The 72,089-nt window shown below is 37.2% G+C and overlaps 1 long non-coding RNA gene across 4 annotated transcripts; it reads right to left on the bottom strand.

Moving 5' to 3' along the window:
• Positions 1-46,979: 46,979 nt before the first annotated feature.
• On the bottom strand, positions 46,980-68,314 carry LOC132302429 (uncharacterized). Of its 4 annotated transcripts, XR_009480830.1 has the most exons (10): positions 67,959-68,314; positions 67,639-67,681; positions 64,942-65,124; positions 51,210-64,153; positions 49,469-49,527; positions 49,301-49,363; positions 49,115-49,202; positions 47,917-48,015; positions 47,438-47,671; positions 46,980-47,348 (listed from the first exon to the last, which is right to left on the bottom strand). It is a non-coding gene; the product is annotated as an uncharacterized LOC132302429 (long non-coding RNA). The 4 variants fall into 4 exon arrangements; XR_009480827.1 differs by lacking the exon at positions 47,438-47,671 and having other exon boundaries at positions 67,959-68,313; XR_009480829.1 differs by lacking the exons at positions 47,438-47,671; positions 64,942-65,124.
• Between the last annotated feature and the right edge of the window lie 3,775 nt (positions 68,315-72,089).

The raw sequence follows: 72,089 nt of genomic DNA, 5'->3' as shown, positions 1-72,089 counted from the left end.
TTGCCTGAATTTCTTATTACAATCTAGATGATGCATTTTCCATACACGATTAATTACACTATAGAAATTAAGTGGCAATCCAGGTTGTAAAAGTCTTTTACTTTTACAGCTTCCTGGCATTTTGTAAAATTAGCAAAAATATTTTGTGAAGCTTTACCCACATTGTAGAATACTTGTTGAGCTTCTGCAAGTGTGTCATAAGATTTAAAGCATGACCCATTAAAGCCTTTTAATTGGGCATGACAATCGTGCCATTCTGGATAGATTCCTTGTTGAAATCTTGCAAAGACTACAAACCAATGTTGTGGTTGTGTCGAGGTTGGTTGAACAGGTTGTTTATTCGCCTTTTTAGCAATTGTGACCCAACTATCCTTTTGAGGTTTTTTACCTCGATCGCTCATCTGTGGAAGTAGAAATGTTGTTAGGTTTTTCTGTATAATTTCTGCTGAGAAAATCTGCAAGAAAATTGTTAGTGCCTTTAACACGTTCTATAGCAAAAGAATATTGGGCAATAACATTGTACCATTATAAATGTCTTCCTTCTAAACAATTCTTTTTATTGATAAGGAAGTCTTTTACTGCTTGGTTATCAGTACGAATAATAAAGTCTTCTGGTGCAAGATAAATATGAAAGCGTTTTATTGCCAATTTAATAGTCAGAAGTTCTTTTTCATAAATGATATAATTCTGCTCATTTGGTTTAAATTTACCAGAATTATAGCCACAAATCAATTCTTCTTTTTGAAGCTTTTTGGGATAGGAGCTTTTCTGGCTCGTATATGGTGATTCGTAAAAACAGCTTTATCCCATTTTTCTTGCGGAATGGCATTTAAAATGCATCCCCAACATAAATCTGAGGCATCTGTTTCTAAAATAAGTTTATCACCTGTTTGAGGAAAATAAACTTCAGGGATGTTCACAAGATCTTGTTTAATCTGTTGAATAATACTTTTATCGTCGTCAGTCCATTCAAAGACTTTATCTTTTTGGAGTTTCTTTATTAAAGGAAGTTCCTTTTGAGACAGACCCTTAATAAAAGTGCAACCATAATTCAAGATACCAAGAAAACTTTGAAGTTGCTTTTTATCTTGAATTTCATTAGGAAAATCACGAATCTTGAAAATGATGTGATCCTGGAGTTTTATCCCTTTTTGGCTTAAAACTATTCTTAGGAAATCAATAGTCTGTTTTTTAACTTCTATCTCATCTATATCTTTTCTGAGATATATCATGGGTTTTACTCTGATAATGATATTTGAATTTTTTAATTGTAATCTACAAAAATGAGGGCTATGTTTCCATAGATTTAAAGGATTTTCAGAAAATTTTTGTCTTAAGATAGAATATAACCAGTGTGTATCATGTAAGACAAAAACATCATTTTCATGTTTTGGTCGTGAAAACTTACAATCACATACAGAAGCTAAATTTTCTTGAATAGGAATTGCAACGACTGTATTATCTTTTGGAGTGATAGAAATGGTTTTTTCTTCTAAATGCAAAGGTAAGTAGGTGTAAATAAAATTACATCCTAATATGAAATCTCCATGCATGAATGGAAAGCAGAGTAATTTTGGGATGATGAATTTTTTTATCATTAAGCCAAATAGCAATGTCTTTTGCTTTAAATTGTATGACTGTATACGGTGTTTCTGGATCTATACCTTGAACACCAATTAGGTGTTTCATCTGTCGCCATTTTTTTGATGGTATAGTGTTGTATCGGCAGCAGCTGGTTGTAGCGCCAGTGTCGATGAGAACACAAAGACTATAGGGTTTATAACCTTTGAAATTAAGGATACCGTTGACGTAGGTATATTTTCTCTTTTTCCCTTATGATGGGGCAAGAAGAAATTCATCTTTTCCATGGTTGAAATGGAAAATTTTTACAGCTTTAACCGAGTGATGATTTGATCCTGGAAGGATTGGTGCTCTTATAGGAGATTTTCCTTTTTCGATTTTAGTAAACCGTCGTCGAGGAGGTAAATCCGAAAGCTGGATATTTGACAGTCGAGGGGGCAGTAGCTTATCCCATCCTGTAGGTTCACGTATATGTCGTGTTGAGGTTGACCTTTACAGAGGTTTCTTTGTATTGGTAATATAGAGATAAGGGCCTGAGGATTGAATGGTGGTAACCGTTGGTTCAAGCATTGGTGCTTTCTTTTTAGGATTGAGATCCTCAAATAACCAATTTCTTGGAATTTCGAGATCAGTCCATTTAAATAGTTTGGGTTCAACTATTGAATCAAAAGGTCGAGGCTCAAACAGGGTGACTAGTTTGGAGTCAACCGAAAAAGTAGAGGTTTCAGGTTCTTTGGTTAGTTCGTAGAGAACTTTCCATCGAATTCCTAAACTTGGAGAGTTAGAATCAATTTGAAGATTCAAAAGTTTGATTTTGACCTTTAAGGCTTTTTCTATATTTGGATCATCGATGGACACAAAGTAATTTGGAGTGAGTTTAAACCAAATAACACTGTTGACTAGATTGGATTAAACACCTCCGATTAAAGCATCAACCGAATTGTGGAGTCTGTTGTCTAGAGCAAGAACAACAATGGGCTGGTCAGTTCCTTTGCGAAACAAGGAAGTAATCTTGATTTGGACCATTCCTATATGGATATATCGAGCCTGAGGGAATTGTTTTCTCCAGCGATCCACTTTATCTTTGCTAAAAAAGTTGAATTCAGGCATTCCATTGGTTGATATGTAATCAACTATGGTGTTTCCACTAAATTGTTCCAGAATTCGTCTGGAAAAGAGTAAGAATCTAGAAGTTTTGTAAACTTTTTCTTTCTTGAATTTCTGGAGCTTAGCGAGCTGAATGAGTTGTTTGTTCGTAAACTGGACTTCTTCGCCAATAACACTACTTAATTTTTTGTTAGAGGAAGATTCGTTTTCTGGGGGCGAAGTGATGTTGAGCATATAAATTTCTTCATTATTATCGGATTCTGTTTCTGAACGACTAGAAATTTCGTAAAGAATACTGTCGTCAGAATCAGACAGATCTTGTCCATAGATGACTTGTAGATCTTCTGTGTCGATCCGTTTGATCATCTTGGATGTGCCTTTACCCTTGTTTGGGCAATTAGAGGCAATGTGGCCTTCTTCATTGTAGATATAACATTTGCAGCTCTTTGTTGTAGCCAGGGCTTTGCTGTCTTTACCCTTGCCTTTTCGAGGCTGTTTAGCTTTAGAAGTATTGCGTTTAATATACTTTTTTTTTTCTTTTGGACAGGCTTTTTCCTTGGCATCCATTTTCGCCATTTGAATCGTTTTTTACGATAGTTGCGAGTTGGATAGGTTTTTTCGGATGGGGAACAGCCTATTTTCTAGGTTTCTTTGAGAATCTTATCGTAACATCGTCGACTGGCAGGAGTGTTGCTAATTTGGTTTTTGACTTGTTTTTTTGTTTTGACCTCTAAGCATTTATTGTTTATGATTTGATAAAGGAAATTTACATGAAAAGCAAGGCTGTCTGTTTTGTTAATTCGTGTTAGGAAATCGGGATAACCTTTTGTGGCAAGTTCATCCCAAGGGCTTGGAAGTTTATTGAAAAACTGAGGTAACCAATGGTCCATACTAGAGTAAGGTAAAAGTTGAAAATATTTTGTGAATAGATCGACATACTCCGGAAAATGACAAATATCACATAATTCTAGTTTGGATAATGCAAAATTGGCGTCGTCTGTGAAGAGTGTTTCTCCTGCATGACCGCAGAGTTCTTCTTTAAGGATTTTAACGAATCCACGAAATTAAATAAAACTCAAAAAGGCATAAAATTCCAGGATCACATCATTATCAAGATTCGTGATTTTGCTCATGAAATTCAAGATAAAAAGCAACTTCAAAGTTTTCTTGGTATCTTGAATTGTGGTCGCACTTTTATAAAGGGTCTGTCTCAAAAGAAACTTCCTTTAATAAAGAAAATCCAAAAAGATAAAGTATTTGAATGGACTGACGACGATAAAAGTATTATTCAATACATCAAACAAGATCTTGTGAACATCCCTGAAGTTTATTTTCCTCAAACAGGCGATAAACATATTTTAGAAACAAATCCCTCAGATTTATGTTGGGGATGCATTTTAAAAGCCATTCCGCAAGAAAAATGGGATGAATCTATTTTTACGAATCACCAAATATGAGCCAGAAAAGCTCCTATCCCAAAAAAGCTTCAAAAAGAATAATTGATTTGTAGCTATAATTCTGGTAAATTTAAACCAAATGAGCAGAATTATATCATTTATGAAAAAGAACTTCTGACTATTAAATTAGCAATAAAATGCTTTCATATTTATCTTGCACCAGAAGATTTTATTATTCGTACTGATAACTAAGCAGTAAAAGACTTCCTTATCAATAAAAAGAATTGTTTAGAAGGAAGACATTTATAATGGTACAATGTTATTGCCCAATATTCTTTTGCTATAGAACGTGTTAAAGGCACTAACAATTTTCTTGCAGATTTTCTCAGCAGAAATTATACAGAAAAACCTAACAACATTTCTACTTCCACAGATGAGCGATCGAGGTAAAAAACCTCAAAAGGATAGTTGGGTCACAATTGCTAAAAAGGCGAATAAACAACCTGTTCAACCAACCTCGACACAACCACAACATTGGTTTGTAGTCTTTGCAAGATTTCAACAAGGAATCTATCCAGAATGGCACGATTGTCATGCCCAATTAAAAGGCTTTAATGGGTCATGCTTTAAATCTTATGACACACTTGCAGAAGCTCAACAAGTATTCTACAATGTGGGTAAAGCTTCACAAAATATTTTTGCTAATTTTGCAAAATGCCAGGAAGCTGTAAAAGTAAAAGACTTTTACAACCTGGATTGCCACTTAATTTCTATAGTGTAATTAATCGTGTATGGAAAATGCATCATCTAGATTGTAATAAGAAATTCAGGCAACACCTGAGTGCTCTTACTTCTCTTATTGCTGAACAAACAGCTATGACTGAAGAGCTTAAAAAGCTTTGTGTCCAAATATGTTTAACAATTGACTGGGAAAAAGATTTTTCTTTAATGCACATAAATTATTTTTTTAAAGTTTGCCCAGTTAGTTAGCGAAAATGATTTTTCACAAAATATTTTTGCGAAAATCAATCGAATATGTCTTCTTGAAAAAGCAAGAAACATGTTTCCCATTGAATTGTTTAAACTGATCCTCTCCAAAACATATGATCATTTTAACACAATTACATCTTTTTATTTTGACAATCATGAAGATATAAACCATTTCGACATGATTTATAATCGGCAATTTACAAAGCTCACTCTTTTCATAGTTCCTAGCTTTGAATGGTCAATGGAACCTGCCGATTGGGGCGTAATTAACAAAATTACGTTTTCCTCATATGACTGTACATCATGGAATGTTTTCCCAGTAATGATCAAATCCATGATTTACAAAACTACAGCTCATTGGAAATTTAGTCGCAACATGACATTTTTTCAGCCTTATCAAATTTGGTTTCTCAAAACCTCTGAAGATAGTGAATTCGATCATCACCCATTATTGAATTCATCTCAGCTTGCTGACAAAATGAATCCTTTTGAGTTGGTAATCAAAAGCCTTTTGCACGTAAATCATAAGGCAAGTTCTGTTAGCATATCTCAAACAGAAGATATTTATCTCCATACTGTTTGTGATGGTAAACGACTGTTTGTCACCCAGCTATTTATGGACTATCCCGAATATAGTGAAGCACAGCATCTTACAGCAAGAGAAATTTTAACCAAAATTCAGAATTTTACTATTGATATACATCCTGACGTCATCATGGGTGCAGAACAAACCGAGCACGACTGGCATGAAAAATATGCTCAAGGCCCGGTTGGCAGCCCTTCTCTCGATGAGTATGAACTCCATAACCTCATCAATGCCATGGAAGACTAACATTATCTTCTTAATGATCGACTGTACATCAATCTAGCATAAGACAAGAAGACATGTGAAATCTACTATTCACCAACAGTGAAAGTAGACGACACATTATTCATCAACAGTGAAAGGTGCCGACATATCACTATTCATGAATAGTAAAATGTACTTTTTAGTTATATTTAAACCGAAGCTCACTCAAGCGATCAGCATCTGAAAATTATCAGAAGTTTCCTACTTGTCTTTGTTTTTTCTCTCCCTTGTAAATAATACCCAGTTTTTATATTTCCGCTTTTTGTAACTAGTATCAGAGCTTGAACTACGAGCTTGGACACTATTGTAAGTATTTTTCATTTATTTTACTTTCAGTTTATTCTACTGTCTCTACTATTGTGCTTTAATTACTATTATAAATCTCATATATTTTATTACTGCTATTGTGCCAATATTTTCCTTTGTTTTGCCATCAGTCTGTTTGACGATTCAGCTTTCAACAAGGAACCCGGTTTAGGCACCCAAACAGAAATCAAAAGGCCTTAAGAACCATTAACTGTGTACTGTGGCACAACAAGCAAAGTCTCTAGGATGTATCTGTAACCTAGTAAGAAAAAACCCAAATTCCTGTTCACATATACCCCACTTCGAAACTTCAGAACTGCTCACTGTAAACCAACTTGGAGCAGGTTTTAACTTTTTGATTCATATGGTCAATGACAAGAATAACAAATTCCAAAGTACCATCGATTCCTCGCACGCTCAACTAGAGACATCTATTTAGGATCTACAACAAGGAATGATTTCCTTGAATGAAAAATTGGATTTGTCAACTCAACTTATCCAACAAATGGAAAATCAGGATCTTAAAGTTCAGATTAATCAAATGATTCTCAATTTAGAAAAATTGAAAAAAGAAAAATTATCTGATATTTATCCCCCTGATCCGCCAGATAAAACTGAAAAGGTAGATAAACAATCTACTCATTTTCCATCCACAATAAAGGTAAAAAAACCTTTGCCATAGTCGTCTTGTGAGCTTTAGTCTTGGAACAGTTTCATGGAGCATCGAGACCCAGTTCATCCCCGGTGCATCAAGACTCGTTATGGTCACCGAAGGTGGTGCGGCACTCCACGGCAATGAAGAAGGCTTCAATCTCCCTCATAAAATAGCCCAGTAATCGGTTATTTTTGAATTTAAAATAAAGGAAAAATGACCAGCTCTTGGTTTAATTGGCCATGTCCGATTTACCATTGAGACGGAGAATTGCATATAGAAAAAACTCTTCAGAAATTCCATTCTTTTCAAAGAACGATTCATTACTGTCTATGCTAGTGACAGTCGTCGTCTTTGGGATTTAGTGAAAAGGTTGGTGACCGAAGGATATATATGCCATTTATACACATATGTGTCTAAGTCCTATAGGAGGCTTTTCTTGAGATATTTCGCCTCCAGATATGGACATCTTTCTGATGCCAGCTGCTCACGAACTCGCTTTGCCTGGTGGTTAAGGTTTTAGGGGTGAAGGGCAAGGATTTGGTAGGGGCAATTTTGGAAGAGTAAAAGAGTAAAATAGGCATTATATTAATTGAGGGGTGTGCTCGCACAAATTAAAAAGAATATGGGTATTTTTTACACACCTTCTTAAATAAGGAATAAAAGTGCTATAAAATGTATACTTTAGAGGTATTTTTTACACTTACCCCATATAAATTAAAATAAAACAAAACATATTTCAATAATTGTACATCATAACATATACATTTCACATTTGAGTCTCAATATGATCAATGAGCATTTAGAAACAATAAAATAATTGAGCAGATAAAGTAGGCACTAATTCTAAAAAATATGTATCAATAATTAAACTCATTGCCCAAGTATTGACTCTAGAGGAAGGTGAATAGAGTCAATGATAAACAATAGATAATTTTTGCACTATAGAAAAGCAATTTCAAGCAAAGTATTTAACACAATTATGCAATTATAAAGATATGAAATAAGCAATTAAATAGCACAATTATAAGAGAGATAAGGGAAGAGAAATTGCAAACATTGACTCGGTGATTTTAGCGAGGTTCGGAAACTCTTACTCCTCAGCTCAAGACTCCTCTTGAGACTTCCCAATCCACTATGGCTTCTCCTTACGGGTGGAGAGCAAACCTTTACATGAAGCAAGGCCTTGCTTCTCTTCCTTGCTAAGAGAACAACCTTCTCTTAGTCTTCCTTTGGGTCACACCAACCCGGTGGGTCAATCCAACCCTTACAATAGATAGTAACAAGAACAATGAAGTACAAGAATTATCTCTCAAAGATTGATGTACAAACTTTAGCTCACAACTAGAGTAAATATGAATATAAGTGAAGCTCAAATTCTATAAATGATATGAATGGGAGAAGATGATATAAGTAAAGAACAAAAGCTCTAATGAGCTCAATAAGATCTCTCAAGTGAAGAATAGAGCAAAAGCCCTTTGAATCCTAAGTTAAATCTCTTAAGATTTGTATATGAGTGAATGAGCGAGATGAAGAGAAGATTTGAGAACAAAAGCTCTCTTTAATGCAATGTGAAGGCTTTCAAATGATGTCTCTTAATTATTAAGACATTCCTCATTCTATTTATAGAGTTTACAAGCTCAATATAGCTGTTAGGAGCTGAATGCACAAGGGTCAAGGATAATAAAGCGGTTGCAGTTTGAAATCTGCAGAGCTGCGACCAAACCGGTCGACATGTGGCATAAACCGGTTGATGTATGCTACAAACCAGTTGATGTATGCTACAAACTGGTTGATGTATGTTACAAACTGGTTGATGTATGCTATAAACCGGTCGACGTTTTCTTCATGAACCAGTTGATGTATGCTTTGAATCAGTCGACGTAAATGAGCTTCATCTTGAAATTTGCTACTGCCTAGATACCAGTTGACGTATGCATCAAACCAGTCGACGTATATGAGCTCCTCCTTGAATTTTGCTACTGCCTAGATACCAATTGACAGTTGCATCAAACTAGTCGACGTATGCATTAACTGTTTTGACAAATGATAGCTTATGCATAGGAGTTTCAGTACAGGACATCTGCACATAGCTTATTTCCATTGAAAACATTTAAGTAAATGTCTTTACAGTATTTATATGTCCATTTACTTTAAGTTTACAATGTAAATAAGGAAGTACCCCCCCCCCCCAATTTGGATTCAATAAAAAATACTAGAAAATTGAAATCCAACTAAATCAAAATTTAGAAATTCAGTTTTAGTACAAATTTGGATTTCCGACAGTTTTGGTAAAAATGAATCCTTATGTAGACCAATGTCGACTTAGTTAAAAATTATGATAAAAGCAGTTTAGGCTAGTTGAAGTATAAAGAGTTATTACCGGAAAAAATTATTTTGAAATAATCATTATTTCAAAAATTCATTTTTCACACTTAACCAAAAACACAATTTTTCATGACGCGCATTCGGGGGTTCTAATGTCCGTTACCAACTCATGGTAATAAAGGCTTCTCATGCCTTAATTGTTGACCAATATGAATTTTGTGATTGATGTGCATGGTCTTGGCATTTCTAGCACAAGTGATGAGTTCTTTCAAAGCTTATGCAAGCTTGAACTAACTCATTCTTTAGCAAAGACTCCATATATCAATTGTATATGAATGAAGTGCATAGTCAATTACTAATGAATATAGGAGCATATGAATGATGATATGATATGCATGGTCCTATAGAGATGAGCTTCAAATGGATTCATAAATATTTTGACATTGAATCCTAAACACTCACCATCCTACCTACCCCTTTCTTCACGCTTTGTCCATGATCGTGTAGGCTTTCAGGTAGACTCACTTTCTTTCTTTGTTTGAGTTGTTTTCTTGCTTGTTGTAGTCCAAGCTATCTTTGCATAGACTTTGCATTTGGTTCCTTGCAACTTCAAGTTCCTTTGACTCCTTTACTTTCTATAGGTGTGATCTTGAGTAATGGAATACTTGGAATGGTCTTTATGATCTTCATTGAGGTTCTTTATTGAATATAAGTCATCTATAACACTCAATGTAAACATTAGTCCTTAAACACCATTAAAGGTTTGTTATCATCAAAATAACTAGATTGTCCTTAGATGAAATCCTTAAAATCAACAAAACTATATTAGCTGGCCAGAAATAGACTTGAAAAATGTATCAATAATAATGTTAGTCAAAAGCTAGGTTTGTTCATAAGGAATGATAAATTACTTTGAATTCACAAATTTGAAAGTGTCAAATTTACATTCACAAGTGAGAAATAATTTTTTTAAAAAATTTGATAATTGTATTGGTAATTGAATATGTAAAATCAATTATGCTCTTTGTAGTACACATATTTATAATAATAAATAAATAACTTAAAATTTAAAAATTAACAACCACGTAAAAGTATCCTACAATAACTTTTTCCCTTGTTGAAATGCATTTTTCAAAGTCCTTCAAATAAAATAAATTTTGGAATAAAAAAGCTCTTCAACCAGGGCCCTAATAATTAAGCTAGCAATAGACTTGAATAGTTGCAGACCCCATTATCACAAAACGGTCATGACACGTAACGGAATTAAGGAGAAAAAATGGGCATTCATGACTTGACTCAGAAGACTTCACAAGTTAATGCCAAATTGATGCGAACCTCTCTCTAGCCACTTTTAATTAAGTTAACAATCAATGTGTGAAACTGCATTTCTATGCTTGCTTCCAAGAAGCAATGGAACCACAAGTGTTGTTGTGATTAGGGTTGGTAAAACGGGTCAGAAATCATCAATCTGTCTATATTCGTCCGTTTTTTAATGGTTATGGGTGAATCATATTTAATTTGAGGATCAAGATGGGTTGAATATAGTTCACATAATAAACACACAATACACATCTATTCTATATTGCAGTCAACTCATTTCTCTCTCTAAAATTCTCTCACTCACAATTCCCTTTCTCTAAATTTATCTCTCATCAATCCTCTCTCTTTAAGTTTCTCTATCAAGAAATTTATTCTTAAAAAAAAAAAAAAATTGAATAATAATTTAAAAAATTTAAAAATAAAAAATTTAAAAAATAATAAAAAATAAAATAATTTAAAACCTTCCGAAAAAATAATTTAAAATAAAAAATAATTAAAAAAAATTAAAAAATTAAAAACATAAAATAGCGCCACCAATGAGCTTTTACAGGTACCTAATTTCTTTAAATTTCGTCAATATAAGCGCATGTTTGTGTTTGTGCGCGCGCACGCGCTAATTAGACTAACATCCAAAATTATTTGTAAGAGTTTGTTATTTTGAGGACAATTGAGGTATACAAGGTCATTATCTCAGAGTTTGCACCGGATGTTCTCTAATTATGTTCAAATGTGCGAATTTCGATAAAGATTGAAGTTTTAGAACCATGTTTATCACGCTAAATAATGCTAAGTGAGAAGAATTAAGCAAACCAAAGAATAGAAATGAACAAAGATGATGATTGATGACTTACATGGTTTACATAACATTTCTGGTCACCCCCACATTATGTTCATATTTTGAATTGTGACAGGAGATAAGTGGAAAATCTATAATTTTATTATTTCTACCTTAAACAAAATTCATTCATACAGCAATTGAATATAATAACACTTTCTTTGGACACAAATTTGGTGAAACAATTGTTGTTTGTATAATTGTATCTGGATAGAGTAGGGAAAGAGAGTTTATATAGTCGAGGTAATGAATATTATTTTTTTATACTTTGCATTACTTATATACTCTATTTTAATGAGTTGGTGGACATCTTAAATGATTTTTAAAAGGAGTTTGAATGACGAACCCAAATTTAAAAATAAATAAATAAAGTTTAAAAATAAAAAATTTTAAAAGAATAAAAAAAATTTTAAAAATTAAAAAAATTTAAAAAATTAAAAATTAAAATTAAAAAATAATTAATGGGTCCACGGGTCATAACGGGTTGACCTTGCCTATATGGATCTTGACCCATACTGACCTGCCCATTTTCTACCCAACTCAAACCCAGTCCAACCCGCCCAATTGTCAATATTGTTCATATTTGCTCTTTTTGTCATAGAATTGGGAGTTGGTGTTGGGTTGCAAATCAGTAGAGATGATCATCAATCAAATGTAAGCTGCCTAGAGGGAGAGCTTAAAGCTCTTCTCAAGTTGAGGGATTCTCTCATTGATCATTCAAATCGTTTGTCGTCATGGGTTGGTGAAGATGCAAGAAATTCAATCACCTTTTCTCTCTCTAGAATTCTTACACTTCAACAGAATGAAAACTCAAAAATCCTCCCTCCCTCTATTCGTATTGCCTATTTATAGATCATTACAAATGCTCTAACCAACTTATTACATAGGGCTCTTATTCTTGGGCTTTCTTCCTTTGGGCCAGATGGGCTGAGTTCAACTGTTCGGTCCGATCCTTCTTTCGTGGGTGTTGGGCTCATTATGCTACCCTTTTTGCTTGGGCTCGGACCTACCATTCAACCTGATGATCTACTTACGGGTCGGGTCTGGTCCAATCTATCTTTGACATCCTCAATTGCCCCTAAAATTACCCCCTAATAAATAAAGGGGTAATTATTATCGGCGGCCAATCATAATGTTCACGGCTCAAGAAGATCTCATGGGAAAATAGATGGTCAGATCTAAAACGGATGCTTCGAGATTCCAAAAAAACTCCTCGTTTTCCTGACGCTTCGGCCTTCAGGCCCACTCTGTCCTTATAAGTATCAGAGACGTTCCCTCAATCCTTTTTTACTGTCTCCATCTTACATCACTGTTAGCCAAATCTTCGCTTGCTTATTTTTTTAAATCAAATCAAATATCCTCCGGCGAGCCTCTGCGAAAGCTCCTTTTTCCAGCGATCTTGCAGTACTCTTTGACGTTTTCTCCCTCTGAGGTTAGTTTTGTTTGCCTTTTTCTTTTGGAAGATCTCTTTTTCTTCCTTAAAATCCCCATTCATCTTTACCATGCCTGTAGATCTAGATGTTCTTCGTATGAAACTTCATCTCCCTGTCAATATAGAAATTAGAAACTGCCTTAAAGATGTGGATATCAGGACTGGTGCTGGCCTTCTCCCCAGCGAAGTCTTGTTTACCCATCTTCAGTTGAATATCATTAGGTTCCCTTTGCATCCTTTCTTTAATTATGTTTTCAACAAACTAGGGATCTCCCCTCTGCAGGTAAATCCAAAGTTTTTTAGGATCCTATCCGTTCTGCTACTATTGACTCGTGACAGAGGTCTGGATCTTGATATCATAGATCTTTTTCTCTATTACAAGGTTAGTAAGATCCAACTCGAGGAACCATTCTACCACCTCTACCCGATTGAAAAGATGTCCATATGTAAAGACACAATCAAGTCTGAAAAGGGTTGGAGAAACAACATAATAGGGGTTAGGGGGGCCTGGTCTTCTCCAGCTGCAGAGGATTATCCAATCCCGAGCGCCTTTGGCGTGTGTTCTGTCTCTTCATATAAGAAATTTAAAACACATAAGAACGATTTTCCCTGCGAAATTTATGTTCCTCGCTTTTGTACTTTCTTGTGCCGTTCGTTAGGCATTCCTTGTGATGACTTGAGCTACAGTGTTTGCAGGGATAGGGATAATTACTTGAAGAAGTACGTTTTGAACGACGTTCCTTCTTGCTCAGACCTCCTTACCTCAGACAACCTTCTCACAATTTCAGCCCTCGGCAGCACAATGAGCCAGCTCCAGATTCCTTCCTTCGGCAGGAGGAAAAACACTCCCTAAGTCACTGTTGCTACTGTTGCGGCAACCTCTTCTCCTGCCTCGGCCTCTTCTTCGACCACTATTTCTGGCACCATTCCGAACGTAGTGGCTGCTGATCCTACCGTTAGCGTTCCTTCTACCAATCCGAAAGCCTCTCCTTAGGTCAATACTACTTCTGTTATTATTGTGGGTGCTCAGGATAAAGAGTGAGGCAAAAGGCCTCATCCCGATAGTGCAGCCAACCCTGATGACGTAACTCTTACAACGAGGATCCGAATCTCTGGGCCGTGTACACTCTTGCATCACCCAGTCAGTTCTCCTGCCCCCTCTAGGCTTGTTACAGCTGCTGCTTCTGTTTCAACTTTTGCTTCTGCCTCTACTTCTGCAACAGCGCCATGGACTCCTCGATTCGTCCGAACGGATGGGACATTCGAGAAGCCGAACGAGACCATGTTCAAGGATGGTCAGACCGTTATGGCATATTACAGGAACATGTGGACTCCCCAGGACATTGAGGCAGCCAAAGGTCTGTCTCAGAAGGAGGTGTTCAGCCGCTTTCCCTTATCTTCCATGGAGGTAATTTTTATCTCTCAGTCTGTAAATCTTCACATAATTTTTATGCTTGACCTCTCCTGACCATGCGATCGGTTTAACCAATATTCATGCATATCTCTGCAGACCTTGTTCGGTATGATGGCCATGCAGAAGTAGTTGGAAATGGGGAACGCCAAGGCTCGTAAGTTCTCTAACAACCTCAAGGTGGCCCATAAGGAAAATAATATCCTTGCCACCAAAAACACCGAGCTGTTGGTCAAGCTTGGCAAAGTTGAAAAAGAGAAAGATGCCCTAAAAAAGGAAACTGACTCCCTTCAGGATGAAAAGGATGCCCTTCAACTTGAGAAGAGTGTTTGGCAGACTGAGTGTGATTCGCTCAAGGATGAGAAAGCAAAACTCTAGCGCCTTCTGGCTGATGAGCAGTCCGCTCGGATAGCCTTTGAGAAGAGAGCCCTGGATGAGCGTGATGCTCTACTCAATACCATCAGCAAGGTGAACGGTGGCATGTTGGCTCTTCACACTCAGTTTTCAAGGGTTAGGGCTCTCAGGTGTGCTCAGAGGTACCGAGAGGGTTTTTCCGACCGTGTTCCTGTCGAAGGACAGACCGGTTCCACTCCAGACGAAGTTGATAAGGATCTAGAAATTGATCCTCCAGGAGTCTATGTTGATCCAGACTCCACTCCTGTTGAACACATTTTTGATGAGTGTTAGGAGATTGCTTCCTCCAGGGTCACTCCAGCTCCCTCTGTCGTTCAGCCTCTGGATGTTCTTCCTTTGTCCACCATAGTCCCTTCCTCAACCGCTACTGAGGTTGGGCCTCAACAGAACGACTCAATTATTCAACTCGACTCCCCTCCTCATAAAGATGGGACGACCAATGAAAGTGAAAAGACGAGTCAATGCAATCAAGAGGCTGACAGAACATAAACAGCTAGCTAGGACTCTTCTGATACTTTAATTTCCTACTTCTTTGTAGTTATGTCATCTGTATATTTTATCTTTTGTAACCTCAAAACATATTATGAATGAGATAACAAAAACATTGACTTTATCTGTGCATGGGTGGTAACAGCCAGCTTCACATTTATCCATAGTAAATGTCTGGCGTTCGGCTTATAGTGCCAGCTGCCACTTACTTTGCTTAAGTGCTTGGCGCTCGACTAGAATGCCACTTGCCATTTGGCTTTTTATTTCTTAACAAGTGTTTGGTGTTCAGCTCATAGTGCCAGCTGTCACTTACTTTGCTTAAGTTCCTAGCGCTCGGCTAGAATGCCACTTGCCACTTGGCTTTCTATTTCTTAGCAAGTGTTTGGCGTTCGGCTCATAGTGTCAGCTGCCATTTACTTTGCTCAAGTGCCTGGCGCTCGGCTATAATGCCACTTGCCACTTGGCTTTTTATTTCTTAGCAAGTGTTTGGCGTTCGGCTCATAGTGCCAGCTGCCACTTACTTTGCTGAAGTACCTGGTGCTCGGCTAGAATTCCACATGCCACTTGGCTTTTTATTTCTTAGCAAGTGTTTGGCGTTCGGCTCATAGTGCCAGTTGCCACTTACTTTGCTTAAGTTCCTGGCGCTCAGCTAAAATGTCACTTGCCACTTGGCTTTCTATTTCTTAGCAAGTGTTTGGTGTTCGGGTCATAGTGTCAGCTGCCATTTACTTTGCTCAAGCGCCTGGCGCTCGGCTAGAATGCCACTTGCCACTTGGCTTTTTATTTCTTAGCAAGTGTTTGGCGTTTGGCTCATAGTGCCAACTGCCACTTACTTCGCTATTTTTACTTAATCAATCTCTTTAAGAGGAATATTACTTTTATAAATCTTGGAAACTTGTATACTCGCATGTATTCAATTGAAAATGAACAGAATTCAAAATTGAAACTCAACTTTTTATTGATAATACCTCTTCAGAGACGTAGCATTCCAAGGCTTGTTAACCAGCCTTCCGGCCATGGTCTCTAGGGTATATGCCCCATTTCCTATGACTTCTGCAATTCTGTATGGGCCTTCCCAAGGTGCCACCATTTTCTTAACCATTCCTACCTTCTTCTTTAGAACCAGATCACCTGGTGTAAAGTCTCTGTGCTTTACCTTTTTGTTATGGCTATTCATAAGTGTCTGTTGGTAGGATGCGAGCCTTATTGCCACTGCATCTCTCTTTTCCTCCAGCATATCGAGGTTAAACCTCAACATACTGTCGTTATGCTCTCGGCTTCATGCCAAGCTTCGAACAGTCGGAACCAAGTGTTCGACCGATATGACTGCCTCAGTACCATACGCTATGGTGAATGGGCTTTCTCCGGTCGGTCGCCTTGGGGTCATTCTATAAACCCACAAGACGTTCGACAGTTCATCTAACCATTTTCCCTTCTTCTCTTCAAGCTTCTTCTTAATGCAAGCAAAGATTGTTTTATTCGTGATCTCTACTTGTCCATTGGCCTGGGGGTGACTTACTGCCGCTAGCTTTTGATTAATTCCATATTCTTCCAGCAACTTTCTTACTTGCTTGCTGTCAAGGTTGGTCCCATTATCCATGATGATTGACCTCAGAGCACCAAAACAGCAATAATATTACTCCAAATGAACCGTCTCACATGAGTCTAAGTCACGCTTGGGTACGGCTCTGCTTCCACCCACTTAGTAAAGTAATCTGTAGCCAGCAGCACATACTTGTTCTGAGCTCTTGCAGTTGGCAGAGGTCCAGCCACATCCATCCCCCATTGTGCGAAAGGCCATGGTGTGGCCATTACGTGCAAGTCCTCAGGTGGTTGGTGGATCAACCTTTGGCACCTATCGCACCTTCTGGATAATTCTTCCGCATCCCGTGACATGTTTGGCCAAAAGTACCCTTACGTTATTGCTTTGTGCGCTAAAAACCTTCCCCCTGAATGGTTTCCACATACACCTTCATGAATAGCTCGCAGTATCTGCCGAGCCTCTGTAGGGGTGACGCACTTTAAGTACGGCCCCAAAAAAGATCTCCTGTATACTTGGTTATGCACTATAGCATACTTTGCAGCATTCAATTTGATTTTCCTAGCCTCATCTCTTTGCTCAGGCAGAGTACCATCCCGTATGTAAGTTATGATCGGATCAACCCAACTTGGCTCATATGGAATAACATTCACTTGCCAAGGATCTGTGCTTGAAGGTTCTTCAAAAATGGATGGCTGGTTTAATATTCCTACTGGAATCATCCTTGCCAATGTTTCTCCGGAACCCGAGGCACTACATGCTAGCCGATTGGCATCTTCGTTATGCTCTCTCGGTAACTGGATGAATTTAATTTTCTCAAAGCCTTTGGCCTCATGCAGAACGGCAGAACGATATGCTTTCATCGTTTCGTCCTTGGTTTCATACTTACCACTTACCTGCCAAACAATCAACTGTGAGTCACTAAAAGCAGTTAGGTTTCTGACCTTCAGCTCTTTAGCTAACTTTAATCCATTCAGTAACGCCTCGTATTCTGCTTCATTATTAGTGGCTCGGAACTCAAGTCTGAGCGCATGACTCAAAGATGTGCCCTTTGGCGTTTGCAATTTGATCCTGATGCCTACCTCCATCTGATTAGAAGAGCCATCTACATAAAGTTTCCATAAGCAACGTCTAAGGTCTTCTTCCGTATCTTCTGAATCACTCCAGCAAAAAATCAGCTACTGTTTGTCCTTTGACAGCTGTTCTGGGCTCGTATGTTATGTCAAATGAGCTTAACTCTATGGCCCATTTCATCATTCTCCTAGAGAGATCTGGCTTGTGCATGAGTACTCTGATTAGAAAAGTTGTCAGAACGACTATAGGATGGGACTCGAAATAATGCCTCAACTTTCTCTTTGCATTGACGAGTGAAAGTATCACTCGTTTGGCTTTCGAGTATCTTCGTTCAGCCTCAGTCATTGTTTTACTAACATAAAACACCGGGTATTGCACTCCTTCCTTACAACGAATCAGAACGGCACTCGTCGCAACACTGGATACTCCAAGATATAAAAATAACTTTTTTCCCGGATTCGGAGCTGACAAGACTGGTGGATTCTGCATATATTCCTTCAAATGAGTTAGTGCTTGTCGTTGTTCATTCCCCCAGACCTGTCTTCCATGACTCTGTATTATGTCAAAAAATGGCTTGCAGCGATTTGATAGCTTAGAGATGAACCGGCTTAGTGCAGCTATTCGACCCATGAGGGTTTGTATTTCTTTGATTGTCTTCGATTTCGCATTTTTGGTCAAAGCTTTTGCTTAAGCTGGGCTAGCTTCTATTCCTCTGTGATGAACCACATGTCCCAGGAATTGTCCAGAGCTCACGCCAAATGAACACTTGGTTGGATTAAGCATACCTTTTCAGCACATCAAACACGTCTTGAAGATGCTTCAGATGGTCCACTTTGCTCTTACTTTTCACCACCATGTCATCAATGTAGGCTTCCATGGTCTTCCCTATTTGATCCTTAAAAATTTTGTTGATAAGCATTTGATAAGTTGCTCCGGCGTTTTTCAGTCCGAAAGGCATAACTTTGTAGCAATAAGTCCCTCGCTCGGTAACGAAAGAAGTTTTTTCTTCTTCTGCAGGATCCATGGGGATTTGATTATAACCTGAGTAAGCATCCAGGAAGGTTAAACGCTCGTATCCTGTGGTGGCATCTACCATTTGATCAATCTTTGGCAGTGGGAAGTTATTCTTCGGACACTCTTTGTTTAAATTGGTGAAGTCAATGCACACTCGCCACTTCCCATTCTTCTTCTATACAACAACAACGTTTCATAACCAATCAGGATAGTGCACTTCTCTTATTAATCCCGCATCAAGTAGCCTATCAATCTCCTCGGCTATGATCTGGTTACGCTCTGGTACAAACCTTTGTTGCTTCTGCTTTACAGGTTTGACATTGGGATTGACGTTCAATGAATGACAGGATACCGAAGGACTAATTCCAGGCATGTCTAGGTGACTCCATGCAGATACATCAACATTAATAGACAAGAAATCAATTAATTCCTGCTTCTCCCCCTCGGTAAGTCTTTTTCCCAGTCTGGTGGTTCGCTCTGGCTCAGACCGGTCGATCTGCACATCAACCAAGGGTTCTTCAGTCAAGTCCACTAGCTCCTCCTCCCCATTTTGCTTGGGGGGAGGTTCCTGTAATTGCTATCTAGGGCTTGCCGAACAGATGGGTACTTTCCCTTTTCCAGCATACTTCAGCGTTACTGAATAACATTCCTTAGCTGCAACCTGGTCCCCATGAATGTCGATCACCTTGGCCCCGTCTGGCCCCAGGCATCTCATTACTTGATGCAGAGTGGAAGGAACACCTTGAACTCTGTGGATCCACCCTCTGCCCATCAGAAGGTTGTAAGAGGGATGAATCTCAACAACCACAAAGGTCTCTATCAGAACCCTTTTTGCAGCATGTACCGCTACCTCCACCATTCCGATGGGTTCCACTCATTCTCCATCAAACCCCAGTAAAGGATTCCCAGTGGATTTGAGCCGATCCGGCTTGATCTCGAGCTGATCAAATATGTCCCTCGGCATGACGTTCGCACTACTTCCGAGATCAATCAGAACTCTGTGTACCAAACATTCAGCCACTATCAAACTGACGACCAAAGGGTCCTCATGAGGGATCTGAACACGCAATAGATCTGTTCTGTCAAACTTTATCTGTGTTGATGCGTTCTATTGCTGCAGAGTGTTTACACTGCCTATCCTCCTCTTAATCCGTGCCTGGCGAAGGCATGTTCGAAGCAGTTCATCGGACTCCTCAATAGGCTCAGGCTTACCGTGAATTACATTGATTATTCGAACCGGTTGCGTGTTGTGAGAGTTCGACTTCTGATTCCTCTTCACGTGCTCCATTGGTCGGTTTTATTCCACCGACGGGCCTTGAATATAACTCGCGAACTCCCCTCTGGCTATTAGCATCTCTACCTATCTCCTTAAATTCCTGCATTCATTAGTCTGATGGCCAAAGTCAGAATGAAATGCACAATGTTTAGACTGATCGCTCTGTTCGAGGGGTTGTCTTATTAGTAAAGGAGATCGAAACTTATCTTTATTTTCCTGGTACAGCCTTGCTAAGGTAACTTTCAATGGAGTAACTAGTTCTTCCTCCCTAGGCCTCTTCTTAGACTCCCACGAGGTCTGACGCTGTGGCTGAACCTGCTTTTGCCTAATCTTTGCTTTGGTTTTTTCCTCTGTTGATATGACGGATGTCTTCCGAGTGTTAGCTGCCTCTTCTTCTTCTAAGCGCACAAATCCATCAGCTCTTTCATTAAGTTCATCCATAGTCTTTGGCGTGTTCACTACCAAGCTTGTATGGAATGGAGTGCCACGAGTCATGGCCAGTATAAACGCTTGAACCGCTGTAGAAGGGTGACATTCAATCACCATACTCTTAGTAAGGTTAAACCAGGTTAGGAAAGCTTGGAGACGCTCATCCTCATATTGGTTCATTGTGAATAGGCTCGAGATGTCCTTTGCTGGATGCTTATTTCCATAATATTGGCTTATGAACCGATCACACAAGCTTCGGAAGCTATCCACTGAGCCCCTCAGCAGGTTCTTGAACCAATTGAGCGTTGGTCCAGCTAGACTCATAGGGAAGCACTTGCACATCAAGGAATCATTCTCAGTGTTCAGAGCCATTTTCAATTGGATGTGATACACATGATCAATCGGATCGGTCGTTTCGTCAAACAGAATGAAAACGGGCATGGAAAATTTCCTCGGACTCGGAGCATTCAGAATTTCATCGGTGAACAGTGAATCAACCGTTCGAGCTACTGAACGGAGGGCTTCATTTTTCCTCTAGAACCCCGTGATTGCTCTATGATCTACAGATCTCCTCTCAGAGCTGCGATAGTCGAACGTCACCATGGAAGGCCGATAAGTTGGATAAAATGATCTGTCATCAACAAACTCTTTGTGCCACGGCGGTATAGCTTTGTGACGATCAAACTCTATTGCCTCTCCTCGGCTGAGCATTTCTTGATGTGGATCGAAAGCCATGGCTTCATTTCGCTTGATCTGTTCACGTCATGGATCTATGTAAGTTAATCCTTCACGATCATCAACACGACGAAGATTTGGCAACAAATCGTTTAGCCGGACCTCCTCGCGGTGAAGATCTGTCTGATTGTTCCCTACCTCCTCGCCGTGATATGCCGCATCGGTACGTGCAATTTCTTCTCCGGCCAGAAGCGGTCGCGGCATCACCATAGCTTCATGACGCTGTATTTCAGTCCTTAGATCTGCATTCTCTCTTCTGAGAGCTTCGATCATGCTCATTAACTCATCAAGTTTCATTTGCTGGACATTTTCTACCGCATTGGAGTTCTCACCCCCAGTCATCATTCCAGAATGGAGCAAAGGCATGAATCGCAAACTCTAAGTTAGATCTGAGTCTCGCCAACGCAAATCACATCAGATCTGAACTCAAATTTTACGAGTTCCGTTCGCCTTTCGATAGATCAGAGCTTTTCCGGCGTCTAAGCTTGCCGGATCGAGCCGCAATAGAATGAATCACAGCTGTGTAAACCTAACGCCAATTCCTCAGAATCAATCAAGAATCCAAAATCTCTCAAGAGCAAACCGCAATCTCTTAGATTTGGACTAAACTGCTAGAAATCAAGCTTCGTCGTCATCAATTAATCTGAAACAACATGACGTTGATCAAATAAGAATCAACTTTCAACGTTTCCCACAGACGGCGCCAATTGAAGATGCAATAAATTCAATCACCTTTCTCTCTCTAGAATTCTTACACTTCAACAGAATGAAAACTCAAAAATCCTCCCTCCTCTCTATTCGTATTGCCTATTTATAGACCATTACAAATGCTCTAACCAACTTATTACATAGGGCTCTTATTTTTGGGCTTTCTTCCTTTTGGGCCTGATGGGCTGAGTTCAACTGTTCGGTTCGATCCTTCTTTCGTGAGTGTTGAGCTCATTATGCTACCCTTTTTTGCTTGGGCTCGGACCTACCATTCAACCTGATGATCTACTCGCGGGTCGGGTCTGGTCTAATCCATCTTTGACATCCTCAGTTGGAGAATACTGTTGTACGTAGACGAGAGTGGGCTACAGCAAGAGGACACGTAAAGTCATCAAACTTGATCTACCCAATTATGATGGAGCCATGTTGCAAGGGGAGATAAGTCCTTCTATTCTCAATCTGAGGCATTTGCATTACATCGACTTAAGCTATAACAATTTTTCAGCAACCCAAATTTCAGAATTCCTAGGCTCCCTTAAGAACCTAAGATATCTTGTCTCGTTCAAATTTTGGGGGGCAAATTCCCCCTCAATTTGGAAACCTCTCCAACTTGCAACATCTTGATCTTCGCGCCAACTTTTTACAAGGTCCAATTCCTGATACTCTTGGAAGGCTATCATCTCTCACTTTTCTTGATCTAGGTGACACTACATATTCAGACTCCCCAATTATGCCTAAACGGTTGTGTAAAATGAGCAGCCTTGTTCATATGGCACTCGATGCTGTAAGTTACCGAGGTCCAATTCTTCCTTGCCTTTGGAACTTGACTTCCCTCACATTCCTTGACCTCTCTTACAATAACTTAGAAGGTTCACTCCCAAGTGAGATAGGCAATCTTACACAACTTACTGTCCTTGACCTCTCTTACAACAATTTAGAAGGTGAAATACCAAACACCATAAGAAATCTCTGCAGCTTGAGCAGTGTCTATTTGTCTGATAACAAGTTCACCGGAGAGGTACCATTTATTTAAGGAAATAAATCTACTTGCCAACAAAAAAGTTTAAAGGAGTTACATCTTTATGAAAATAAGTTCCGTGGTTTTTTGTCAAATCAGTTGCGAGAGTTTAAGATGCTAGAGAAGTTATTTATCTCTAAGAATTTATTTAGTGGTCCAATCCCAGCATCACTTAAATAATTAGTTGAATGGGAGCATTCCTTCTAGTCTTGGACAACTTTCAAGGCTAAAGTTATTAGATGTCTCTAACAATTCTTTGGATGGTATCATATCTGAAGTTCACTTTGCCAAACTCACAAGGTTAGTATGGTTGGACATGTCCTCAAACTTGTTAATTATGAATGCGAGCAACCAATGGGTTACTCCTTTTCAACTCCAATCTATTCATATGTCTTCCTACAAATTGGGACCCCAATTTCCTCAATGGCTTCAATCCCAAAAACATGTTGAAGAGTTGGTAATTTCCAATGCAAATATCTCTAATACCATCCCTGACTGGTTTGAGAATTTGTATTCTCGTATCCGCACCTTAGATATATCTCACAACCAGATTTGTGGAAAGCTGCCCAAGTTTCAAGAATCTGATGATACCTATAGGCAGTATCTATATTTAAATTCCAACAAGTTTGAGGGCCCCTTAACACCATTTCTGTCAGATGTCAGAGAATTAGATTTGTCCTGCAACTTACTTTCAGGAAATTTTCCTCTCGTTGATGATAATATTCATATCACATTTTAAGTTCTTCGTGTCTCGAATAACAATTTGACTTGTGATATTCCAAAGTACATATGCAAGATGATGATCAAATAACAATTTGCGCAACATAATGTTTCACAGGAAGATCCCTTCGACTTTGCAGAATTTGCCATCTCTGAGAATTCTCGATCTAGGTGATAATGAATTAACTGATATTATCCCATCATGGATGGGAGAAATGTCTAGCCTACGATTTCTCACTCTTCGATCTAATAAGTTCTATGGTTATATTTCTCCACAGCTTTGCCACCTCTCTACTCTTCAAGTGTTAGACCTATCACATAACTATATAAGTGGAAGTATTCCTCACTGTTTTGCTAACTTCACTGCCATGGTTGTGAATCTCAATGTGATAGATACAGATCTAGATTATGGGAATTCACAATACACAGAGAGCATTTTAAATTACATTAAAGAAGTTGAACTTGAACACACTATCACACTCTGGTTTCTCACATCTATAGATGTTTTAAACAATCAGATAGTTGGAGAGATTCCTGAAGAGTTAATGGATCTTATTGGGTTGCTGAGTTTCAACGCATCCAAAAATCATCTAAATGGAAGCATCCCAAAGAAGATTGGAAATATGAAAGCTTTGGAATCACTTGATTTGTCAAGAAATAAATTTTCTGGTTCAATCCCTCCAAGCTTGTCCGCTATGAACTTTTTAAGCTACTTGAACTTGTCGTTCAACAACTTGTCAGGGCGAATACCAACAGGAAATCAACTCCAAACACTCAATGATCCATCCATCTATATGGGCAACAATCAACTTTGTGGACCACAAATCTCTAAGAGCTACCCTAGTGATACTTTGTCAGGTGGTCATCATGATCAACATGTTCCCGAGTCTAGTAAAGATGAAGAAGATGAGTCGGAACGAATGGCATTCTATACTGCCATTGGGCTGGGTTTCTTGGTTGGCTTCTTGACAATTTATGGCATTTTGCATTTCAAAAAGTCTTGGAGGTACGCGTGGTTTCAGTTTGTAGAGAGTACTTGCAACAACCTACTGGTGGCAGTTGTAGTGAAGGCAGCTTGGGTGCGAAGAAAGTTCCAGTAAGATGAAATGGGAGAATAATTTCCTCTCTAAAATTAGTCTCTCTCTATATCTCTCCAAACACATATACAGACACACACCCACACGCATATATAGCTATATATATATATATATATATATATATATATATATATATATATATATATATATATATTATCACATGAATACACCCACGCACATATCTAGTTTAAACAATGAACTATATATTTCAGCTCCTATGAATGACTACTTTGGGTATTTGATTTTGCTCCTTTGGTTTTTGTCTATATGAAACTTTTGAGATATTCACTTATTGCAAATTGGATATGGAAATTTATTATAGCAATATTCTTAAGCATAGTGCTTGACCTATGCATGGTTTTCTCAATTATAATCAGAGCATCGAGAATATATAACCAATAACCATTCATTCTTAGCATAATGTGATAATAATGAATAATTTAATTATTTTTTCTTTATGACAGTTTAATTTTTTTTTTTATTATTATATTTTTAAATAAAGCTACCCAAGGAAGTAGTATATATGAACTAAAAGACATCAAATGCGTTTTCTTATGTCATAAGGAAGGATCATATAGATAACCTTAATTAAGTAACTTTATTGCATTTTAATGTACATAGAAAACCAATATTACATCTACTTACATTTTCGCCATATAATTTGTTAGAATTATATATTATAGTGTACACACTATCTTCTAATAGCACACCACCATCTTCGACATTGTAGTACACCATCCTTCTATGTAGCACACCACTATTGACATAACACACCTACCATTCACCAACCTCATAATTCTCACCTATAAATAGGCTTGTAATCTTGTATCAATACATAACATTTTCACCGCATCAATTCAATATATCAGTTTTACATTACAATTCATATTTTCAAGCTCTCTTTTAACATAATTGTCTATAGTTCTCTTCATCATGGGGGCTCAAAATCATTTTTTTCTCCTTTTCCTTTTTGCCACAAGGTTTTAAATTCAGTTGAAGCAGGTGAGATTCAGGTAAAAGCAGACAAAGTGAGCAGTGGATTTTTGTAAGCTGTCGATGGAAAAGGATCACTACTAAAATAAAGTTCAGAAAAATAAAGTTAAACAAAGATATATATTATATATTTTTGGTAATTTATTATAATGTTAGTGTGATAATTGTGTGCCTCTCTTAAAACATATATTGTCGATTCAATATCTATGTTCTACAAATCAAAGATCTATATTTTGTGAATTATTAGACTCCCTGCAGGCTTGAACTTGTATATACATATACACATGTTATGTATGTGTATATATATATACAAGATAGCTGTGGTACATGATACATCCATATCAGTTTCCAAGTCCGTCCAGGATTATTATATTGTGGAAAGCCTAAAAACTTAGCAAAAGTCTGAAACCATGCATAGTGGATATATTTTATATTTGCTCAAATCAAGGCTTGAACTTAAAACCTCCACAATGACTTATTAGATGCCATTCTGATTGTTTTTCTTTACCTTCACATTCTACCTATTCTTTCACGAAGATTTTGTTATATCAGTTCTATATATGCTACCAAATATAAACTATTTTGCATCTCTTCATAAATCTAGTTTAATGGTTATCATGTGATCATTTAGAAAAATTTTCTTATTATTTTCTATTTACCCTATTTTATTAGAAACTTTCCTCACATAATCTTTAAAAATGGAAAATATGCACTATGTCAAAGTGGGATTGTGTTGTTTGCTACATATAATAGATTTAAAGGACGACGCCTCTATCACCCTTGTCTCAAATTCTTCATTTGAGTAGAAAAAGAATGGTAACAACAATAAAAGAGGCTAAGATTTAAAAGACAGATACTCAAATTACTTGTGAGAGATGACATCGATGCAGATGCGGTCGCAGTACTACAGGCATAAGCTATGAGATTGATGGGGAGTGAAGCTTCACCAAGGTTGAACATGTTGGCCAACTACGAGCACAAGCTCTTTTTTTGAATTACTTCATTTTCAAGCATAGTGTTTTATACGCTCCCATCATTCGGAACCTTGAAGATGACAGAACCTCAATGCCCAATGCATACGAATTCCACTACAAAGAATTGATGTGTACAGAATAATCGTAAACAACAACAACTATAAATGAATAAGACATAATCATGAGAACTATGATATTTAAATGATTACAAGAATATTGACAAACCTGAACCAATGACAATCAAACTAGCTGCGATTACAAATAAAGAATGTAAAATGAGAGGCAACACAAGGGACTGCCAACAAGCTACCTATAAAACCACACAACCACTGCCACTCCAATAAATTCTGCCAAAAAAAGGTTAGCTCAACTTCAAACATCCTCTATTTTCTTTCTTGCTAATTCTAAGCAGAGGGATAAATGACATTCTAAGTCAGAAGAATGCCAATTCGTCCACAAGTTTTCTTCCTCAACTTTTTTACTTTCTTACAAACTCAGTGAAGAATATTTTGTCATAATCTTATACTCAACTACAAAAGTGTAAAAGAAGGAATAGATGGGAGGAAGAAAAAGAACCAAAGTCCAGGCCAAGGTAGATTACTCATTACTGCTGTAACTCCATCTTGTTACTGGGTGCTGCGTGTCATCCCACTTCGTGCTACATTCCTTCATAAAGAATTCACATTTTAAATCTGTGGATGTCATTTGTTAAAGCTAACATGGCATATTGACAAGTCAACATAACCTCAACCAAATCCCTCGTGGCGGTTTGAAAAGTCAAAAGACCAACTCTTCAGCATTCTAGGCCTTGGCATCAAGCCAAGCCCATTAAGCCTCAAGAGAACAATCTTCGAGCATCCTAAGCCTTGGCAGCAAGCCAGACCCATTAAGCCTCGAAAGGTCAACCCTCGAGCATTTTAAGCCCTGACATCAAGCCAGGCCCATTAAGCCTCGAAAGGTCAGCCCTCGAGCATCTTAAGCCCTGGCATCAAGCTAGGCCCATTAAGCCTCGAAAGGTTAGTCCTCGAGCATCATAAGCCCTGGCATCGAGCCAAGCCCGTTAAGCCCCGAAAGGTCAGTCCTCGAGCATTATAAGCCCTGGTATCGGGCCAGGCCCGTCAAGCCTTGAGAAGTTAATCCTCGAGCATTCTAAGCCCTGACACAAAGCCAAGCTCATCAAGCCTCGAGAAATCAATCTTAGAGTATCCTAAGCCCTGGTACTAAGCCAAGCCCGTCAAGCCTCGAGAAGTTAGCCCTCGAGCATGACTGGTCTTGGTAACATATCACATTCTGCACATAGGACGAAGAGAAGGTAGGATCTTCGTAGCTCTAAATTTGGGAAACCTGGGAGGATCTTGGATTAGTGGATGAGAAGATAAGAAATGCCTTCGCCCTTAGCAAGGCCCAATTAATGAGATGATGGGATTACACATGTTATGACAGCAAAACCTTAAAATCACATTTAATGTTGTGTCAGGCTCAACCAACTGACGGCCAAGCAACATTTAATGCCATTGATTAAGGAAGAAATGACTTGGCAATATAATACAAGGCTTGATGAGAGGATTAGACTCTTCAGACTTTTAGGCTTCCAAGGCCACCACAAAACCCGGATTGGAGGTAGTGCATGAAAAGAAACATGCATGGAAGAGACCATTGGGCAATGACCAATGAAGTCTGGGCCTATAAATAACATTGTCATACGAAGGAATAACCAACCCAAAAGGAGGAAGAAAAAGCTGTTATAACATATATACCCTACCACCATCAAGATCTCACTAATTGATCTTCTTCTCCTCCTCCTACGCCAAGCGTCTCCCCTGTTTCCTTCGTGTTTTTATATTTGATATTTCCATTATATAGTTATTTATTACTTGATTAAAAAGAACCCTTACAAAATCTAAAGAGTTTGAACGAAAGCAATAAAAAAAAATTAAAAAAAAAATAAAAAAAATAAAAAATAAAAAACAAAACAAAAGCAGTAATCGATGTAAGGGAGTTATTGAGAATGAATGGAGTCATTCTAAATGGATACATTAATTTAGAGCAAGTTTGTATGAATAATAACCAACGTAAACGACATCCTAACCTGTGGCCATCAAATTGGCTTAGCACCATATTACTATTCCAAGACAAATGATACACATATACCTCGTTAAAAATAGAAAAATACCGTAGAAAACTCAGAAGAATAAAATGCAAATGTGGACTGTGGTGTTTAGTTTATTTGTTGGAGATTCTCCCTGCAATTTACATTTTATTTACTAACACGATGTACTTCTTCAAGAAGATTACTGTTTGGAAAATGATCCGGAAAATGCAGACTTCAGGGTCAAAGTTTGTCTTTACCATTTAATAGTTTAAACCTGAACTCTAGTTTAATTTGTTTAATATATTTTTTCTTGTGATAATTGTGGTGTTAGAAGCACCCCATCGTCTACCATCGGACACATGCAATCCACACTAGACAATTATCAAATAAAAAATTCATGAAGACGTCCCATAAGGAATTTGAACTCCCTTTAAACTATCCCCTTGGAGTTGAACTAAAACCAACTACAATGTTATTTTACCACGATGTTGGGTACAGGTACAAGGACAAAGCTCGAGACTCGTTATTATCTCATCCATCCTAGTCAACCTATGTGAAAGGGAATCGCAACAACAATGACATAGTGAAAACATAAACCCGTTATCTTTCAATATAGGTGTAAATAGCAATTAAGATAATTGAAAGAAGACTAGTACTTTCAACAGAAACAAGATTCATTCAAACATGATAATATAAGTTGTTGCATCCGCAAGAATTAGAGCAGTGAGGAATGACATGGTTGGTTACTGAGCAGGGAAAAAGAGGAAGAAGGAAATAATGACATGGCTTAAAAAGAAGTACAACCCTTGAATAAAGAGATTAACCTAAAGTAACTTTATTGCATTTTAATGTACATGAAAAACCATGGTTACATCTACTACAATAAAGTTCAGAAAATAAAGCTAAACAATGATATTGTATACTTTTGTTAATGTTGGTGTGAAAATTGTGTGTCTTTCCTAAAATATATACTCATTGATTCAGTATCTATATTCTGCTACTCATTGGACTCTTGCAAACTTGCACAGTTGCACTTGTGTATACATACACATGTATATGTATGAATACGTACAAGATAGCTACAGTACATGATATATCCATATCAGTATTCGACTTGTAATTGTTAAAAAGAAGTAAACCCAGTTCCTTTTTGGTGTATGGAGATAATTTATGAATATGTGCCAACAAGGAGTTTTCTCAGCCGATTTTGCATTCAGCTCAATCGATAGGATTGCATCATGCCCAAAAGTCCTTTAATCGGCAAGCATGACCTCATTATAATCGGCAAGTTGAAGAAGAGCATATGGATCAACTAACTTTTGTTAGGGGTTTGCAATCACATGCCCCCCGGCAGCTGCTGGTTTTTTAGCCAATTTTCTTTTACTTGATTTTACCTCAGCCAATTTTCTCAACTGAGTTCTAAATAACCTTTTGAAATTAACATCAATTAGTCTTTTTTTCTTTTCTTTTCTTTAAATTGGGCTGAAGACAGCAATCTAAAATAATTCTTTTAGATGATGATTATTTTTGCCGATTATTAAATGTCACAATCGGCAAAGAATTCTGGTACATAGGACGCTTTACTTTCAACCAATTTGTACAACCATGTTGAATGGGAGCAAGTTGGGTTTGCCTTATCTTTTTGTCTTGATTTACAGGAGCAACCAGTTGATTTACCACCTAATGTTGTCGATAATCGGCAGTTGGTGACTAATAATATTCTGGCAAACTTTGCTGCCGATTTTTTGGTAAAATTCTTGCCAAATCGGTAAGATTGGCCAATTTTGGTACTGGTTATCGACAGCCCCTCATGTAATGGAGTTGATTTACAACCTGGTCAGGAGCTAACTACCGGGACTTTGGACTATCCGGACACATACTTCGCGAAATGGTTCATGCATGTTTGTTGCCAGGGGCAACAAGATCAAGTTGGTAAGGATTAAAATATCCCTTTTCTATGATCATCGATCATAGAGGGTCCCTTTACCATTCTGTATAAATGGGTTATTCTATTTGTACAGATATGGTAGAGGGGCGCATTCAATCCTTGTTTCTCTATTAGTTCTCAGAGTTTCCTATACACGGGCTGAGGACGTCTATGTTCTTGAGCTACCTCAGCCTGGATTAGGGCTAAAATCAGTGCCCTATCGATTTCTGCATTATAAATTAGAGGATCATCAGGCTGAAGTTGAGCCATCAATTCTTTAATCTCTTGATGCAGTTATCTCTGAGGGAGAATCGGCAAAACTGGTGGGCTTATAGAATAACCTTTGCCGATCTTACATTCGGCTTAATCGGCATCAATGGTATTTCTGTTACTATCAGCGGATTGCCGATGGGCATACTAAGAGTTGTATTCGGCGGGACAATTCCTGCCGTAGTTGTTTGTAACCCTTGAGAAATGTTTGTCAACGATAAAGAAATACGTTAAAAAATTGATTCATGAGCTCGCTGAGATGCAGAGTTTTCAGCTTGACGGCGACGTTAGGTAGTCGATATTTGAGCCTTAAATTCTTTAATCATCTGATTAATCTCCCACAATTGGGTAAATTCCTTTTGATTAAATTCTCCCATTTGGGGATTTATTTAGGATCTTATTTCTCCCATTTGTTGATTTACCACCTGCCAATAATCGGCTGCTGGTGACTAGTTTACCACTTGTCGATAGTCGATTGCAAGAACTAGCTAATAATCGATTGCTAGAACTAGCCGATAATCGACTGTTGGCGTCTGCCGATAATTGACTATCAGCGTCTGCCGATAATCAGCAACTGGTTGCTGATAATTGTCTAGCCAACCATATGGTTGATTATAATACTGGTACATCGGCTGATATGACTGATCAGAATATTCATAAGTCGGTTGAGAAGTTGACTACATATTTTTACTATAAATCACTCATCTAGTGGAGTCCCACCGGGTGTGCCAAGAATGTTGACGCTAAAATAGGTTGGTTAGAGCCAATTCTAAATTGATGTAATGCGGGCGTGCCATAACCAATTATATGGTTCGAGTGTGAGTTATCAACTGTAGTCTCTTTGAGAATATTGACAATCAGGCGATGCGAAGAGAAAGAAAACAAATATACTCCTCTGTGAGTTCAAGATTGCCTTAATTAAAAGAACTTTTATCAGTGAATAATAATAGTAACAATTTGATAATAGAAAGGAGAGAAAATATAGATATAGAAGGTGATAGGGAGAAGAGATATAGAAAGATAGAAAGATAGAAATAGAACGAGACTGAGATATTGAGATAGAGAGGGAGAGAGATAGAAATAGCAAGGATGTTATTCTGGAAAAGGGCTTAAGAAAGCAACAATAATAATAAATATTTCTGAGGGTGCTAGACCTCTATCACAACATCCACCTGTGTTTATTTATAGAAATATTCATAAAACAAATACCTATAAACATGCATCCTACTTACTTTACAACTATATCACATAACTAAATGTAATTTCAAACTATACTAATCCTATAGATAAACATAATTGTGCAACTAATACTAACTAAAAGATAAGTCTTAAAACAATTATCTTTATCCACCATTTATTCAAACTATTCTTCCCATTTTTACATGCAACTTGAATTCCACGTAAAATATACTGTTGGAAACGGGGGTATTAAAAACATAAACTTTGGATGAAATTTTGAATAGATTCTGCTAAGAATTTTTATGAATCTATAGGTGAGTGCGTTCCTCTCCGCAAGGAAATGAATGTGGTATATTTACTTTCTCAAATCTGTTTCTAGGTGAATGAGAAATTAGCTCCAAAGTAAGGTATTTGATAAGCCTAAATGGGTTTGCAAAATATGGGAAGTGTTTGTCCCACATCGGAAAAATATTAAAACCTAAAGGCACCATAAGGCCTATATAAACCTCCCCTTGGGTTCATTCCAAAGCACTCCAATTCAGAATCCTTTTCTCTAATTCTGAATTCTCTCCTTCCTCTTCTTCTATAAGTGTCTGTGGGTACAAACCCTTGTCTTTGGGTTCGAGCCTTAGTCAATCACTCCTAGTTAAAGTTTAGTCGATCACTCGGAGTCCGAGTTTGAGTCAGAGAGTACTATACCGAGCCGATTCACCTATTCCTTTGGTTTGCAGTGTTACTACCAAACGAAGTAAAAGTCATTGTATCCTAGGAGATAGGCGCCACTAAATCCGTTAGCACCATAGCGGGGCGACTCTGTCTTAAGGACATAGAATCAAATTCTATCATCGACTTCTTTCCAAGTTCTTTTATTTTATTTTATAAGATATTATATATATAGATTATTATTTTATAATAATAATTATACATATTCACACATTATATTTATGCATAATATTTAAATAGTAATACTATAGTGTATGATACACTTAGACCATATTTTGGACTATAATCTTAAGACATATTTGGCTTATACTATAGTTTAATTATTTAAATATTGTTGTTATTTTATTTCTGTAAATTTGACTGTAGTCTGTATATTTAATATATATCAGACGAATGGCAAGTACAAGTACTACTATGCCTAATGTTCCTGTCAGTCATGGGGAGAAGCCCGAAAAATTAATGGGCCGGAGTTTAAAAGGTGGCAACAGAAAATGATATTCTACCTTACAACTCTAAATCTAAGCAAGTACCTAGCTGAAACTGCCTCAATGCTAGAAGAGGGAGAAACTGACAATAGAAAGCTTGGAGTTGTTGATGCATGGAAGCATGAAGACTTCATATGCAAGAACTACATCCTCAATGGATTGGATAACACTCTATAGAGCAAAGTACTGAACCTCTAGCATTAATTCACAGTGATATCTGTGACTTTAAATCTGTGCCAACCAGAGGTGGGAAAAAGTATTTCATTACTTTTATTGATGATTACACGAGATACTGTTATGTATACTTGTTAAGAAGTAAAGATGAAGCCTTGGAAATGTTTAAACATTACATGAATGAGGTTGAGAATCAACTTGGCAAGAAGATAAAGGTGTTTAGAAGAGATAGATGTGATGAATACGAAGCACCATTCGCTGACATTTGCTCAGAACATGGTATTATTCCCCAAACTACCGCTCCTTATTCTCCTCAACAGAACGGTGTTGCCGAACGCAAAAACCATACCTTAAAAGAAATAATAAATGCTATGTTGATAAGTTCTGGTTTAACCCAGAATTTATGGGGGAAAGCCTTGCTTTCTGCTAATTATGTTCTAAACAAAATACCTCAAAAGAAAACAAATGTGACACCTTATGAATTATGGAAAGGTAAAAAACATTCCTATAAATTCTTAAAAGTGTGGGGGTGTCTAGCTAAGGTTGCAGTTCTTACTCCTAAGAAAGTTAAGATAGGACCAAAAACCTTTGATGGTATTTTCATGGGCTATGCACAGAATAGTAGTGCATACCGATTCCTTGTGCATAAATCAGACATTCCTGACATCCATGTCAATACAATTATTGAGTCAAGGAATACTTGTTTCTTTGAGGATATATTTCCTTGTAAAAATTCTCTTAAAAGAAATCATGATATTGCTAATAACAATATACAAGAGAATATAGACCAAGAGTCTATAGATGATGAAAATAAAGAAGAACCTAGATGTAGCAAAAGAGTTAAAACGCCTAAGTCATTTGGTCATATTTTTCTGATATGTATATATATTGGAGGATGAGCCACAAAGCTATAAGGAAGCTATGTCTTCTCCTGAAGCTCCTTTATGGAAAGAAGCCATAAATAGTGAAATTGAATCCATCATGCAAAATTATACTTGGGAATTGGTGGATCTTCTTCCTGGTACTAAACCTTTAGGGTATAAGTGAATTTTTAAGAGGAAGATGAAGCCTAATAGTTCAATAGATAAATATAAATATAGGTTTGTTGCTAAGGGATACAGGCAAGAAGAAGGCTTGGATTATTTTGATACACATTCACCAGTCACAAGAATAACATCCATTAGATTATTACTGGCTATTACGGCATTGCAAAATTTAGAAGTACATCAAATGGATGTTAAAACTGCAATCTTGAATGGTGAATTAGAGGAGGAAATCTATATGGAATAACCTGAAGATTTTATTGTTCCAGAAAAAGAAAAGAAGGTGTGCAAACTTGTAAAATCCTTATATGGATTAAAATAAGCACCTAAACAATAGCATAAAAAATTTGACAAAGTGATGTTGTCAAATGGTTTTATAATTAATGAGTGTGATAAATGTGTTTATGTGAAAAACACTCAAAATGGATAGGTCATTGTGTGCCTATATGTGGATGATATGCTAATAATGGATAGTAATGATGTTATAATCAAAACTACTAAAAAGATGTTGACCAAAATTTTTGATATGAAATATATAAGCATAGCTGATGTCATACTAGGAATCAAGATTTCAAGAACATCAGATATTATCTCAATCTCACTATATTAAGAAAATATTAGAAAATTTTAATAAAGAAGATAGTAGTCTTGTAAAGTTTATGTAAATCTTCATTTATCGAAAAATATCGGTCTTAGCATATCACAACTTGAGTATTCTTGCATTATAGGAAGCTTAATATATTTGATGAATTGCACACGACCAAACATAGCATACTCAGTTAATAAATCTATTAGATATATAAGTAATCCAGGAAAGAACCATTGGACTACAATAATCAGGGTTCTAAGATATTTAAGATATACCATAAGTTATAGATTACATTATTCTAGATATCCAGTAGTACTTGAAAGATATAGTGATGCTAATTGGATATTAGATTCGAAGGATTCTAAATCCACCAGTAGCTATGTCTTTACTATTAGAGGAAGTGTCATATCTTGGAAATCTTCAAAACAGACTTGTATTGCCAAATTCACTATGGAATCTGAATTTATTGCTTTGGATAAAGCTAGTGAAGAAGCTGAGTGGCATCGTAATTTCTTAGAAGATATTCCAAATTGGCCTAAACTTATGCCCTCTATATGTATACACTGCGATAGTCAATCAGCAATTGGAAGGGCACAAAGTAATATGTATAACGGTAAGTCTCGACATATACATTGACGACATAATACCGTTGGACAATTGCTCTCATATGGTATATTCTTAATAGATTATATCAGGTTAAAAGATAATTTAGCAAATCCATTTACAAAAGGTTTAACAAGAGAGCAAGTATATAGTTCATTGAGGGGAATGGGGTTAAAGCCGAAAGCTAACGAGTCATCTTAATGGAAACCCAACCTAATTGACTGGAGATCCCAAGATCTAGGTTCAAAGGGACAACAGAAATTCTGAATGGCTCATCAGAAGCACTAGGAAGATTGAATCTTCAACCCATTACTATGATGAGACAGTGTTACCTACAGTGATGAGTAAGATAAGCTATTCTTTTAATGACTCTTATACCTTGAAAATTCAAGTGGGGGTATAGTAGGATACTCTTAATAAGAAGTCACCTATATAAGTGTGAAGTATGGCTATTTCTATGAGAACTTCTAAGGCTAAGTTTTCTAGAGCACTCATGAAATACCAGGAGTTGTTCAAGGCCATATGAACACAACCATGAAAAGCGACTTTGTACAGAAAGGAACTATGTGTTTGCTTTTGTCTTGGTTTACATCAACAGCTGGACAGTTCAAGACATCATGTTCACTGATTAGCCAGTAAATTTGATAGCAATACACTAGGGAAGGTTCAAGGCCAAAAACTACCTATCCCGATGCAGTTACTTTCCAATAGTACTCTCTCTAGTGTCTGTATCTACTTCATTAACAATTCACGCAAATTTCCATTCATGTGCGGGATTGTTAGAAACGGGATCATTAAAAATATAAACTTTGGATGAGATTTTGAATAGATTCCGCTAAGAATTTTTGCGGACTATAGACGAGCGCGTTCCATTCCGCAAGGAGATGAACGTGGTATATTTACTTTCTCAAATCTGTTTCACCGTTTACTTTCTCAAATCCGTTTCCTGGTGAATGAGAAATTAGCTCTAAATATCGGAAAAAATATTAAAACCTAAAGGCACCATGAGGCCTATATAAACCCCCCCTTGGGTTCATTCCAAAGCACTCTAATTCAGAATCCTTTTCTCTAATTCTGAATTCTCTCTTTTCTCTTCTTCTATAAGTGTTGTGGGTATGAACCCTTGTCTTTAGGTTCGAACCTTAGTCAGTCACTCCTAGTCCAAGTTTAGTCGGTCACTCCTAGTCCGAGTTCGAGTCAGAGAGTACTACACCGAGCCAGTTCGCCTATTCCTTTGGTTTGCAGTGCTACTACCGAAGGAAGTGAAAGTTGTTGTATCCTGGGAAATAGACGCCACTGAGTCCGTTAGCACCATAGCGGGGCAAATCTGTCTTAAGGACATAGAATCAAATTCTAGCCTCGACTTATTTCCAGGTTCTTTTATTTTGTTTTATTTTATTTTATAAGATATTATATATATATATATTATTATTTTATAATAATAATTATATATATTCACATATTATATTTATACATAATATTTAAATAATAATACTATAGTGTATGGTATACTTAGACCATATTCTGGACTACACATACAACTTCATTCAGCCAAAATATATCCACATCATCAGGCCACATTATTGTCGAATGTCCCATCTTTAGCCCAAGCTAATTGCCACATCATCAATACAAGATTTATCAAAATGGGTGTCAACATTGGTTGCCACTAATCATGTTTGTGCCTCATAAAGATCCCACACGATCTTATTTATACATGTAAATTTATTCATAATTTTTTTTTCCAACTCTTAATGGAGAAATTTTTTTTTTTTTTTTTTTATCAAATTATCTCAAATCATAAAAAAATGGACTATTACATATAAACTTATAATTGTATTAATATATATTTAATTATTCAAAATAAAAACAAAACAATCTTTAACAAACAGGTATCTTGTTATTGATTGAGAATTTTTGACAACAAAAAGAAATTCCTAAATGTGTTTTGTTTTCAGATTCCTTCAAACGCATGATATTACCAAACGCGTTTTCATATTTTTGATATCGAATTATCAAAAACAAAATAGTAGTTATCAAATATGGTTCCGATTTCTACTAAGAACACAACAACACCAAGACGGCCCTAAATGTTACGATTCATAGTAAGGTAGAGTGCATGCTTTTATCAATGGCCAAATAGCTCTTGGGTTTAAAAACATTGAGACTCGTGATGTTATCCGCAACTACAGAATAGCCATTCATAGCTCGAATAATTATCTTCTTTATTATTTATCTTAATTTTACTTACCCAAAAAAGAGAAATGGGCTTGTAAAACAGAGAGTTGTACGGTTCGTCCACACCAGCTTGTCATCGGTATGCTGAAACTGAAGCAGCTTCTTCGATGAGGATGGTCACTGAGGTCAATTTTCAATTTTTCTTTCTCCTTGCTGAGAATACTGAGGGAATTAATGCTGTAGTTTTGTGAATTTTAAAATATCCCAACTTTAGTTTGTTTTGACTGCATTTTCACGGATGCTAAACAGAGCATTTGGTTATTGATTTAATCTCTAGTTTTACTTCCATTAATGCAGAAGGATGTAGGTGGAGCGTTTGGGGCAAATGATTCGGATTTTCAGCCCGTTCTCAAACCATATTCAACTCGTTGATGCCAACTTTCTTCTTCTCACGTGCTTGTAAGCATCTTACACAGCTTGTTGGTGTCTGTAGTCTGTACTTCACAAATTGTCGTGTTAAGAAAGGCATGTTGCCATAGGCTGCGCAACAGACATGTAGCATCGCCTCATGCTCTGTTGCCTTTGACACATATACATATAATTATTTTTCTTTCTTTTCTTTACCAGTCTTGAAACCTTGACGTTGCGCTTGGGAATTAAGACCCAAAGCTATCAAGACAAAGATAGACTAGTTAAATAGTTAAATTTTTAGGAATAGTTTTCTAGAATCGCAACTCATTAAATATGGGCCGGTAATGTTTTCTTCTATCAGTATAAGTAAATTGTAATTTTGCATGTCGAGGGGTTTATCACTTACTCAGTGTTGTCTAAAATATGGTCCAAGTATACCATATACTATAGTATTACTATTTAAATATTATGTAAAAATATAATGTATATATATATAATTATTATTATAAAAACAATAATCTATATATATATATATATATAATATAATTTTATATAATAAAATAAAAAACTATACAAAATAAAAGAACCTGATTACAATTCGAAGGTAGAATTTGATTCTATATATGTCCTTCAAACAGATTCGCCCCACTATGGTGCTAACGGACTCAGTGGCGTCTATCTCCCAGGATACAATGACTTGTCTTCCTTCCCTAGTAGCACAGCAAACCGAAGAAATATGCGAACTGGCTTAGTGTAGTACTCTCTGACTCAAACTTGGACTCAAACTCGTTGACTAAAACTCGAACCCACATACTAAGGCTCAAACCCACAAGAAGAGAGAAGGAGGAAAAGAATTCAGAAATGGAGAAGATTCATTTCTGAATGGTGTGATTTGCAAATGATCCAAATGGGGTATTTATAGGCAACAAGGTGCCTTTTCAGATGGGTGCAACCCTTTGGAAAAACTAAAAGTGGTTTTTAAGCAAGGTGTCTTTTCAGGTAAGTGCAACCCTTTGGAAAAAAACTAAAAATTGGTTTTTAATTTAAATTCATATACCAGAAAATAGTTTTAATTTAAATTTAACCCAACCAATTTAAATAAGTCCAACCCAAAATTTTAATTAGGCCCAAATTCCGTTTAATAAAAAATTAACCGGCCTTCACAATCAAACCTAAGCCCAAACCCAAGACCAAATCCCAAACTTGGCTTATTTAAACTCCAATTGGTTTTATCATTTTTTCCATGTGGGACAAGTACTTCCCATATTTTGCATACCCATTAAGGCTTATCAATACCTCACTTTGGAGCTAATTTCTCATTCACTCAGAAACGGATTTGAGAAAATAAATATACTACATTCATCTCCTTACAGAGAGGAACTCGCTCGTCTACAGATCCGCAAATAATTCTGAGCAGAATTTACTTTAAATTTCATCCAAAGTTTCTGTTTTGTATGCCCTATTTCCAACAATCCCTAACATGAATGGAAATTGGCGTCATTTGTAAATGATGAAAATTTAGACACTATAGAGAGTACTATTAGAAAGTTATTGTATCAGGATAGGTAGCTTTTGGCCTTGAACCTTTCCTAGTGTATTACTATTGGATTTTATGGCTAACCAGTGAACACGATGTCTTAAACTGTTCAGCCATTGATATAAATCAAGACAATAGCAAACACACAGTTCCTTTTCGCACAAAGTCGGTTCTCACAGTTGTGTTCATATGGCCCTAAACAACTCCTAGTATTTCATGAGTGCTCTAGAAAACTTAGCCTTCGAAGTTCTCATAGAAGTGGCCCCACTTCACACTCATATGGGTGACCTCTTATTAAAAGTATCCTACCATGCCCCATTTGAATTTTCAAGATATAAGAGTCGTTAAAAGCATAGCTTATCATAATCCTTGTTGTAGTTAGCACTGTCTCATCATAGAAATGGGTAGAAGATTAAATCTTCCTAGTGCTTCTGGTGAGCCATTCAGAATTTTTGTTGTCCCCTTGAACCTAGATTTTGGGATCTCCAGTCAACTAGGTTGGGTTTCTATTAAGATAACTCGTTAGCTTTCGACTTTAATCTCATTCCCCTCAATGAACTATACACTTGCTCTCTTATCAAGCCTTTTGAAAACGGATCCGCTAAATTATCTTTAGACCTGATATAATCTATTGAGATTATTCCACTTGAGAGCAATTGTCTAACGGTATTATGTCTTCGACGTATATGTCGAGAGTTACCGTTATACATATTAGTTTGTGCCCTTCCAATTGCTGATTGACTATCACAATGTACACATATAGCGAGCACAGGTTTAGGCCAATTTGAAATATCTTCTAAGAAATTACGAAGCCACTCAGCTTCTTCTCCAACTTTATATAAAGCAATGAATTCAGATTCCATAGTAGATCTGGCAATGCAAGTTTGTTTTGAAGATTTCCAAGATATAGCACCTCCTCCAATAGTAAAGACATAACCACTTGTGGATTTAGAATCTTTTGTATCTGATATCCAATTAGCATCACTATATCCTTCAAGTACCGTTGGATATCTTGAATAATGCAATTCATAACTTATGGTATATCTTAAATACCTTAGAACCCTGTTTATTGCAATCCAACGGTTCTTTCCTGGATTACTTGTATATCTACTCAATTTATTAACTGAGTATGCTATGTCTGGTCGTGTGCAATTCATCAAATACATTAAGCTTCTTATGATGCTAAAATACTCAAGTTATAATATGCTAGGGCCAGTATTTTTTGATAAATGAAGATTTATATTAACAAGAGTCTTTACAAGACTACTATCTTCTTTATTAAAATTTTCTAATATTTTCTCAATATAATAAGATTGAGATAATACTAAACCATCTAATGTTTTAGAAATCTTGATTCCTAGTATGACATCAGCTATGCCTAAATCTTTCATATCAAAATTTTTGGTCAGTATCTTTTTAGTAGTTTTGATTATAACATCATTACTACCCATTATTAGCATATCATCCACATATAGGCACACAATGACATACCCATTTTGAGTGTTTTTCACATAAACACATTTATCATACTCATTGATTCTGAAACCATTTGACAACATCACTTTGTCAAAATTTTCATGCCATTGTTTAAGTGCTTGTTTTAATCCATATAAGGATTTTACAAGTTTGCATACCTTCTTTTCTTTCCCTAGAACTATAAAACCTCACACTTTTAATAATTTATAGAAAGGTTTTTTACCTTTCCATAATTTATAAGGTGTCACAATTGTTTTCTTTTGAGATATTTTGTTGAGAACATAATTTGCAGAAAGCAAAGCTTCTTCTCACAAATTCTCGGTTAAACCAGAACTTATCAACATAACATTCATCATTTTTTTTAAGGTACGGTTTTTGCGTTCAGCAACACCGTTCTGTTGAGGTGAATAAGGAACAGTAGTTTGGTGAATAGTACCATGTTCTGAGCAAATGTCAGCGAATGGTGCTTCGTATTCACTACATCTATCACTTCTTAATACCTTTATTTTTTTACTAAGTTGATTCTCAACCTCATTCTTGTAATGTTTAAACGTTTTCAAGGCTTCATCTTTGCTTCTTTGCAATTATACATAACAGTATCTTGTGCAATCATCAATAAAAGTAATAAAATACTTTTTTCCACCTCTGGTTGGCATAGATTTTAAGTCACAGATATCACTATAAATTAATGTTAAATGTTCAATATTTTTCTCTATAGAGTGAAATGATGTTCTAGTTAGTTTTGCTTCTACACATGTTTAATATTTTTATTTAAATTAATACTAACTTTAAGTATAGAATCTATGTTAATTAATCTACGAATCGTATCATAATTAACATGTCCTAACCTATCATGCCACACATTAGATGACTCAATCATATAAGCAGAAACATTAACTTTATTATTATTAATAGCTTTGGGTACAACAGCTATTATATTGAATTTGAATAATCTATTACTTAGGTACCCTTTGCCCACATACACCCCATTCTTAGTAAGCACAAACTTATCAAATACAAAGACCAGCTTGAACCCATTCTTACTTAGGAATGATCCAGAGACCAAGTTCTTCCTGATGGCTGGTACATGCAGCACATTATTCAGATTTAGCTCTTTCCCCAAGGTCATTAGCAGCTTAACCTTTCCTTGTCCTTTAACCTTTGCAGTAGAAGAGTTCCCCATGTAGAGTTGTTCTTCATTATCTGTAGCTTAATAGGTATTGAACATCCTCTTCTTTTTAGCAAATATGACGAGTAGTCCCTGTGTCCACCCATCATTCTCTATTGTTGCTCATAAGGTTGATTTCAAAAACCACAGCTGAAAGATTTAGCTCTGACACATCAACTGTCAACTTATCTTCCTCGGCAATGTGCACCTCAGTGGTCTTTTTCTTAGAGTTAGGTTATGCTTTGCAGGTACGACAGTCGTTAACTTAGTATCCTAGCTTGCCGTATATGTAGCACTTCCCAGTGAACCTCTTGTAGTTTCCTTAGCTAGTACCTTCTCCAGAGTGCTTTCTCTTCTTATTTTTCTGCCCAGCTTCCACTACATTTGCCTTTAACACCATTGAAGAATTCCCGGCTTTCTTTTCAAATGTACGATTATCTTCTTCAATTCTCAGCCTGACAATTAGGTCTTCGAGCCCCATTTCTTTGCGGTTACGCTTTAAGTAATTTTTAAAAGCTTTCCAAGTAGGCGGTAATTTTTCAATGATTGAAGCCACTTGAAAATATTCACTTAAAGTCATCTTCTCAACATGTATCTCATGTAGGATCAGCTGGAGCTCATGTACTTGGCTAATGACAGTCTTGGAATCTACCATTTTGAAGTCCAAAAATCGTCCGACCATAAACTTCTTTAAGCCAGCATCCTCTGTTTTATACTTCTTATCTAATGACTCTCAGAGCTCTTTAGCAGTATTTATTGGACTATACACATTATATAAAGTGTTATCCAATCCATTGAGGATGTAGTTTTTGCATAGGAAGTCTCCATGCTTTTATGCATCAACAGCTCCTAGTTTTGTAATGTCAGTCTCACCCTCTTCTAGCACTAAGGCAGTCTCAGTTAGGAACTTGCTTAGATTCAAAATTGTAAGGTAGAACATCATTTTCTGTTGCCACCTTTTAAACTCCGCCCCATTAAATTTTTTAGGCTTCTCCCATGACTGAAGGGAACATTAGTCATAGTAGTACTCGTACATGTCATTCGTCTGAATATATTAAATATATAAATTGATATATTCGTCTGAATATATCAATTTATAGCAATATAACAATAAGAATGATATTTAAATAATTAAAACTATAGTATAAGCCGAATCTGTCTTAAGATTGTTGTCCAAACTATGGTTTAAGTATACCATATACTATAATATTACTATTTAAATATTATATAAAAATATAATGTATATATATTATTATTATTATAAAAACAATAATCTATATATATATAATATATAGTTTTATATAATAAAATATAAAAAAACTATACAAAATAAAAGAACCTGATTATAGGTCGAGGCTAGAATTTGATTCTATGTCCTTAAGACAGATTTGCCTTCTATGGTGCTAACGAACTCAGTGGCGTCTATCTCCCAGGATACAATGACTTGTCTTCCTTCGGTAGTAACACTGCAAACCGAAGAAATAGGCGAATCGGCTCGATGTAGTACTCTCTGGCTCGAACTCACTAACGAAGACTCGAACCCACATACTAAGGCTCGAACCCACAAGAAGAGAGGAGGAGGAAGAGAATTCAGAAATGGAGAAGATTAATTTCTGAATGATGTGATTTGCAAATGATCCAAGGGGGTATTTATAGGCAAAAAGGTACCTTTTCGGGTGGGTGCAACCCTTTAGAAAAACTAAAATGTGGTTTTTAAGCAAGGTGCCTTTTCGGGTAGGTGCAACCCTTTGGAAAAAACTAAAAAGTGGTTTTTAATTTAAATTCAATTACCAGAAACTGGTTTTAATTTAAATTCAACCCAACCAATTTAAATAAGTTCAACCCAAAAATTTAATTAGGCCCAAATTCTGTTTAATAAAAAATTAACTGGACTTCACAACCAAGCCCAAGCCCAAATCCCAAACTTGGCTTATTTAAACTCCATTTGGTTTTATCATTTTTTCCACGTGGGACAAACACTTCCCACATTTTGGATACCTATTAAGGCTTATCAAACACTTCACTTTTGAGCTAATTTCTCATTCACCAGAAAATGGATTTGAGAAAATAAATATACCACATTCATCTCTTTGCGGAGAGGAACACGCTCGTCTATATATCCGCAAATAATTCTTATCGGAATCTACTTCAAATTTCATCCAAAGTTTCTGTTTTGTATGTCCCGTTTCCAACACTCAGTTGGGTAAGTGCTGAGACTGTATGTCTATATGTTGGACCTATTTGACCTACTTGCAGTTTGAGACTAGTGCTAGCGGTCTTGTGCCTTTATTATATGTTTGTTGCCTAATAACCATTTTCATTTCTTATTTCTAACTTGTTGGGTCACTTGTGTGCAAATAATCCATCAATTCGGTCCGAACCAATCCGAACTGTATGGTTCGGTTCGGTTTTCAGATCTCATGGTTCGGTGATTGTTTAAAAAAAATAGCAATCCGCTATTCGCGGTTCGGTTAAAGAATCGGGCCTTGGAAAAACCAATCCAATCCGTTAACCGAACCGACCCGTTACCTTAATTATATTATATATATATATATAACTATATATATACTTACTGTATTTATATTTTTTTAATTCATATTTAATATATATACATATATATATATTTCTATGCTAATGAGCTACTATGCTACTATTTAAGTATTTTGTTTTGTTCTATTTAGATAATTTATATTTGGTATTGTAATATTATTTTCACCTTTGGATGATTTATAACTCTATTTTTATTGATTAATGCAATTGAATGGCTTGTTAAGACAATTTATCGATCCCATGTAGGTTGGTTTGGGAATACTTGAGATTCATACCGTTTTACCAGGAAACACTCCCTCTCTTTTTTGTGCATGGGCTTCAACACTGTTGCCTTCAGTGTCTTGGGTATTAGATTCTTCTAATCCTCAAAATTTAAGATGTGCCCGTGGAGACATGGCTGAACTATGAAGTGCCTTATTCTTCTTCAAATATGACATTTGGGAAAATGGTGTGAACATATCATGTCTGAAGTTGATATGTTTGCTAATTTTGAAGTAGCCATGCGACAAGGGCACTTTAAGAAATATATTGTATTCTTTAAGTGATTTGGGAAAATGTTCTTTACTTTGGTAGACATGTCATGTCATTACGTTCCTACAGACGATGTGTTTCCCCTCCTGCCTCGGGCTGTAAATGAACCGAGCAGAGTCGAGCTTGGTTCTACTCGGGCTCATGCTTAGCTCGTGACGAGCTCAAAAACTTGAGCTCGGGCTCATTTGGATTTTAAAAGTTCGGGCTCGGCTCGTTAGTTTTTTTAAAAAAAATTATTACTTCTCAAAATTAATTAGTATTTCACAAAAAATTACTTCTCAGATGGGAGATGTTTTCTTTCCTTTATTTGTTTGAAATGATTTTTCTTCGCTAACAACGACATCAATGACTTCATTAACCACATCATCAATTGGTCTTTTGCCATTTTCATTTTTAGTATCCATTTCCATACTCTAAATCTAATGTTGAAGAAGTCAAAGAAAAAATTGAATTTTCCTTTGACATAGCTGGATATGAAGAAAAAGTAAAAATAAAGTAAATTGAAAGCTCATTTCAGTATGTGTAAATATCGATTTTTTTTTTCTTTGCTTCCATTGAATAAATAAATAATCTCAGCAAAATGGTTTTTCTTTTCTCCTTGCAAGCTCATTTCACGTTTTTCTAAATAACCGAAAATAAATAAAAAAATTTGCAGTACTAATGTCGATGACGGAGGACGACGGGATGTCGGGACAAGATCGATGTCGATGACGGTAGGATAATGTTGAGGACGACGGGACAACGAGACCTCACGTGGACTGCAAACCGATGTTGATGACAGAGGACGGCGGGACAACGGGACAACGTCGGGACCAAATCGATGTCGATGACGATAGGACGATGTCGATGACGGTGGATGATGTCAAGGACGACGGGACACCAACACCTTACGTCGACTGCAGACCGATGTCGATAACGGAGGACGGTGGGACAGTAGGACGACGTCAACTGCAGATCGATGTTGATGACGACAGGATGATGTCGAGGACAACGGGACGAAGGATTTGAAGGCAGTGTGTACACTACCACAATTAGGGTCTCTACCAGCACTTTTATTTGTTTGTCAAAAGTTTAAAAAAATATGCTGCCATAACTACTTGGCAGCATTTGTATTTGCTGTCGCACTAGACATGGCAATAAATACATTTGTTGCCAAATATGAAAAACATATGGCAGCAAATATAAATGTCGTGAAAAATGACACTTATTTTCAAAGGTTATAACAGCATATTTAAATGAAGCAATTTTATAAAATAAAAATATAAAATAAAAAATAAAAAAAATAAAAATTTTATAATCAACATCAATCCCATAAACCAAATTTACTAACCAAGTAAACCCAATCCATAATAATGACACTTATTTTTGGAGGCTATAACAATATATTTAAATGAAGATAATGTAATGTATGGACAATAATTTGCATTCTGTACAATGCTGCTCAAATTTCTATAATCAAGCCACCTCCATAATCCGCGCAATATATAGAAATTGATAAAAACACCAATAGACCAAATTATTCAACCTTCAAAAAGTTGTGTTTTTCAGAAGTAAAGAAAAACCGGTGTACTTCCATCATCTCTCTCCTTGTGAGCACTTGCACCAAATAAAACAAACAAAAACTAGAAGAGAAGAACAATGCCCTTCACAAAGCACCCACTTGGGTTTCAGGAGCCTCCTTCACGAAGTTGAGTCGAGCTTGCTTAGTGCGCTTTCTAGGAACTGGAGAAAGCAAATGAGAAATAAGAATCAGTTATAGTGTCATTGCGGCAATGGTAACGTGCAAGTAAGAAAGAAGGAAAGAGTTTCACCATCATTTGCTTTGCTTTTGTTAATAGACAAAAGTACACCTTATTCTCTCATTTTCTTATAATTTTGAAGTTGCTTTCTCAGCTAATTCGGTTGAAGTACCAAGTTGACAATAAGGAAATAGGTGTAGCTTTAAACGAGCTATTCAACCGATCACTTGTGGATCTTGTGAGGGGATACATATTAACGATATGTTCCAGAAGCTAGCAAAAAATTTCAACCACCATCTTCCTACACTACAAAACGAGGTGCCAAGTTTTCATCATTTTAGATAATGTCGTAGGGTAGATATAAGCAAACTCTCCTTCCAATTATTTATATTTACCACAAACATATTTACAGCTGAACAGAAACAATAACTAGACGACAGAGTCACATATCAGTAGATACTCTGCGGGGACTGAAAATCCATAAGAGGTAAGAGAAAACAAAATACAACTCTTTTTCACACTGAAGATTGTATGACATGTAAGATATATACCTTGTGGAGAGGGTATAGCTGATGAAGTTCAGGAGTACTTAGCAATGAACAGCTCAGATTCTTCTCTCGTCTCCAATTCATTAATCCTTCTCTCCTCACCTGTAACAAGTAATTAAAAAATGGTTCAGTAAAAATTAAACAGAAGTTAATTAATACAACTATTGAATTAATCAAAGAAATTTGCAGCCCCATGTTGTCATTGTAATGCACAATAAGTTCGCTAACACTTCTCTCCTTATCTGTAATAGGTAATTTAAAAATAGTTCAGTGAAGAAGGTCAGAGGCTCAAAATATTAGTTAAACAGAGTTTAATTAATGCTACTATTAAACGAATCGAAGAAAACAGAGGTGTGCTCCATTTGCAGCTCATGCCTTCACTGAATGTGCACAACAAATTCATTTTTTTAACTTCGAAAATCCGAAGATACCGGAGGAAACACATAGACCCAGAAAACCCAACAAAGGACAGATTCCCATATGAAAATGGCAGTGAAGGGTCCCTATTGGCTTTCAGAGGAAAATTACCGCTATTCTATCTGAGATACAATGTCAATAATATGAAAATTATAAAATTATGAGTGGAGCCAACTGGGTAGACAAAAATGTACCAATTGTATGACAGTGACCCCAAATTAAAAGGGCTCACCAATTATATGACCAAAGCAGCCCTTAGAAATTCCAAATTTGCATCCTATACCACTGAAATGAGAGCACTACTGAAAAAAGTTAATAGGCTCTAGATGATTTTTGGCACTTGCACAAGTCCTAAAATTATCAAGTGTGAATTATTCAAGCATATCATGCCCATATTCACATAAAACAAGTTTACCCATTAACAAGAAGGTAACTCGAAATGACATGTCATCACAAATGACAAGTTTACTAGTATAAAATCAAATGATATTAATGGTAATTACAATGTAATGTAAATTTTCACAAACAATGGCCGTTTTAAGCCCAATAACAAGCCAAACTTAACATAAACTCACTAAAATGAAAAGAAAGACTAACTTTGATTTTCTTTCACAATCTTCTCAAAATGGTACAGGTGCCAAGTTTCAGAAGGAATTGATGAAAACGAGGTCTAAGTTTCCAAAAACACTATAAAGAGGTAATAATCATTACTAAATCACATGAATGAGCACTGGAATATGCATATGAAGGTTGTAAGCTTAAAGAAAACCAAAGCAAGTCATACCTCGGTAACCTTTCACATCTCTTGGATCTTTCTTTTCCTTTGATATCCCAAAAACATCATGACACAGGTCCTTCATGGATGTAGAGACCTGCAGATCAAATTGAACAATAAAACATGATAAGAGAGCCAAAAAAAATCTAGTGCAGAACAATAGATGACAAAAATGAAACTTAGTGTGCTTCTTACACTGGAAAATTCAGATTCTGATGTGCCACAGAGTTCGATTAACTTAATTTTGTCTACGTTGAGCTGTGTATTAAGAAACAAATAAGCAAAAAATACTGAAAGGTCTTTCAACTGTTCTTTCCTCCATAGACACATACTAAACCAGAGAAGCAGATAGTATTAGCTAACCTTTTATCCTTCCTGTCTTCAATGGCTGCTCTTGTTGGTGTTGGGAAGGAGGGCTAATTCTAAGGTAAACACCAATGCAACAATATTAAAAAAACTGAACTAACAGGTTGCAGCAAAAATTATTCTCAATGAAATAGACATCACAAAACTGAACTAACAGGTTGCAGCAAAAATTCTTATCATAGATGTTTTAATCTTGTCAGAAAACAATATTCTTAAATGTAATGCCAACAAGTATATAAAAAATCAGATTGTATGTTAATCACTAGTTTTCGGGAAAAAAAAAAAAAAAAGGACCAATTGACCTCTAGAACTTTCACATATTTCTTAGGCCATACAACCGTGCTTGTGTGAGCATCACAGATATAAAAATTTCCTTTGAACGTGAATTTCTACTGAGACCTTCCAGGCTAATTGAATCAGAGTAGCATTTTTAATACCTCAAACACAATGCCATCTAAGGCCATGGCATTACTGGCCTCCCAATTAGTGGCCACCGTACCATCTATCACACAAATAAGCCATGTGCATCCGCAAATTACTTACTCCACCACAAACAACTGAAGGACTTCATAGTTTCAAGCTACTTGGTCAATCACACCAGAAAAATAATTAAATAGGCTTAAAAGGAAAAAGATTCAATATGATTAAACATAAAACCCTGTTACTCTATTACCACTGAAAATATTATTATTTTAAAGTGAAAAGTTGAAATCTACGGACAGAGATAATTGTAAGACTACCAAACAAAAATAGTATAAGGTTGAAGACGAACAAGACACATCAAACAGGCGCATTGACAGCACAGTGGGGCTAGTAGCCAAACATTGCCTTCTTACAACAAAGAATAGACACAAAAACAAACACGAAACACAAGAAAAAACCAGTCGATGCAATTAGTTAGCATCAAACTTGTTTCGTTTGTAACATTAGGAAATAAGAAGACTGCACACTTGAACAAGCAGTCGATGCAAATTATCATTTTATAAGAAAGTATCAAAATGAAATCATCCACCAGCTGCCACAAAGCACTTCACAAACAAATGCTAGATATTAGAAATAAAGTCAATATTTCTTTTCATGATACACTTTAAGACAGCAAGATAATTTCATAATATAAGTAGTTATCCACTTTTGGAGTGATTCTATCGCTCGGAAAAACAGAGGAAATGTATGTTATTTGTACATCAACTCGACAAAAAGACTCAGAGGTGTCATGAGGTCAACCTCATGGTAGCATTACTTTAAGTGAAATGTTAGGCCACTTATAATTTTTCTAGAAAACACAAGGGATCACTAAGCAATCTGCCCATTAACCCAACTGAAGATTATGGTGTACTTGCGTGCAGTGTAGAGCACAGAGGCTCAATTGCAGCAGAATCCATTTAATTTTACCAGAATTAACTAACTATTAATCAAGGGTCAATTATGCACACACTGGTATTCTGAAAAATAAATTTATATGTAATTTATTCACACCTAATTTCATAGAATGCCGTATAGACACCCAGTTTGAAAGAAATGATGTATAAGAAATTTTTTAAAGACAAAAAAATTATAATCACACAAATATAATTTATTTTCAGAAAACACTCAAATAATAATGTAAGGATTTTTTTTTTTCTTTCAGTGCAGATCACTCCAATACTTAAAAAATGCTAAAGAATTTGGAGATTAAGCAGTATAAGGGAGCATATGGTGGAATAACAATTCAAAAAACCAAATGAAGTCAGATAGGGACCTGTAATACGTATGCAAGGATACATCTTTATGGAAGAGGTCAGCAGAGTTCCGTTTGTACCCTACAGATGCCAGAATTGCATCACCATATATATCTTGACCAGAGAAGTAACTTGCCCTCACATTTAAAGATCCCTCGAACTGAACAGCTTTTGTTTGCAGAAGTTCTGACGACGGATCCAGCGGATACAATTTGGAAGCACGAGAGTACAGTCTTGTCTCAGATGAAGCTGTGATGTTTCTGATTTTTCAGCGTTTTCATTTTTCCATTAATTCGTGGAGACAAGGGTATTTCTGTCTTTTCGCATGTTGTGTTCGGGATTGTGGTTGGGTCTATTTGCATTGAGCATTTTAAATTATGTGGATTAAGTAGTATTTGCATGTGGTGCACTTGTGTGTGTGTGGTGTAAGAATTGAAGTAAAAGAAAAAGGGGAAAAGAAAAGAAAATCTGGTGGGGCCCACCACTCACACTTGAAATGGTCTTGAGACCACACTTCTTTGCTCCACACATTCTCTCTCTCCCGTAGCTTCTCTCCCTCTCTTATTTTCCTTTTCTTTTTCTTTCCACTTGAAAGGCAATCTTTGAGTTTTGATTATTCTCTCAATTCTTGGCGGATTAAGGTGCCGTTTGAGGCAAAACGGAGAGCACGACAAGCTCTACGCGTGAGTACCATCAATTCCAGCTTTGAGTCTCCCTAGGGAATTTGAAATTGAGACCCATCTTTATTTTGGTGCAAACTTGAGATAGGGGCCCTTAATCCACTTCCTTCTTGTTCCATTGTGAGTTATATCTCCTTTGTGTGATAAACATGCTTAATTTGAGAGTTAATTGTTTCAATGTTGTGTAATTGATGTCTAGAGAAATTCATGATTTTGATTATGATTTGTTCTATGTGAAAAGCATGTTGTGGTGATAGTTTTGTTGTGTTTAATGTGTTAATGACTCAATTGATGATGTTGAATATGATATATGCTTAGTTGTGAAGTAATTATGAAATGTAAAACTTCTACATGCCATAATATTGTAAGCTTGAGACACATATACATGTACATGCCATTGGGTTGCATGAAATGGGAGAAATCAGTTTTTGAAATGAAAACGGGAATTTTGGGAGAAGAGTTTTTGTGAAATGGTTTTGATAAACCCGGTCGCTGCGGGGTTACCAACGGGCCGGAGGTTAATATAGCCTAGAGGGGACTAAGGAGTCGCCCTAGCGTGGTTGAGCTAGCTGGGCCCCATAATGACGCCGCGGGGTTACCAAGGGTCAGGGACACTAGCCAATCCTCCTCTCATGTCGCGGAGGGGTTACCAAAGGGCGAGCTGTATTAACAGTTGGAAAGTATGATTTTGAGAAATGAAAAATGGGGAGTGACATATCATGCATTGCATTTCATTGTATTGCATTGTTTACACTTGGAATTGACATTGAAGTTGTTTTAACCCTACATTGCATGATCCCCATTTCCCATTGGTCTATGCTTTGATTGGATCAATAAGGACACAAGATGTGTGTCTTAAGTGTCACCTACTGAGCATATAGCTCACCCTACTATCTATATATATTTTTTTCAGGTCATGGAAAAGAACCGGCGGATGCTAATCCACCTCAAAATTGAAAGTTGTTAGAAGATGATTTTTGCTATCTTGTATTTAGCTATTTCATGTGTAATTATAGTTTTGGGAATGTAATTAAGCTTGTGAATGATCCTTGAGAAAATGTAATTAAGTATTACTCACTCAAAATCAATTTTGTGTATTCTAAGTAACCTATTGTAAATTACGTTACCAACGTGGTGGTGGTTGTTATTACAATTTGATGTTAAAGTATATCTTAATTTTGTACGTGAATGTAATGGCAGGGTGGTTAATTACCAAGTGTCGGTGTAAGTGAGTTATTACTGGACAGTGGGAAGTGGGAGTGCAATTTTCCCTAAACCGATCGACATGTGGCTTCCCAAATGTTGACCGTTATCTTGGCAGAATGGTCATTATGGCATACGTCCCAAACCAGTCGACCGGTGTCCCAAACCAGTCGACCGGTATCCATTATAACTTATGTTCAGAACCAGTCGACTGGTATCCAAACCAGTCGACCGGTATCCCAAACCAGTCGACTGGTATCTTGGCAGTACCACTGTTCCTAACCCAAACCAGTCGACGTTTGATGCATATACGTCGACCGGTTTACGTCACATATGTAATTACAAATTTTAAGTTCTTATAATTTCATTTTGGCCCCAAGTGATGTTGCACGTAATTATTTTATGACCACCAAAATCAAATAATTATATTTTTGCCCCAAAAGGACTATTTTTACCCCAGACCTCATTTTAATTATTGTGTGATGCACGTAAATGACTATGATGTCCTTTGGGTCTTAATTTATTGAAATATGGCAAATTACCATCTTGCCCTTTTTGGAATTCAACATTTTAATTTGACGTGAAATGACCGTTTTACCCTTGGATGATTTTGGGTCTGGTAAGGACCCATTTAATGATCCGGATCCATGAGGATTTGGGTCGTTACAGAATGGTATCAGAGCGCGGCTTCGAAAACCTTTGGGACGACAGGTAGAGGCCTACATAGAGTTACGTGGGGTGTTGTTTGCATTGTTTACGTGATTCCTTGCTACGTGTTTATTTATTTGAACAAGTATGTTTAATTGTCTATGTGCTTATGTGCCTAAATGTTACATTAAAGTGTTTCTTGTATAGTTGTGCATGCTAAGTGTTGGTACGTCATCATTTTATGTTGAGTCGTCCACGGTGGACTTTAGCGTCATGTTTTTGAACCGTTCTCTCATTTTATAGCACGATGTCACGACGTGAAGAGTTAAGGGAAGTTGGCCCTAGGCCAACAAGGGGTGACGTTGGTGAGAGCTCTAGCTCTAATCCGGCGGAACTAAATGATGAGGACACGCTTCTTAGGGACTTGATTCCCCTAATAGTTGTTCCCCCGATGAGGGATAATGTTGAAGCACCCGTAGAAGTGGGTGAAGGTTCTGTGGCACTGGAGTTTAATCGTTTGTTGCAAAGTGCCGTGAGGGCAACGATTGCTGCTCAGTCGCAATCGGCACCACAACCTACAGTTCAAGTTGAAGAGACGCCAGCTCAGAAGTGTCTCAAGATCATTAAAGGTTTTTCTCAGTTGATGCCAGTTATGTTCGAGGGCGGTGCGGATCCAATGGTAGCAGATGACTACCTGGATCAGGTTGAGACTTAGTTGACCTCAATGGATGTGACGGAGGATCATTTGAAGATCATCCTAGCTACTTACAAGTTTGCTAAAGATGCCAAGGTTTGGTGGAAGTCAATCACCAACCAGTATAAGGTGGAGGAGATGAGTTGGGACAGGTTCAAGGAACTGTTCTATGAAAAGTATTTTCCGCTTTCCAAAAGATGGGAGTTACAAGACCAGTTTCATAACTTTATTCAAGGGAGCATGTCAGTGGCAGAATATGAGAACAAGTTTACTTCACTCTCCCGTTTTGCTCCAGAAATGGTGAGAGATGAAGCTTGCAAGACTCGGAAGTTTGTTTCTGGTCTTAATGATCGGATGAGGCCGTTGATCACGGCGCAATTCATTAAAGTTTACTCGGAAGCAGTAGAAAGGGCATTAATGTTGGAGGCCGATAATAAAGAGAAGGATGCAAGAAGAGAGCAGTTGAAGCAAAAGAGAGGTGTAGGGCCATCCTCAGAGGGATCTCCTTGGAAAAGGAGCAAGAGTGGTTCATTTCAGTTTCAGGGGCAACAGTCTGCACGATCTGCTCCTACCACTCCTATACCAGCTGGATCTGACAGAAGTGGAGTTGTTTGTTATCAATGTCAGCAACCTGGGCACTACATGTCTAGTTGTCCCATGAGATCGTCTTCAGTTTCTTCAGTTCCAAGGACTTATTATGGGTGTGGCCAGCCGGATCACTTGATTCGGGACTGTCCTAGTCAGGGAGCAGGTACTGGTAGTGGCAGAGGGTCATGACAGAGGCCGTCACAGTCGGCTACAGTTCAGTCAGGTTTCAGACCACCGCCACCACCTCAGCCTGCCATGTCTTCTCAGGGTTCTCGTCCAGCTAGGAGGGATACTCCTACTGTGTCGGCACAATAGTCTGGTGTTCAGATTGGTGGTTCTCAAGCACAGGCACAACAGGGACGTGTCTTTGCACTTGCACCGACTGATCCATCTCCTGGACCGTCAGTTCTCCGAGGTATATTTCCAGTGTTTGGTTCTTGGGCCCGTGTTTTGTTTGACTCTGGTGCATCTCACTCTTTCATTTCATCATCATTTGCATTTGCATCGGGGTTAGAGGTTAGTTTCTTGGATCGGGCGTTGTGTGATGATACGCCGGTTGGGGTTTCAGTGTCTTTGAGCCGAGTTGTGCGGGATTGTCCCATTGTGATTGTTGGACGAACTTTCGTGTTTGACCTTATCCTCCTGGAGATGACTAGCTTTGACGTCATTCTCGGGATGGATTGGTTAGCTTCCTTTCATGCCACGATCGATTGTTTCAGAGGAAAAGTCACGGTTTGCACTCCTGAGGGAGATTGTTTCTTTTTCATGGGAGATCGGAGTGATTCCCAGCCTTCATCGTTGTATGGAATTCGTGGACGGAGTCGTGGTGATTACTTCTTGGCTAGTCTTCTAGCCAAAGAGGAGGATGTTGTGGGAAAAAGTTATCCGGCGGTTGTTCGTGATTTTCTGGACGTGTTTCCAGAGGATCTGACGGAGTTGCCTCCACACCGGAAAGTGGAGTTTACCATTGATTTGATGCCCGGTATTGCGCCGATTTCTATGGCACCATATCGTATGGCACCAGTTGAATTGGAAGAATTGAAAAGGCAGCTTGATGATTTGAGGATGAAAGGTTTCATCCGACCAAGTGTGTCACCATGGGGCGCACCGGTCTTGTTTGCTAAAAAGAAAGATGGTTCTTTGAGGTTATGCATTGATTACCGGAAGTTGAATCATGCCACCATCAAGAACAAGTATCGTTTGCCAAGGATAGACGATTTGTTTGATCAGTTGAAAGGAGCCAGTTGTTTCTCAAAGATTGATTTAAGATCTGGCTACTATCAGTTGAGGGTTAGGGATGAAGATATCCCAAAGACAGCATTCCGTACACGGTATGGACACTATGAGTTCCTTGTTATGCCTTTTGGCTTGACTAAAGCGCCAGCGGCATTCATGGACTTGATGAACCGCGTCTTTCACGATTACTTGGACCAGTTTGTGGTAGTATTCGTGGATGACATTCTTGTGTATTCACGGACTCGGGAAAAGCACGAGGTCCATTTAAGTATTGTTTTGCAGATTTTGCGGGAGCACCGATTGCATGCCAAATATGAGAAGTGTGAGTTTTGGCTACAAGAGGTGAAGTTCTTGGGGCATGTTGTTCCAGAAGGTGGAGTGTCAGTTGATCCATCAAAGATTGAAGCTGTTTTGACTTGGGAGCAACCCAAGAATGTGTTTGAGATCCGCAATTTTCTTGGTCTAGCGGGTTACTACCGGAGATTTGTGAAAGATTTCTCCCGTTTGGCAGCGTCTATGACCCGTTTGACTCGGAAAGGGATCAAGTTTACGTGGAATGAAGCTTGTGAGTCATCTTTTCAGGAGTTGAAGACAAGATTGACTACAGCTCCAATGTTGGTGATACCTGAGCGTGGCTTGGGTTATGTGATTTATTGTGATGCTTCACGCGATGGCTTGGGATATGTGTTGATGCAAGATGGTAGAGTAGTGGCTTATGGGTCTCGGCAGTTAAAGACTCATGAGTACAACTACCCTACTCATAATTTAAAGTTGGCGGCAGTAGTATTTGCTCTAAAATGTTGGAGACATTACTTGTATGGTGAACGATTCGAGGTGTTCTCGGATCATTAGAGCCTCAAGTACCTTTTCTCCTAAAAGGACTTGAACAATAGACAGAGACGGTGGGTTGAGTACTTGGAAGATTACAACTTTGATTTGCAGTATCATCCGGGCAAGGCAAATGTTGTAGCTGATGCCTTAAGCCGAAAATCTAGAGGCACTTTGGCCTGTTTGGCTATTCGGAAGTGGAAGATGCTTGAAAGTTTGGCGGAAATGGGATTGTGTTGTTTAGATGAGGATGATTGCAATGGGTCGGCATTCTTGTTTAGTCTTATGGCTCAGCCTACTCTTGTTGGACGAGTGATTGAGTCACAGAGACAGGATCCAGATTTGGATGCCATTCATGCTTTAATCTCCAGTGGTGAGACAGTGAAGGATTGGACCTTACATGCAGATAGGGGTCTACGGTTTAAAGATTTGTTGGTTGTCCCCACGGTTTGTCGTGAAGATGTTCTTCGGGAGTTTCACACTTCCCGCTTTGTAGTTCATCCAGGTGGTACAAAAATGTATCACAATTTGAGACGTCAGTATTGGTGGAATAGGATAAAGAAGGACGTTGCGCAGTTTGTGGCTAAGTGCCTTACCTGTCAAGAGGTAAAGGCCGAGCATCAGAGACCGGCAGGATTGTTGCAACCATTGCCTGTAGCACAATGGAAATGGGAACAGATTGCGATGGATTTTGTGACAGGTCTTCCAAGGTCACGAAGGGGCAATGAGGCCGTATGGGTCATCATTGATAGATTGACCAAGACGGCTCACTTTTTGCCTATTAAGACAACAGATGATGCAAAGACACTTGGCGTTCTTTACGTGAAGGAGATTGTAAGGTTACATGGAGTTCCAGTAACCATTGTTTCGGACAGGGATGCTAAGTTCACTTCGAAGTTCTGGGAAGGACTTCAAATAGTGTTTGGTTCAGCGTTAAACCTTAGCACGGCATTCCATCCACAGACAGACGGCCAGTCGGAGCGTACTATTCAGATCTTGGAGGATATGCTCTAGGCATGTGTGCTTGACTTGGGTGGCAGTTGGGAAGATCATCTACCGCTCATTGAGTTTGCCTACAACAACAGTTATTAGGCGAGCATAGAGATGGCTCCGTTTGAGGCGTTGTATGGCAGACCTTGTAGGTCTCCAGTTTGTTGGACTGAGGTAGGTGAGACAGCTGCCTTAGGACCCGACATTATACTCGAGACTACCGAGAAAATCAAATTGATCAGACAGAGGTTGCTCACCGCTCAGAGTCGACAGAAGAACTATGCAGACAAGCGGAGACGACCGCTAGCTTTTGAAGTGGGAGACCATGTTTTTCTGAGGGTTTCTCCACGGAAGGGTTTAATGAGGTTTGGGAAAAGTGGCAAGTTGTCGCCACGATTCATTGGACCATTTGAGATTTTGGACCGTATAGGAGAGGTTGCTTACAGACTCGCTTTACCACCGCAGATGGACAAGGTTCATAATGTTTTTCATGTGTCGATGCTACGGAAGTATAAACCGGATCCATCTCACATTTTGGATTGGGTCGATGTGGACATTGATGAAGATATCTCCTATCAAGAGGGACCAGTGCAGATTCTTGACACACGGCAGAAGGTGTTAAGGGGTAAAACGATGCAGATAGTGAAAGTTCTTTGGCGACACCACGGAGTCGAGGAGGCTACTTGGGAGCTTGAACAGCAGGTTCGCTCCAAGTATTCAGAGTTGTTCTCTTCCCCAGGTACGGCTTGATTTCGGGGACGAAATCCTTTTAAGTTGGGGAGATTGTGATGTTTCTGATTTTTCAGCATTTTCATTTTTCCATTAATTCGTGGAGACGAGTATTTCTGTCTTTTCATATGTTGTGTTCGGGATTGTGGTTGGGTCCATTTGCATTGTGCATTTTAAATTATGTGGATTAAGTAGTATTTGCTTGTGGTGCACTTGTGTGTGTGGTGTAAGAATTGAAGTAAAAGAAAAAGGGGAAAAGAAAAGAAAATCTGGTGGGGCCCACCACTCACACTTGAAATGGTCTTGAGACCACACTTCTTTGCTCCACACATTCTCTCTCTCCTGTAGCTTCTCTCCCTCTCTCATTTTCCTTTTCTTTTTCTTTTCACTTAAAAGGCAATCTTTGAGCTTTGATTATTCTCTCAATTCTTGGTGGATTAAGGTGCCGTTTGAGGCAAAACGGAGAGCACGACAAGCTCTACGCGTGAGTACCATCAATTCCAGCTTTGACCCTCCCTAGGGAATTCGAAATTGAGACCCATCTTTAGGGTTTTGGTGCAAACTTGAGGTCGGGGCCCTTAATCCACTTCCTTCTTGTTCCATTGTGAGTTATATCTCCTTTGTGTGATAAACATGCTTAATTTAAGAGTTAATTGTTTCAATGTTGTGTAATTGATGTCTAGAGAAATTCATGATTTTGATTATGATTTGTTCTATGTGAAAAGCATGTTGTGGTGATAGTTTTGTTGTGTTTAATGTGTTGATGACTCAATTGATGATGTTAAGGGTCCGTTTGGTATGCGTTTTGTTTTTGGTGTTTTACTTTTGACAAAAACAGAAACAATATTTTTGTTGTAAGAGTGTTTTGTAAAGAAATTAGAAACACGTTTGGGAATGATATTTTGTTGTGAAAATATTGGAAACAGAAACATGCAAAACCCATTTGGTCACTGCAATTGTTTCAAAAAAAAAACCTAAAAAGTGAAAAAAAAAAACGAAAAAAAGAAAAAGAAAAGAAGTCAGCCTTATCTCAGGACCTTAGCTGGCATGAAGTTGTCAATCTCTCCACCTCTGTCGTGATCTTCATGTTCCTCATCATCGGAGGCGAAATGATCGGCGGCGGAGGGAGGGGATTTGCGGCGGATTTTGATGAGGCGTTCGAGAGCTTGGTCGAGGTTACGCTTGTGGATGTAGAAGGTAGAGACTGCCATTACCGACGCTCCGAACAAGGCCGCCAACGTGAGATGACGACTCCATTGTTCTGGGTTTGGTTTGTGCTGTGTTTGGGTTTTGTTGGGTTATTATACTGGTTTGGTTTTGTGTGATGTGGGTTTGGTATCCAGATTAGATTTTACAAAAATTGGGGTTTTAATTTCAATAAAAGGTTTCAAAAAATCTTCTAGCTTTGAAACTGGGGCTTTTATTTTCAGCAAATGGTTTCAAAATTTTGGCTTTGCCGAGAGTGGAATCTACTTGAGTTAGATTGCATATTCAACTTCAGTGACCAAGAATAATTTAGAATTTCTAATTATCAAAACATTGGTAGCCATGGTTTTATTTCAGAGCACCATATCATGTGTCACTAGGGTTACTGGTTGAAAGGAAGAAGATGAAGACGATACTGGTTTGTTTCTGTGTGATCTGTGTTTTATATGTTTCAAGTTTGAATCCAGCAAATGCAACTTCGATCGGTGATGAAATTTTCTGAAATCGCCTTGAATCGCAGAGAGAGTATTGGGAGAGGAGAGAGAAAATTTGCCAAAAATAACCTAAAATGTTTATATACCTGAAGTAAGTATGTTTTAAGTTGGGTCGGCTACTTCTTCCGCTACAGTGAAATCTTGGGCAAACAGGGCTGAAACGAGATAAAACACCATTTTGGTGTTTCAAGTTTTGAGATTTTTTACTGAAATGTTTTATAACTGTGCAAAACAAAACATAATTAACCAAACATGTTTTGGGCTTCATTTGGGCTACTGTAGCCGGCCTAAAACAAAAACAATAAAAATAAAATAAATACCAAACAGGCCCTAAATATGATATATGCTTAGTTGTGAAGTAATTATGAAATGTAAAACTTCTACATGCCATAATATTGTAAGTTTGAGACACATATACATGTACATGCCATTGGGTTGCATGAAATAGGAGAAATCAGTTTTTGAAATGAAAACGGGAATTTTGGGAGAAGAGTTTTTGTGAAATGGTTTTGATAAACCCAGTCGCTGCAGGGTTACCAACGGGCCGGAGGTTAATATAGCCTAGAGGGGACTAGAGAGTCGCCCTAGCGTGGTTGAGCTAGCTGGGCCCCATAATGACGTCGCGGGGTTACCAAGGGTCAGGGACACTAGCCAATCCTCCTCTCATGTCGCGGCGGGGTTACCAAAGGGCGGGCTGTATTAACAGTTGGAAAGTATGATTTTGAGAAATGAAAAATGGGGAGTGACATATCATGCATTGCATTTCATTGTATTGCATTGTTTACACTTGGAATTGACATTGAAGTTGTTTTAACCCTACATTGCATGATCCCCATTTCCCATCGGTCTATGCTTTGATTGGATTCACAAGGACACAAGATGTGTGTCTTAAGTGCCACCTACTGAGCATATAGCTCACCCTACTATCTATAGATATTTTTTTCAGGTCTTGGAAAAGAATCGGCGGATGCTAATCCACCTCAAAATTGAAAGTTGTTAGAAGATGATTTTTGGTATCTTGTATTTAGCTATTTCATGTGTAATTATAGTTTTAGGAATGTAATTAAGCTTGTGAATGATCCTTGAGAAAATGTAATTAAGTATTACTCACTCAAAATCAGTTTTGTGTATTCTAAGTAACGTGTTGTAAATTACGTTACCAACGTGGTGGTTGATATTACAATTTGATGTTGAAGTATATCTTAATTTTATACGTGAATGTAGTGGCGGGGTGGTTAATTACCAAGTGTTGGTGTAAGTGAGTTATCACTGAACAGTGGGAAGTAGGAGTGCAATTTTCCCAGAACCGATCGACACGTGGCTTCCCAAATGTCGACTGGTATCTGGGCAGAATGGTCATTATGGCATACGTCCCAAACCAGTCGACCGGTATCCATTATAACTTATGTTCATAACCAGTCGACCGGTATCTTGGCAGTGGTTATTACCACTGTTCCTAACCCAAACCAATCGACGTTTGATGCATATACGTCGACCGGTTTACGTCACATATGTAATTACAAATTTTAAATTCTTATAATTTCATTTTGGCCCCAAGTGATGTTGCACGTAATTATTTTATGACCCACCAAAATGAAATAATTATATTTTTCCCCCAAAAGGACTATTTTTACCCCGGACCTCATTTTAATTATTGTGTGATGCACGTAAATGACTATGACGTCCTTTGGGTCTTAATTTATTGAAATATGGTAAATTACCATCTTGCCCTTTTTGGAACTCAACATTTTAATTTAACGTGAAATGACCGTTTTACCCTTGGATGATTTTGGGTCGGGTAAGGACCCATTTAATGATCCGGATCCATGAGGATTTGGGTCGTTACAGAAGCTCTGCCAATAGTCCTGTAAAAATTGTGTAGTTCTTCAAATAAGCAGATATTCACAAGGTACATTTCTATAAAACAAAGAAAGGTGCCATCCTTTCCCACTCTACCCAAACATGTACTTTAAACCTTAGGGTTTGAGTGCCAAAACATTTAACATACAACTTCCATCCTTTCAACCCAAGCCCATTAGTAAATGAAATTTCCCTCCCGTAGTTGACAAGCATGGAAAATTAAACTTGGAAAATTAAACTTCACTGGAGTCCGTGAGCTGCCCATCCATTCATATTAGAGTTTTGTGTGACTCTTTTATTATAAGAAACGTACTTATAAGAAACATTACTGTTAGTTTTAAATTATACCAATTATTATCAAATATCTAATTAGATCAGACCTGAGAGATATGTGACCCTGAAATGGTTTTGCTAATTGAGCATGAAAAGTAAGTAAAATGAAAATGTAGAGTAGTATAAATGATGTTTCAAATGAGTGCAGATGATCTCCTATGTTGCCTAAGCATTTAACAGTCAATGTGACACTGAATTCGCTAGTTTATTTCCAAACGCTCGAGTTGTGCTCAAAGCATGATCTATAATAGCATATAATTAAATAAAAACCAGCAGGACACATTGATGAAGAACCAGGCCTGGCCTGAGAGCTTGAAGTCCATACGGCCCAAGCCAGCTTGAAGTCCATACGGCCCATGCCTATTATTGGAGACGTGGGAAAGAAAGATAGAATTACAGATTTTTGTTTATTTATTATTATTATGGGATATTTCAGCAATTTAGGGTTTTATTTATGGTAATAGGTTGATTAGGGTTTTCTTTGCTGTCTATTTATATGTTGGTTCAGACAATGGGAAAGTCAGCTTTTGATGATTATTATTGATATTGAAATTTGATATTATCGTGATTTCTTCTCCCTCGGAATTCTTCTTCTTTTCTGATTCCTCTTCCCTCTATTCTTCTATCCTTTCTCTCTCAATCTCGTTCTTACTCTACTTTAATTCTAGTTTCGAATCGCCCCTACCCACTACTGCATCAATTGGTATCAGAGCAAAGATTCGAAGTTCAGCCATCGTCATCTTTTTAGCAAAAAATAAAAAATAAACGTTCAGCAATAATCATTGTTAGCCCTACTGTTCACACACAGTACACCCACTATTTGTTCATCGCCTTCTGTCATCCACCCAAAATACCTCTATCCGCTGCCACCAAAACCCCACCACAATTCATCCAAACGTCTGCCCTAAACCAAGCCCTTGTTCATCGTGTTCTTCACCCACTCTAGTGAAAACCATCACAGTTCATCTTGCCAGAGTTTTCTCGTCGCCACCGTCACCATCATTACATCTCTTGCTGTAAGCCAGCCCACCGCCAAACAATCTCACCAGAGAATTTCTGATCATCGCTGTTAGTCACCATTTCAGCAGTGTTTGATATTGGGAAGTCGAATTTAATTCAGCGTCATCTTCGCGATTTTAGAAAGTCATCTTTGGATTATAGCGTCTGGTTTGGATATATCAGGATTTTGGGAAGTCAGAATTGGTTTAACTTTCCAAAAAAAAAAAAAAAAAAAGTCAGAATTGGTTTGGAAAAAGGAAAGATTTGGTTTCTCTTTAAACCGGTAAACCCGACCCGCATCACAGTTTGACCCAGTTCACTTTGAAACATCCAGCAGCCCAGATTTTAACATCCATACCAGTTTGTCTGTCTTGGCCCAGCAGATTTTCTCCAGTCCAGAATCATATGCAGCACTGTTTGGTCACAAGTGCAGGGATATTCTAGTTTTGGAACCAGTCCAGAACTGCACCAGTTTTCTGCAGAAACCAGCCCAGTAAAATACCAGTTCAGCAGGATAAAAAAAAATAAAAAAAAGAATTCCAGTTTCAGCTCATTGCCACTTTTAGGTAGCCTTCTTCAATTGGGATCTACACAGTACTTCAGAAAAGGTACAAGTTCTTCACTTGAAAATTGTTTTAGTACTTATATCTATTTGATTGGTTTAGAAATTGCAAAAGGTCCTAGTCGAACCCATTTATTATTGAACCAAATTATTTATTTCTTTTACTATTATTTTCCTTTGAGTGCCTTTCTTGAATAAGCTCTAAAAAAAAAAAAATTCACGTTTCCACCTTATTTTTGCACCTAAACACTTACAATCAGTGCATGAATTTTGGCATAATCAATTTTATTGCATTCTGATTTTCTTAGTTGTGCATTGCTCTAGTTTATATTTAGTTTACTTAATTCAATTTGAGTTCTATGTTGGCATTATCCTCAACCATTCTTATATCCTACCTTTCCACCATGACCATCAACAACCTTCTTTAAACTTTGTCCATTGACCTAGCTAATACATCTTCTTAACGATGTCAGAGGCGAACATCGTTTTGTGTCCCCAATGGCTTTGTTCTAAGCCAAGCAAGGCTAAGATTGTTGAGTCCAAACCAAGCTTCCCATCACACAGAAATATAATTAACTGGAGTGAAAATGAAAGGGAAACAAAAACAACACTGAAAATAAATTTGGAACAACAACTTCTGAAAATTGGAAATAGTCTTTTTCAACCTCCATCCTCAATCAGTTAGCTCCTTTGGTTGCTTACCAAAACTGATCACTTGCTTTGCAAAGTAAACCAGGACCCGTGTGCTTCAATGCAAGCTGCACTCTCTCCAATAATGAAGGCTTTAATTGCTAAAGAATTTTTACAGCATTCAGATTGTGATGTTAGAGTTGCAGTAGCCCCATGCCTTAGTGAGTTAACAAGGATTACAGCACCAGATTTTCCCTACAATGATGATCAAATGGTAGAAGTATTTCATATGATTGTATCATCTTTTGAAAATTTATCTAATACATCTAGTCCATCTTACGGTAAAAGGATCAAAATTATCCACACATTTGCAAATGTCAAGTCATGTTTGGTTATGCATGATTTGGATTATAATGAATTAATTGTTGAGATGTTTGAACACTTTTTAAGGGAAATAGGTTATTATAACTCAGATAGTGTCTTTTCATCCATGGAGAAAATTATGACTCTTGTCCTGGAAGAAAGCGACCATATATCTCGTCCTCTTCTAACTAGTGTTAAGAGGAGAAATCAAACTATTTCACCTCAATCTTACAAGTTAGGAGAAAAAGTTTTGAACAATTGTGCCACAATTCTTAAGTCTTGTCTTTCAAAAGCTCTACCATCCGTAGTCCTTTTGTCCATTGATTTTGCTTTAGTCACTTCTATTGGTCAAGATGTGTCTGAAAAAGAGTCTATTGTGTCAAACAAGGATGTCAAGTACAATAGTAATTTCTGGAAGACACTTTGGACATTCATAGAAACAAATTTGAAGTTTCCTTTTGCATCTTGTCCTTTGAATGATAGAAAAACTGAGGTTGTGAAACAAGGTTTGGGAAAGTTGGTTAGTTTTATTACTAACGTGCACCTAAACACTTGGAATTTGTTATTGCCCATAATGGAATATGCCTATACAAGTTTAACAAATCAATTTACTGGCAATTATTTTTTCGAAATTGTCCAAAATTCGTTTCCATGCCAGTCCATTGATCATGTTCCTTCACCTCCATGTGTATTCACTTGAGTTTGTTGATTACTTCGTTCAGCTTGTTCATGATTTTTATGCCGATATGCAACAAGAAATTGTCTTAAGTAAAAAGAATTATGAACTCATTGCACATGCTCATCATAGGAATCATGAATTTAATGAAGGAGATTATGCTATAATTTGTGCACTACCTCAACCTTGTCATAAAAACTCCTACCAGATGAAACATGCCAAAATTGATAGACTTTGCCACATCATTCAAAAATCAGGACCTAATGCGTATTTCTTTGACTGGTCTTTGGATATAAGTACTAGTTCAATTTTTGATGTGGAGTATTTGTTACCTAACTGAGGCACCTTTGAGCCTCCTATTTTATTGGCATGTGTTCCTACAGGTGGATTTACATTTTCCTCAGCACTGGCATTAGTTCATTTATCTTTTCAGTCGCATTATATGGCTTGGACAAAGGATATTGTTGATTATCAGAGTGATAGCCTTCATCTTGGAGATATTGACTATTAACTTGTTCGATGGAAGGGTTTTCCAGTTTTAAATACCAGACGGAGTATTGACCCATACTTTTTGGAGATATATTTATGCATTTACTCTCCGGTGGAGAGTTCTTCTCAACCGGGAGGGAATGATGAAGAATAGGGCCTGGCCCGAGAGCTTGAAGTCCATACGGCCAATGCCTATTATTGGAAACGTGGGAAAGAAAGATAGAATTACGGATTTTTGTTTATTTATTATTATTATGGGATATTTCAGCAATTTAGGGTTTTATTTATGGTAATAGGTTGATTAGGGTTTTCTTTGATGTCTATTTATATGTTGGTTCAGATATTGGGAAAGTCAGCTTTTGATGATTATTATTGATATTGAAATTTGAGATTATCGTGATTTCTTCTCCCTCTGAATTCTTGTTCTCTTCTGATTCCTCTTCCCTCTATTCTTCTACCCTCGCTCTCTCAATCTCGTTCTTACTCTACTTCAATTCTAGTTTCGAATCGCCCCTACCCGCTACTGCATCACACATATTACTTTTTACTTTTTATTTTTTATTTTTTATAAGTACACTTTTTACTTATTCACTAGTTTATTTCCACTTTTCTACAATAGCATATAATGCGTTTAGTAATGGTAATTTTAAGACAAATACAAAGACAACAAGAGTGGTAATAATCACAATGCAAGCCGACGCCGGTCAAGATATACTCTTGGGCGGTATCTTTACTATTCAATAGTCTACATGCTGAGAATAGATTTCCAATCCAACAAAAAAAAAATCAGGCACTATCTTAACCCAAACCAAGAAAAATACCAATTTGGTGACTAGAACCACCTATTCATTCTCTTATTTTCAAATTTACTCCACATGAATATTTGATCCAAGTTCAACTCAAAAAACCACAGCAAGTACTATTTAATTAATACCAATATCGTTGTATTCTGACAAGTTTCCTGTTAGATCAATTAAAAACTAGAAAAATAACAATATCAAGGTAAACAGACTAAGATGAACCTTGTGACCTCCTTCATAAACCTAATCACATATATATATAAGCAATATTGTAAAGTCAGTTGGCTTCGTAATATAAGTAAACTATCAACCCAAGTGAAGTGAAATGTTATGACAATTCAATGAATTCTTGAGTAAACTAGTGTTGTTCATATTATTAGAGAGAGAGATCTGTAACTGAACTTGCTTGAAGTAATTATTCAGAGATATCTGCGATCATACCTAAGTTCTTGCAGAAGGAGACAAAAGATGAAGACGTCTGACTCTGATACCGGCGGTCCGTTTGGTTGTCCAGAAATAGGAGGAAAATGAACAGAAATAGGACGTTAATTTGGTTCAACAGAAAAGGAAAAGGAAAGAGATTTCAACTAAATTCCCAATAATTTTGAATTAAATCATACATCAAGATAGATAAAATTTGAAACAGAGTTCTAAAATCAGCTTCAAACTCTTAGAAAGCTGGGGTTTCGTATAATATTAACATAAATCCCCAATTAAAGCATGAAATCGAACAAAAACAAAGCAATATTGATGGAATTTACCTGCAAGTGGATAGACTGATTAATGAACTCAACAGTTTGGTTTGGATTTCTCTCTGAATTACAATCGAAACTCTGGATTGAAAAGAAGCTCTCAAATTGAAGATTTTTCACATGGACTGATGCAATCAGTTGATTGAGAGTGGAGCGAGAGTAAGTTCATGACCTAGAGCGAGAGTAAGGATAGGAAAGAGGTGAGAAAAATGAAAATAGAAAATAAGAAAAATTATTTGTGGGAGTGAAAAGCGGCGCGATGACACGTGCGGCAATTTTTTTTACTTCTCACGGCATTTTTTATGAAGTGTTGTTAAAATGTTATTTTAACAGCATTTTTTAATATTTGCTGCTAAGTTTTTGCTGCTAGACCCATCTTTTCTTGTAGTGTGGAGAGAGCAAATGAGAAATAAGAATCAGTTATAGTGTCATTGTGGCAATGGTAACGTGCAGGTAAGAAAGAAGGAAAGAGCTTCACCATCTTTTGCTCTGTTTTTGTTATTAGATGAAAGTACAGTGGATTTCCAATCCTCATAAGCAACTTTCTCCACTCATTTATGCTTCCTGTAACATGAAAGCTGCGAATGGAATCACAACAGTGAACCTCAAGTAGGAGTGAATCTGACAGATGAAATCATAAATAAGATTTTCAACCCCAATATATGACCAAAAGCAAATGAGTAAAGTTGGTGACCATTACGAAGGGCACACTTAAATGGGTAGCAGTCCTTCACTGTGTTACCTCAAGTAGAACAAAAGGAGTCTACCACCCAACCACGCACCCCTGAACTTTTCCTTTCCTGAAATAATTATGAAACATCGACTTTTAGCTTGAAAAATGAAGGATTCCTTTCAGTATTTCAACTTCCCATAAGACAGTAATAATGCAACCATAAAATATATATTATGCACCTCCATGGCCACCTTTCAGTATTTCAACTTTCCCATAAGACAGTAATAATGCAACCATAAATGAGTGCACTCATATGACTAAGTGACTAACGCACATCAGCTCTCAACCACTCACCTGAATTAGATTCCCTTTCCATCTCCCATACCCGAGTAGGGTATGCTCCTTCAACAATCAATTGACATTTTGAAGCCATTAGCCAATACCACGCCAAACAAAAAATCAGCTAAATGTTACAATATATTCAGTAAAAATATGTCAAATCCTCATATATCAAGGACCCTGAAACTATCATATCACATGAAACCCGCCTCGGCACCTTCATGCCGGGCTGTCTTGAAACCTGTGTTTTGGAGATGGTTTTGGGTATTTGAAGGAAATTTTCTGCCCCCGAAGGGATAGGTACACCCTCCGTTTACACACACAAAAAACACTTGTGCACCACCAACATGAGGAGCTACAGTTCTATATACCTCCATTGAGCAAATAGTATCAGCTGCTGCAGCAACAGTGGCTGCTGAATAGCCAAATGGAGTCAGAAATCCAGCATTTCGTTCTTTCTCATACTTGATAGATTCATAATGCACCCTCCTTCTAGATAAAGGTATCTATGTCCTCTCTAACATACAAAATGCAGAGCCTCACAGAAGCATTTTCAAATCAAAAGAATTCATGATCTGTTGAAGGAAACAAAAAAAAAAGTTTTCCACCTAACACCACTATATAAAGAGGCTAGATCTGAAGTTGAATAATGTACATACAAATCAAATCAATGAAGGAAAATATTCACAATTTACCAATCGTAGTCGTGCTTTCCTCCGTGAGTTGATGACAATAGATCATCTATCCCATTCCTCGACGGTTTCGCTGATCCAACTGAAAGTCTCCCAAATTTCACTGAAACTGCAATTACGTAATGAAAAGGAAACTAACACTGAAATCAAAACGCTTTGGCTTCATAATTTCCCAATAATTGAACATGTATGAATTAAATTATGAACTAGTTGTGAAGGCATTAATTAGCTGATTAAACAGAATCACATCAAAATTAACTGTGCATTAAACTAAATTTTCTATTCGCAATTTCGTGAATGGTTGCTCTCTCATTTCTGTTTTACTTACCCGAAAAAACACGGGGGGAGCAAAATAAAAAAGTATATGGAAAAAGGAATGTGAGGAGTGGAAGGACAAAAAAAATGATAAAATAAAAATGTGCAAGGCAGTCACCTGAGGTCTTTAAAAATTATTGTTTATGGCGGCAATTTTTAACAATTGCTGTTAAAATTGTCACTGTAGGGGTATTTTGTTGTAGTGCCTTATAATAGAAAACATAATAAACATGAAACAGAACAACTCTATATAAACTCTCCAATTCTATCTCGTTTAGCAAACAACCCATGAACTATACTTACATCTCTATTCTCTTCTCCCATAGCCATAGTCAGCAATTAGCAGTTTTGTAGATTTTATTCATCTAGAACAATGTTATTAGCACCCACCCTTATTTAGGCTCCAGTCAGCAATTAGCAGTTTTGTAGTTTTTATTCATCTTTAACAATGTTAGCACCCTTTTTTAGACTCAAGTCAGCAATTAGAAGTTTGAAAATAATGGTAACCACTTGAGGATTACATTTTATGAACCCATATCATTGAAAAATCATGGAGTTCAAGATTTAACAATATATCAAGATACAGCATCTTATTGAAAAAAAAAGTCAAATTCAGAAAAATGCCCTTCCAAAAAGAACAGCATATATAAAAATCAGAACAGTGAGAAAATTAAAAATTTCAAAAGAATGGATACTGAAAAAACAATAGCGCTAATCTCTGGCAGAAGAGTGATTGGTGTGTTTATTCAAAACAGCTCCAGGTCTGGTACCTAAAAATTTCCATCATTCACTAAATTAAGGGCATAATTAAACCATATAACAATTTGGAGCTAGCATGCATCAGAAACTGTAAAACTAAAACAATTAGTATTAAGTACTCATCGTCCTCTTCTATTCAGATCTCAGCAGTTTCATCAACTTTCACTGCAACTTCACTGGTTTTCACTGCAGCTTCATTGGCTTTCACTGCAGCTTCATTGGTTTTCACTACAGGTTCACCTACATAGAAACATGAGAATTTTTTTAAAATTAAGCACATCACGAAAATCAAGAAATTAAATCACATCTACAAACACACTGGAAATCTTTGAACATCCAAAACTTTTCATATGCTCAGAAAAACAGAGAAAGAGGAAAGGAAGGTCTACATAACAAAAATGGCAAGTTTAAATTTTTCTATATTTCTATTCATAGAGAATTAATGACACAGATAATAATATGATCTATACCAAAAACACCAACAGTACCATTCCAAATTTCCATCTCAACACTAAAATAACCCAGGTAAAAATCTACACCATCAAATTAAAGCAAAAGCAAATACTCACTATATTCTTCCTTCATGGCCTTAGAACCCAACCCCATAAGAATCTCTGCAGGTAGAAGAATGTTGGTTAGAATTTAAGCCTCGATGTCAATTTACATTGTTTGAAAGACTTTACAATGTGGATTTGGTTCTACCTGAAATCCATCTTGCAGAAACAACAATTAATTCAACACTTTTCAACTCAACAAACTACTACTACTACTACAAACATCCTAATTTCACCATTTTCTGCATAATCTAGAACCATTCTACCATTGGTTATTAATAACAAAAAATTTAATTGAAAGAAATTACTATTTCTTGTTAATTCTTCATGCAGGGGCTACAGGAGGTTGCACATTCGAGTGTAACAACAACTACTTAAGTATAAGAAAGGTGTCCAAAATGAAAATTAGGGAGAGACAACTACATAAAATTGTCAATTGCTGATCAATATATGCTGCTCAACTAATTATATATGCTGATCAAAATGAAGGTGCCAAAGCAATTGGCAGTGTTATAATTTGAACATGGCTTCAGCAAACAACAAAATTTAATGAAAACAAGCCTTCCCTTAACTTTCAATAATCACCATGCATGTCCAGGAGAGTCAAGAGACAATACATAAATCATAAATGGACTAAAATACAAAAAAAATAAAAAATTTCCAAGTAAAGTGACATGATAATATTTGTATAAACAAAGAAGCTTGTGGTTCTTCCACTTTCAATTTGTCATCATATATATGAGACCAAGCATTATAATTGAGGTTCCTTGAAGCCATACCCTGCCCAGAAATTGTTGATTTCAGGGTA

This window comes from Cornus florida, unplaced genomic scaffold (assembly GCF_030987335.1).
Source record: "Cornus florida cultivar Cherokee Brave unplaced genomic scaffold, ASM3098733v1 CherokeeBrave_3.0.0_Hap2_Chr04, whole genome shotgun sequence".
Lineage (NCBI taxonomy): Eukaryota > Viridiplantae > Streptophyta > Magnoliopsida > Cornales > Cornaceae > Cornus > Cornus florida.
The sequence above is the reverse complement of the archived record's forward strand: the minus strand, read 5'-3'. Positions and strand labels throughout refer to the sequence as shown.